The sequence below is a fragment of the Schistocerca cancellata genome, chromosome 10, assembly GCF_023864275.1.
Source record: "Schistocerca cancellata isolate TAMUIC-IGC-003103 chromosome 10, iqSchCanc2.1, whole genome shotgun sequence".
Classification (NCBI taxonomy): Eukaryota; Metazoa; Arthropoda; class Insecta; order Orthoptera; family Acrididae; genus Schistocerca; species Schistocerca cancellata.
The window spans coordinates 35,971,930-36,044,018 of record NC_064635.1 but is presented as its reverse complement, the minus strand read 5'-3'; the positions used below and the strand labels follow the sequence as shown (position 1 = coordinate 36,044,018).

Here is a 72,089-nt window from a genome sequence, read left to right as displayed (position 1 = left end):
CAAAGATGTGATCCAATATTCCGCCCAATATATTTGACAAAGATCTTTGACGTAGCGCTAGAGGGGGTATTACACTGTCATCAAATTTTTCGTCAAAGTTCAAGATGGCTGACAACAACTTGTTACTAACTCCAGCAGTTCTACGTACTCCAATTGCATTGTGTGCACACGCGGAAAAGAAGTGGGGGAAAAAATGGAACCATACATACGAAGTTGACAGTCTTGAAAGTCCTGGGATTACAACTTGATAATAAATTCAGTTGGGAGGAGCACACCACAGAACTGCAGAAAGGCCTTAACAAATCTGTATTTGCAATTCGAATGTTAGCAGACATAGGAAACATAAAAATGAAAAAGCTTGCATACTTTCATTCCATAATGTCATATGGGATAATATTTTGGGGTAAATCTTTAAGTCAAACAAGTTTTCAAGGTCCAAAAGCGTGTAATACGTATTATTTGTGGAGCAAATTCACGGACCTCCTGCAGAAACCTCTTCAAAGAACTGGGTATACTAACTACTGCCTCTCAGTATATTTACTTCTTAATGAAATTTGTCGTAAATAATACATCTCTTTTTCCAACAAACAACTCAGTTCATACATACAATACCAGGAACAAAAATGATCTGCACAAGGACTTAAAAGCGTCTGTGATCTATTCTGTTACTCGTTTTTATTCTCTGTGGGTGTTTTTAGTATTTGGAAAAAGGGACCGATGACCATCGCAGTCTGGTCCCTTTAATCCCACATACCAACCAACTTACTTTAGTTCAAAAAGGGGTCCACTACTCAGGAACACTCATCTTCAATAATTTGCCAGGAAACATAAAAAAATTTAGTTACAAATAAAGATCAGTTTAAAAGGAGCCTGAAAGACTTACTACTGGCCAACTCCTACTCCATTGGCGAAATTTTTAATAGAAACAAATGATGTATTGCATTTATTCATACTATTAGTATTGTTATTTCAGCTTAAAAAAAATCGACATATTCCACATCCACGAGGCTCTCCTAAGCACGAATCTATGGAACGAAAAACTAATTTAATCTGGGTGAAGCCGTGGGTTTTACGACGACACGATAAAAGCATTCAACAAAACTTGTTACGTAAGCTTACAGTGGAAGACGTCAAGTCGTACATCAATTACTTAAGAATGGATGAGCATACATTTCTGTATGTGCTCAATGAAGTGTATCCTCATATCACAAAGCACAATATTCACTTAAGAACTGCTACATCTTCAGAAGACAGGCTCACTATAACACTCCCATTCCTTGCTACAGGAGAGGGTTATGTTAGGTTAGGTTAGGTTAGGTTAGATCAGGTTAGGTCTCCAATCTTCTTAATCTATTTTTGTATTCAGGGTGCCTGACGTTGCAAAGCGCCTCATTAGCTTCAGACATCTCTATTAATTTTGTAGTTGTCGGCACACACCAATTGTATTTACCGGCAATGGTTATAAAAACACTACAGACGACAGTACGCTGCAGCGATGCTAGCGCTCCATGTGGTAACATGTCACATTGCAGTGAACAGAAGACAAGCGGTTTCTTTGATCAAATATGCAGCGAGGCCCTAGATTTGATCAAATATTGGACGACATTTGACAAAGTCCCTATTACACTATCAAATATCTTTGACAAAGATATTAGACAAAGATATTGGACAAAGAAATTTGATAGTGTAATACCGGCCTAATCAGATCCGCTTTCCCCAAGCACTCCACTCGCTGCTCTTCGCCTCAGCGACACGACGAGCAGCAACACGAACCCAAGTCGCTGGTGAATCGCGAGATGTTACAATGGTGGAGCTCTCTCTCTACTTGAATTGAAATGCACTCATCTCAAAATCTCCAGGATCCGGTTTACGACGAGGTCGTGCACCCTCGTGACCGCAGCCCTTCCATCCGGCAGTCCATGCCTCCCGCCAGCGATCCCGGAGTGTTCTGGCACTGCGCGGACCTGGCTCCTCCTGGGTCCCCAACCGCACTGGTCCACTCACACGATCCGGAACAACCACGACGTCGCCCCAAATATAGGGCAACAGTACTACACATCGATAACCGCCGATGCTGTCACTAGCGGACAGGCAACGCTTCCGAAACCGAGTGTCGCCAGTCAACACGAGAAGAAGACAAACAACCGCAACCGTGCCATCTAAACGATACCGCCTGGCCTGCAACAGAGGGCGGAAACCTACAAACAGCACCAACGCGAGCCGCAGCCCGGCTCAGTTACGCCATCAAATTTTGAGTTTTACTTGGAGAGAATCGGCAAGTGTAACCTCTGAAAAGTTGATTTAGGCCTGTGGGGAGCATTCCTTATCAAGAGCACAGGTTTCTCACTGGCACAAATCATTTTTGGAAGGCCGAGAGCACGTCGAAGATGAGCCTCACTGAGGGAGACCTTCAGCTTCAAAAACCGACCAAAATGCCTAATGTGTGCGTGCTCTTGTGAGATCAGATCAATATTTTACCATGGGGCCCCAATGAATACTTTCACCAGGCATCCAACTTTGACAAACGTTTGCACATGGGAAAGGTTTGTGCCAAAATGGTGCTGGAAAACTTCACAACTGAGCAGAAGGCCAAGAGGAGAAACGTGTGCGTTTATTTTCTTGAGATGATTGCTAATGGCCACAATTAGTTGAGTCGTGTGATAACACGGGATGAATCATGTGTTCTTGGGTATGATTCTGAGACAAAGCGGCAGAGGAAGGAGTGGCACACTGAGACATCTCTTCGACCGAAAAAAGCTCGAATAAGCAAATCAAAGATCAAAAAGAATTTGTTCCTCCAGAAGCATCTGTCAACCAAGTGTTTTACTGAGGCGCTCTAGAAAGGCTCACAGAAAGGGTGAATAGAGTGAACCGACATTGCAGACAAGTCGATACTGCACCATGAGAACATCACATGTCACATGGCTAGTTCCATCAAGGAGTTTTTCATCTCAAAAGGCATTCCTGTAGTTCCACAGCCAATTTATTCACCTGATCTGCGTCCTTGTGACTTCTTTCCTGTCCCGAAATTGAAAAACTTCTTCAAATAACGCTATTTTGAGAGTCTGGAGAAAACTCAATAAATGTTACCAATATGTTAAAAGTCTTTCAGCGTTGCTAACAAGACTGGGAACAGCGATGTCGTCGGTGTATACCTCAGAAAGGGCCGAGCGGTTCTAGGCGCTTCATTCTGGAACCGCGCTGCTGCTATGGTCGCAGGTTAGAATCCTGCCTCGCGCATGGATGTGTGTGATATAATTAGGTTAGTTAGGTTTAAGTAGTTCTAAGTCTAGGGGACTGATGACTTCAGTTGTTAAGTCCCATAGTGCTTAGAGCCATTTGAACCATTTTGAAAGGGCCAATGTTTTTGTTTGTAAAAACTAAAAACTCTGATAGATAGAATCTCATTGACAAGAGATGAAATGCCTTCATTGATGATTCCCGCTTCGAACTTAACTTTGTCGACCAACGAAGTCGTATCCGGAGGCGGCCTGGACAGCAGTGGGATACCGACCTGAGCGAGGTGGCGCAGTGGCTAGCACACTGGACTCGCATTCGGGAAGACGACGGTTCAGTTCCACGTCCAGCCGCCCTGATTTAGGTTTTCCGTGATTTCCCTAAATCGCACCAGGCAAATGCCGTGATGGTTCCTTTGAAAGGGCACGGCCGACTTCCTTCCAAAATCCGATGAGACCGATGACCTCGCTGTCTGGTCTCCTTCCCAAACAACCCAACCCCCAACCCGACCTGACTTCGCTCGCCATAAGGCCTGACAGCTGGGACTGTAGTGCCATTTTTTTTTTTCATAACAGGGCTCCTTAGGTTGTCAGCCACACCAACTTTACAGCACAGCGGTACGTCGACGATATTACACACCCCGTTTTGTTGTCCTTCATGGGAAGCCGCCATGGGCTTACATTACATAATGTTCGTTCGCACATGGCGAGAGTTTATACTGCTTGTCTTCGAGCTTGCCAAACCATACCTTGGTCTGGAAGGCAGCCGGATCTTTCCCCAACTTTTGGGCATCACGGAAAGGGCCTTCCGACCAGCTCAGAGTTTGGACGATGTGACGCGCCAATTGGACAGATTTTGGCACCATCTCCCTCAGAAGGACAGCCAATCAATGCCAAACCTAATAACTGCTTGCGTAATGGCCACAGGTGGAGCAACGCTTTATTGATTCGCTCAATTTGTGAAGCTCATTCTCTTGCACAAATAATCTAATTTTTCTGAAATTTTAAGCATTTGTTTCTCTGTACATGTTCGTCACATCTACCCGTTTCCGTCCCGTTCGGATACTTCGTTTTTGGTGCGCCTTTTTGTCTCAGAATGTACTTCTGTTGTCATCTGTGTACTGTACTGCCCGTGTAGAACAATTCATTTACTTCTGTTCTCTCTCTCTCTCTCTCTGTCTCTAGTCGTTTAGTCGATTCCAATTATCCGTGACCCCTGTGTTCCCTGTTCTCGATTACTGAGTACCACCTTTCCAGATGGGAAGCCATTACATCCATTACTTCCGTTATGCGATCAATCCATCTCATCCTTTGTCGCCCTCTTCTTCTTGTATCTTCGTTCTTCCCCAGCATTAAAGGGTTTTCCGCCGAATCATGTCTACTTGTGATGTGCGCAAATTAGGTAAGTTTTTGTTTCAGTAACAGTTTTCCCAAGGAACAATTTGATTATATTTGCTGTAATATCGACCTATTCGCCCTGTTTGAAGTCCATGGAATTCCAACCCAACAATTCAAAGGAGTCTATTCTATAGCGTTCAGCCACTGCTATGGTCCAGGTCTCGCATTAGTACAACTGTTAGGGGCGTAATCCATACTTGCATTAGTATTGTTGGTGTTTCCTATCTTAATGTTTCCCTGTTTTTGTCCTCTGATTTATGTATTACCATTTTTAGTATTGTTTGTGGTTGTTTTCCGTTTGTAATTTTCCAGGACATTAGATAAAATTGTTAACGTGTACTACATGGCCTCTTGGTAAACTGCTAAGACGCAAATTAGGTAAGTTTTTGTTTCAGTAACAGGCTTCCCAAGGAACGATTTGATTATATTTGCTGTAAACCACCCTGTTCGCCCGTTTGAAGTCCATGGAATTCCAACCCAACAATTCAAAGGAGTGTGTTCTATAGCGTTCAGCCACTGCTGTGGTCCAGGTCTCGCATTAGTACAACTGGTTGGGCCAAGCCCATACTTGCATTAGTATTGTTGATATTTCCTGTCTTAATGTTTCCCTGCGGTTGTCTTCTGGTTTATGTATTACCATTTTTTTAGTATTGTTTGTGGTTGTTTTCAGTTCGTAATTTTCCAGGGCATTAGACAAAATTCTTAACGTGTACTCCACGTCCTTTTGGTAAACTGCTGAGACCAGTATACATCGGCAGATAGAAAACAGTATAATTGTTTACAATTAATTTTGATCCATCTTGTGTCACTTTTCATTGTTCCTGGTTCACTTTCTGTGAACAAATACGGAGGGAAATGAAACCTTTATCAAGGTATCTCTTGTTATTACAGTTCCATTCTTAGTGCCACTGATTTTTGTATAAACTGACAGACTATATTTTATCTCTCCAGTCTAGTCAAATTTTATTGAGTCCCACAAACCTGTGATCCAGTCCACTGTAACTAAAGCCTTCTTTAGGCCAACGAGTGCGGCTTACGTTTCCGTATTCACGCCAATTCTCTGTAAAATCATTCGTAGTGCCATTATAATTTCCGTTGTTTGTTTCCCTTTACTAAATCCAAATTTATATACTCCCAAAATTTGGTTAAACTTAGCTTTTAATCTCTCTTTAGCGGTATCGGGTAGGGTTTTTAAAGCAAAATAAAATACTGGTGAGGAGCTATTTCTTTTTCTACGGTCGTCTGCACTGCGGTTTCTTTTATCGTCTGCGTGACGCGGCACAATTCAGCATGCGCCACGTGCGATACTGTTTCGTTCGAAAAGTGAGCTCAGAATGGCCGTATCGATTCCGGATCCCGACAAGTGCGAAGTTCGTGCTGCGATTCGTTCTCGGCACGCGATAGGAGAAATAGCTTCTGAAATCTATCTATCTCCAACTTTATTTGTTTAAGATGAAAGTGTTGCGAACAGGCGAAACGCTAGGTTACGACCACGTGAATTGGAGAAAATCACTGCGATGAAAGGGGTGATGCGTAGGTAGAAATCATTGATGAAATCGTTGTAAACACTGACGGCTCGCGAAGTACAAACAACGAACTGAAAGGGCAGTGCCCAAATGTCTCAAGAGTTTTTAAAATGAAGTCACAGGAGCATGTGCGTGTAGATGCGTTTAAGGCTTGCGTCGAAATACATGCAAGGCTTTTGACTGTGTGAACCATTTATATTATTAGACGTCTTTAACAGGTACACGTCCATACATTTACGAGGGTGAGTCAAATGAAAACCTTAAATATTTTTAAAAATATTATTTATTGTGCAGAAGTAGTACAAAGATGTATCACTCTTCAACATAATCTCCCCCACGCTCAATGCAAGTTCTCCAGCGCTTACAATGTGCATAAATTCCTTTGGGAAAAAAAAATCCTTTGGTAGTCCGCGCAATCACTCATGCACCGCGTGGCGTACCTCTTCATCAGAACGGAACTTCTTTCCTCCCGCCCGCATCTCGTGGTCGTGCGGTAGCGTTCTCGCTTCCCACGCCCGGGTTCCCGGGTTCGATTCCCGGCGGAGTAAGGGATTTTTTCTGCCTCGTGATGGCTGGGTGTTGTGTGATGTCCTTAGGTTAGTTAGGTTTAAGTAGTTCTAAGTTCTAGGGGACTGATGACCGCAGCAGTTAAGTCCCATAGTGCTCAGTGCCATTTGAACCTTTCCTCCCATTGCGTCTTTGAGTGGTCCAAACATATGGAAATCACTTGGGGCAAGATCTGGTGAGTATAGTGGATGAGGAAGATACTCAAAATGCAGGTCTGTGATTGTTGCAACTGTTGTACGGGCAGTGTGGGGCCTTGCATTGTCATGTTGCAAAAGGACACCTGCTGACAGCAATCCACGTCGCTTTGATTTGATTGCACGCTGCAGATGATTTTTTAGATCTGTGTATGATGCACTGGTGACAGTGGTCCTTCTAAGCAAGTGATGCTCCAAAATGACGCCCTTTTCGTCTCAAAAGAGTGTCAGCGTAACCTTCCCTGCTGTTGGTTCTGTTCGAAACATCTTTGGTTTTGGCCATGAGGAAAGGCGCCATTCCTTGCTCGCTCTCTTCTTTTCCGGTTGGTAGAAGTGAAAGCGGGTTTCGTCCCCAGTAACGATTCTTGCAAGGAAGCCATCACCTCCTCGTTCAAAGCGCCGAAGCCGGCCGCAGTGGCCGAGCGGTTCTAGGCGCTACAGTCTGGGACCGCGCGACCGCTACGGTCGCAGGTTCGAATCCTGCCTCGGGCATGGATATGTGTGATGTCCTTGGGTTAGTTAAGTTTAAGTAGTTCTAAGTTCTAGGGGACTGGTGACCTCAGATATTAAGTCCCATAGTGCTCAGAGCCATTTGAACAATTTTTTCAAAGCGCCGAAGAAGTTCTTCACAAGCGTCAACACGTCGTTCGCTCACTTCAGGAGTCAGCTGCCGTGGCACCCATCTTGCAGACACTTTGTGAAACGTGAGCACATCATGCACAATGTGGTGTGCTGATCCATGACTAATCTGTAAACATGCTTCAGTGTCATTCAGCGTCACTCGGCGGTTTTTCTTCACTATGGGTTCAACTGCTGCAATGTCACAGCTCGTTGTGCCTGACCTGGACGAGGAGCATCTTTCACTGAAGTCACACCATTTGCGAACATCCATCACCGTACCGAACCTTCATTCGTCGACGAATTTCAATAGGTTTCACACCTTCACCACGCAAAAACCGAATAACAGAACGCTGTTCTTCCCTGGTGCAAGTCGCAAGTGGGGCGGCCATCTTTATACTGATACTGCGACGGTATGTGTGCATCTGCACTATGCTGCCACCTACAGGCCATTCTGCACGCTGTTTGTAGCACGCTTACCAACTTGGCACAAGAACGGCACGAAATTTCGATTTGTTACTACAAATTTAAGGTTTTCACTTGACTCACCCTCGTACATTGGCAGGTTGCCTATAAAATGGCTTCCAGCATTAACGGAAGCTTCATATTCAATGTTCTGCATGGTTATTGACCAAATTTAAAAATTTAAAATGCCGTCATAACCTAATCGTTATGGGTGTAATCTTACGTTAAAAATTAACACGATAAGTGAAGCATCGAAGTTAGAAACTGTGTATGCCTCTTGAAGCAGCGTAACTAACAAACTGACGAGATGTCATATACTGACTACATAATGAGTTGTACGTTGATACGCTCAACGCCGTTGGGAGCCATCAAGGGCAACCTAAGGTAGGAAATCAGCAAAGACCTTGTAAAAAATAACTAGACTCACTGATGGCGCTGCAGTCGCGAGATAATTTGAACCTTCGGCTGGACGCCATTATAGTGGCTATAGTCTGATGTGTTGTGTAGTATTGTTGTGTATGAAGACCCTGATTCAACGTTGTATATTTGTTGGGGCGTACATACAGTATTTGTTACTCGTAATTCTACTGTCTGTACATTCCGATCAAAAGAAGTACAATGGTGAAGAGTTGTGCAGCGATTAATTGTACGAATAAATTCGAGAAAGGAACGAATATTGCATTTCACAGGTATGTGAATATTTTAAGTTGTTTTGTATGTCAGTGCGCTTGCTTAATAAATGTTTTTGTAACACGGTATTAGCATCATGTCTGTGCATCTATTTGCAGGTTTCCTTTCTCAAAACCACAGCTGTTACAAAAATGGTTACACTCTGTCAGGAAGCAAGATTTCCGACCGACAGAATACCATTTTACATGTTCTGATCATTTTGAAGAAAGTTGGCTTATCGGTAGTGTTTTCATGGTCTAGGTTAGGTTGAAAGTTCATAATTTGGTCGTGAGTTGCCAAAGCACTATGCCATATATAACGCACTTCTCGTCATAAAATCTAAAGCAAGGTAGAGTCAGAAAATATCTATTAATATAGTGGGCAAATCTTCGAGTATTTTGATGCATTTTGCGTACATCTATCGTAAATGAACTACGAAAAATGCTAGGGGGCCAGTGCATAACTTTTAGCTACGGCAGATTCCATGTAGTACGTAAGATAAATTCATAAACAGTGACTAGTTGCTGTTTGTTCATAAATTAAAAAGTATATTGTAGTAACGTATTTAAATGAGGCATTATGTTTGTGACCTAACTCAAGGGAAGGCATTTAATAACCAAAAGCGATGTATAAACACTCGATCTCCGCGCGTCAGTTTACCACTCTAATGGCCGCCAGCCAGCTATTCAATTTGTCCGCTCTTCACAGTCGACCACTCGTGCGGTTGTGGGGGCCTGGAAATCAGAGACACAAGGCAAAGAGCAGGCAAAAGTGGTAGCGTTTAGGTTACCAGAGATAAATAGTAACATCGGAGCCGAGCAAATTGCAGACGCTCTGGGCATATGTCACAGGGGACAAGTTTCACTGCAGAGAATTAACTGGTAGCTTCATCCAGCGCCTAGACGCTGTTGTAAGGTACGTCTTAGCAGACGGGGCAGGCTTGATACCTGCTCCTGAGTACTGCAACGTCAGTGGGTTTAGACAGGTTACAGCGCTGCTACAGCAGTCCCCACCCACAGAAGGGCAGGGGGAGGAGGCGGGGCAAGTGGCATAAAACACTGTTGTTGCTGGTCATAACAGGAGTGGCAGTGACGTTAGTCTTTCAGCTGAACCATGTTGATACTAAACTAGGGAGTTTGTTAATGTAAAATCCAGAAGCATCGCTGTCTACCGAGTAAGGAGTAGGGGAGGAATCTAAATGTGACTGGTACGGCAAGAAAAAAGGAATGAAAGTGAGATAGTGTTAATACTTTCATCTACATCCACATCTACATTTATACTCCGCAAGCCACCCAACGGTGTGTGGCGGAGGGCACTCTACGTGCCACTGTCATTACCTCCCTTTTTTGTTCCAGTCGCGTATGGTTCGCGGGAAGAACGACTGTCTGAAAGCCTCCGTGCGCGCTCTAATCTCTCTAATTTTACATTCGTGATCTCCTCGGGAGGTATAAGTAGGGGGAAGCAATATATTCGATACCTCATCCAGAAACGCACCCTCTCGAAACCTGGCAAGCAAACTACACCGCGATACAGAGCGCCTCTCTTGCAGAGTCTGCCACTTGAGTTTGTTAAACATCTCCGTAACGCTATCACGGTTACCAAATAACCGTGTGACGAAACGCGCCGCTCTTCTTTGGATCTTCTCTATCTCCTCCGTCAACCCGATCTGGTACGGATCCCACACTGATGTGCAATACTCAAGTATAGGTCGAACGAGTGTTTTGTAAGCCACCTCCTTTGCTGATGGACTACATTTTCTAAGGACTCTCCCAATGAATCTCAACCTGGTACCCGCCTTACCAACAATTAATTTTATATGATCATTCCACTTCAAATCGTTCCGCACGCATACTCCCAGATATTTTACAGAAGTAACTGCTACCAGTGTTTGTTCTGCTATCATATAATCATACAATAAAGGATCCTTCTTTCTATGTATTCGCAATACATTGCATTTGTCTATGTTAAGGGTCAGTTGCCACTCGCTGCACCAAGTGCCTATCCGCTGCAGATCTTCCTGCATTTCGCTACAATTTTCTAATGCTGCAACTTCTCTGTATATTACAGCATCATCCGCGAAAAGCCGTATGGAACTTCCGACACTATCTACTAGGTCGTTTATATATATTGTGAAAAGCAATGGTCCCATAAAACTCCCCTGTGGCACGCCAGAGGTTACTTTAACGTCTGTAGACGTCTCTCCATTGATAACAACATGTTGTGTTCTGTTTGCTAAAAACTCTTCAATCCAGCCACACAGCTGGTCTGATATTCCGTAGGCTCTTTCTTTGTTTATCAGGCGACAGTGCGGAACTGTATCGAACGCCTTCCTTCTTTACCTCTGCATTACTGCAGATGACGTGTCACTGAGCACATTTGTACTGGCATGCAGTACACGTGAGGTGCCTAGTTGTTTCCAGTGCCATGTGTGGAATACATAAGTTCTTGTACACTTCACTAACCTGCTGTCTTCATGATGATTATGTCCCCAGCGCAGAAAACAGCACGCAGGTCGTGGATTCTTTTTCTTGAGGCTGAAATTAACTTCGCAAGGAACCGCTGCTACGAATAAACTATAACTCATTTGGGATGCCACTCGCATTTTTATTGATATAGACACGAGAAACTATTCTTGATCACAACGTATTGAACATATCTTTCCACAGTCATTATATCTGGCTAAAATATCATGAAATACATCCTGCCACAGACAACATGTCTGTCTACTGGAACCGTCAGAACTGGAGAATAAAATTACACGAATCAAATACTACTATTACAGACTACATGTCTGTACCTAGCGACGGTCGGAACTGTAGTAAATAAAATTGCATGAAACAAATACTGCTATAACAGACAACATGTCTGTCTTCTGGAACGGTCAGAACTGGAGAGCGGGGCTGCCCGAGACACTTCCTGCGCCAAGCCAGCAAGGTGTGACCCGAACGCCACCGAAGTGCGTCGGCAGTAATATCGTCAGTCTTTTGTTTTAGTGATACTTTGATTTTAATACTTTTGAAATGACTGCTTGATAGCTGGCTGTTGAGAGATGTTTATTTAAAAAAATGAAGTAATTTGGATGACAGGTTTAATTAATAATGGTAACTAAAGTTTAATGTTTTGGCGTCCTACCGCCGAACACAGCAGCCAATCACAGAGCAGCAGCATTATGCAGGCGGTCTTTCTCACGGGAATGGTACCGAATCTAACATCTGTCACCGGTACCTCATCCCACATTGCGTCATCTCTACGCTTCTTGCATCTCCACTGCCCTGGGAATAGCTTCCTGGAGCCTAATATGATGGCTGAATAAGACAGAAATGTTACACTGGCCAGAGGCGCCTGGAGGTGCAGAGCGATTCGCCAGATTGGCCTAAGCTTGGTAAGTGCCGGTGGATTGTTGGGTCTGCTATAGGAAGGCAGAAATGGTGGGCCGCCACGGTTCTTCAAGAACCAATGTTTCTGTATTCAGAGGAAGCTCTCAATCAGACCGTTGGGGCGCCGACTCCGTGTCGCTCGTGGTCAGCCTCGGTAAGCCCCGACATTTCTGTTTTCCTCACTCCGAGTCAAAGACCTAGACTCACTGATGGCGCTGCAGTCGCGGGATAATTTGAACCTTCGGCTGGACGCCATTATAGTGGTTGTAGTCTGATGTGTTGTGTAGTACTGTTGTTTATGAAGACCCTGATTCAACGTTATATATTTGTTGGGGCGTACATGCAGTATTTATACTCGTAAGTCTACTGTCTGTACGTTCCAATCAAAAGAAGTACAATGCTGAAGAGTTGTGCAGCGATGAATTGTACAAATAAATTCGAGAAAGGAACGAATATTACATTTCACAGGTATGTGGATATTTTAAGTTGTTTCGTATGTCAGTACACTTGCTTAGTAAATGTTTTTGTAACACGGTATTAGCATAATGTCTGTGCATATATTTGCAGGTTTCCTTTCTCAAAACCACAGCTGTTACAAAAATGGTTACACGGTGTCAGGAGGCAAGATTTCCGACCGACTGAATACTATTTTATATGTTCCGATCATTTTGAAGAAAGTTGTTTTCTTGAAAATTATGTAAATCGCAGAAAGCTGAACGATGATGCTGTTCCACCCATCTTTCGTTTTCCAGACCATATACAGCAGAAGATAAATTTTTCTTTGTGAACCACATTTTATTTTAACTATAGAAGTTGAGTTGCAAGCAACACGAAATTTGAGTTAGCAGGCTTTTTATCGTTATAAAATGCAACTGAAAGTGTGTAATTGTAATCTGATTTCACAACTTCTCTCGATGGAACAGTTGTTGAGTTTTATTTATTATATGAAAAAACCACACATATAAACTGAAGTGTACATCTTCGAAAGTAAATATTGTGACTAATGAGATACTGGATGCCTGCCTGAAGTCTTGTTTGTTGTAACTGGCTGATCGGTAGTGTTTTCATGGTCTAGGTTAGGTTGAAACTTGGTAATTTGGTCGTGTGTTGCCAAAGCACTACGCCATATATAACGCACTTTTCGTCATAAAATCTAAAGCAAGGTAGAGTCAGAAAATATCTATTAACATAGTGGGCAAATCTTCGAGTATTTTGATGCATTTTGCGTACATCTATCGTAAATGAACTACGAAAAATGCTAGGGGTCCAGTGCATAACTTTTAGCTACGGCAGATTCCATGTACTACGTAACATAAATTCATAAACAGTGACTAGTTGCTGTTTGTTTATAAATTCAAAACTATATTGTAGTAACGTATTTAAATGAGTCATTATGTTTGTGACCTAACTCTAGGGAAGGCATTTTATAACCAAAAGCGATGTATAAACATTCGAAATCCGCGCGTCAGTTTACCACTCTAATGGCCGCCGGCCAGCTATTCAATTTGTCCGCTCTTCACAGTCGACCACTCGTGCGGTTGTGGGGGCCTGATCCGAGTGCTGCTTTCAAGTTTGTACGTAACCTGCTGCTCTGTGTTCGCCACTCCCCCATGGCTTCAGATACTGACTTCTGTTGTGCAACCAATTGCTTCCTTTGCTTTTTCTAATGTTTAAAATTAGTCTTCAGTGTATCAGTTAGTCTCATCGCAAATACATAGTGCCAGTCAGACCCCTGAATTCCGTGACTCTGCTGCAAGCGTCCTGCCGAGCCCGAAAATCCACATCTCTCGTAGATGCTCTGTGACAGTGTTTGGCGCCGATCCAAGTCATCAACTGCCTTCACTGGAACCATGTCTTTCTGGATTTGCTCCTCACCGCTCGGAATTTGCTGACTGACTTTAAACCCGCTGACTTCCCTCTATCCTGTGTCAGGACACGACACAAGCTGTATTCACTCAGATTTTTGAGGATGAGAGCGCTTAGAAACTTCCAACGAACTTCACAATTAATTTCAACCCTTTTTTCCCGCTGAAAGACTCCACAAGATAATGAAAGGAGACTTCAACATCAGGCAGTACATTTTAATTTACTACTTCTTTACTACTAACTCTGTTGGTAACAAATTTCGCACACAGTATCCGCACATACCATTGAATGTACGTGCAAAATTACGTCATTGTACGGCACATGTTTGAGGAGGTATAACGTCATTAACATTTTATTCATTTACTGGCTTTCGGAATGCGCTGAGACAGCCATCTCAACGCTGGAATTGTTGTTCTACAATATTTTTCACAATTCAGAGTATACATTAGTTTGGCTCTGAGCACTATGGGACTTAACAGCTATGATCATCAGTCCCCTAGAACTTAGAACTACTTAAACCTAACTAACCTAAGGACAGCACACAACACCCAGCCATCACGAGGCAGAGAAAATCCCTGACCCCGCCGGGAATCGAACCCGGGAACCCGGGCGTGGGAAGCGAGAACGCTACCGCACGACCACGAGATGCGGGCTATACAATAGTTTAATCCGTACGAAGTTACATGAGCTTAGCAAAGGACAGATTCCAACATGAAACTAAATTTACGTCCACAGTATACCGAAAAGAAGAGAATAAATAAGACGAAAATGTAACAAAGGATTCACAGAGGTAGCGTGCTATAAAATTCCTGCTGATAACATAATGAAAAACGGTAAGTCGCCATTGGTACACATTTGGGAGAATTCATAAACATTAAGACTGTGATTTACACGGTGCTCCATTACATATTGTTAACGTAGGTCCAAGCATACTGATTAAGGTCACAGGTAGGTTAGTAGCTCTAGGAAGCCGCCAGGGTAGCCGAGCGCGCTAACGCGCTGCTTCCTGGACTCGGGTATGCGCGCCGGCCGTGAACGACGAGGGCCGGTGTGCCAGACAGCCTGGATGTGGTTTTTAGGCGGTTTTCCACATCCCACTAGGTGAATACCGGCCTGGTCTCCACATTCCGCCTAAGTTACACACGTAGCAGACACTTGGAACACGTCCGCACTATTTCATGATTTACTCTAGATGCAGACAGTTGGGGTACACTGATTCCGTCCTGGGGGATACGGGGTGGCGGCAGGAAGGGCCTTAGGCCACTCCTTTAACTTAACATGCCACATCTGATTAACCATGTACGACCCTGCGATCACTGTGGGACTGTGGCGTAAGCGAAAGAAAGAAAGTACGTTAGTAGCTGTAGGAATTCTTAATAAATAGAACACAGAATGTTGTTAGTCCACGGCGAGTTGTTATCGGACACAAAGGTATCGTCAGAAGTTCCTTAGGACGTGTGACAGAATAGCTCTTATTCTCTAAGTGTAGTGGACTGACAAGGCAGCCAGTCCACAGTGACGGGTAACCGAAAGGCACGCGTTTAATTCACGCAGCCTTGCTTAAGTCTGAAACAGGATACGTAATGAATGCTATAAAGAAAAGTACGTAGCTGCTGGAATACTTAACTTTAATCCATCATTCGTATACAGCGTTCTTGATGATACAAGTGAGACTCTCTCTAGAAATGGTTAATGGCGTCTTGCTAGGTCGTAGCCATGGACTTAGCTGAAGGCTATTCTAACTATCTCTCGGCAAATGAGAGAAAGGCTTCGTCAGTGTAGTCGCTAGCAAAGTCGTCCGTACAACTGGGGCGAGTGCTAGTACGTCACTCTACACCTGCCGTGTGGTGGCGCTCGGTCTGCAATTACTGACAGTGGCGACACGCGGGTCCGACATGTACTAATGGACCGCGGCCGATTTAAAGCTACCACCTAGCAAGTGTGGTGTCTGGCGGTGACACCACACTAAGTACATAAATGATCTCACAGACAGGATGAACATCAATCTGCGGCTGTTTGCTGATGATGTTCTGGTGTACTGAAGGGTGTCCTTATTAAATGACTGTAACAGGATACAAAATGACTTTCTTAAATTTCTACGAGGGCGTGCTGAAAACTAATGCCTCCGAATTTTTTATTCTGTTACCAGTATCAGTCGAGGTATCAAATATTATGTATATTACTCAGTTGACTTTCCCCGCTTCGCTGACGCAAGTTGCAACTCTCTGCCGCTAGAGGGCTACGAATCGCAGCGTGTAACATGTTGGCGCGTAACGTAACCGTGTCGGTGTGCGAGAAACAGCTCAGGAAACTGAAAGCACGAATTCGGAGAGTTCTTCCACGCATGGACCACCCTCATCTTCAGCAGGACAATGCCAGACAACACACAAGCGCTGCGACATTTGCAACTATCTGACGCACACTGTGCCAAATCGCTTCAAAACCTGGACATACAAAGTATCAGAAAAATGAGTATAAAATCCGAAAAAGCTGGGACGCTGATTAGGAATCCGCCGTCGGAATTACAAAATTCAAAATGCCGGATCAAAAGTTATAAATTTATCGTTATTTTCGTCATTGCAGCGACAACAGCAACCGTTACGAAATTGTCTCGAATGAAAAACATCCCACAGTTGCACTAAATTATGTTTGTTATAAGCCTTGACCAAGGTTTCTGCTATAATAATATAGCCTTCTTCAGAAGTCATAGACACTAATAAATGTAATTTTACTTATGTTTGATACAGGCTTAAGTCTGTTGAAGTTATTTTACTGGTCTTGACGCAGCCGCTGGGCTAAGACATGTTTCATTTATTAGTGCGTATGACTTCTGAAGAAGGCTGTATTATTATAGCAGAAACCATGGTCAAGGTTTAAAATAAACATAATTTAGTGCAACTGTGGGCTGTTTTTCATTCGAGATAAATTTATCGGATTCAGGCGATATAAAGTATTTTGAGGTCGCTGATAACGAATTAGAAGTTGAAATTGCCGTGCTGCAATATTTTATTCGGTATTTTATAGTTTTCAGTCGAAATCGAAGTCAAAATCGTTGCTTGTGGTATTATCGCTTTCAGAAGGGTCGCTGTCAGGTGGTCGACTATAGCATATCTATCAAGGACTCTATTAAAAATGCACATTTTCAACAGATTCCGTGATAGATATACTACAGTTCTCCATAGAAAATTTGTATAATTCTCCAGAATTACGCCGCCCGGTGTGGCCGAGCGGTTCTACTAGGCACTTCAGTGTGGAACCGCGCGACCGCTACAGTCGCAGGTTCGAATCCTGTCTCGGGCATGGATGTGTGTGACGTCCTTAGGTTAGTTAGGTGTAAGTAATTCTAAGTTCTAGGGGACTGATGACCTCAGCTGTTTAGTCCCATAGTGCTTATAGCCATTTGAACCAATTTTTCCAGAATTACGCGAAGAAAACAACAGAACTCGGGAAAATTTTAATATTTTAAAAGAAGTTATTTCGCAGTTTCCTAAAAAAAATATGATCACAATTGCTAATAGCTCCCTACGAGGTTCACAGAAAACCACAATGCCATTTTTGTGCAGATAACAATTTATGAGATCATTACAATATTGAGGGACCAATTTCTACCCTGTGACGCTCGGTAGAAAAATGACTATCTATTAAAAACGCTCAAATACATGTCAACTGCTTAACTATGTTACAAGGGTACTAGGAGAATCATTTACAAAATTGCAGCCAAGCAGATGACAGTTTGTAGCCGACGGTTTCGGATAGTACCAGTAACAGTTTATTTTTAAGTCGATATACGTCATTACGCCGGTTAAAAATGTCTTTTACATACCTTCTGGAGTGCTACCCATTTTATTTCATCTTGCAACACAAACAATTCTGAAAAATGAGTCGCTGTCAGACTCATTGTTCACCGGCAACTGTCACGGCACGTATCGTGTCGACTAGAGACTCGAAGACCGCAGCAACAATGGATACGTATGCAACAGTGCAGTAGAGATGGGTCGAACTCGTTCATTCCCGTGAACTACTTCATTCATTTCACTCTTTGCCGTGAAGCGTTCAAATAAAGTAGTTCATTCATGAAGTACGGAAGCCTGGCGAAGTTGCCCAGTTCGCCGCTCAGCCGCGGCTACGCTCGCTTCGCCTCGCTCATACAATAAAGCTTCGTAATACTTCATAATTTTACCAACAGATGGCCGAACTATGCAGTAACGTGCACGCAACGTTTTGCGTCTTACAGCGTCTGATCTAACTTAAATAGAGCATGGTCGAAGGGGACAAAGGAAAGATAAACAGAGAAGCATGTCACATATAAAGAAGGTATTACGTTTAATGTTGCTCGACATTTTCTCAGAAAGCGCCAAAAAAAAAGTCTTTATCTGCCAAGTGAAACCGTATTTGTTTTATTCAAGGACTGAAAACTAGGGCTACCAACGAAATGCAGTCCAATTTTATGTTCCTTTTAAAATTTAATCCAAAATGGAATGAGTATGTTTACCACTGTCACAAAGTCTATATACCTACGTTTCGTAATTATTCAGAAGTTTTCCTGTATATTTTATTTTTGTTGAGAATAATAACCCTCTAAATTCATAACGTAAACTGTCACCTATTGTCCAAGTACGATTTCGGGTAAAATCCCTCATTATTTTATTCGGAAAGCAGTTTTTTGTTTCTGTTCACGCTTATACAATGGCTAGCAACTCACGATCGCCTAAAAGTAGTGAAATTTGGGGTTTCTTCGCCGCTTTAGGTGATGGGAAAGCAAAGTGCAACTGTTGCTCTAAGTGTATTTCACCGCGCGATTCGTCGACAGGCAGTAGAGGGAGGACTGAAGTGAAGGGAGAATGAGTGACATAGCGCCGATGTAGTGGAAAAGGGAGAGTGGAAGAGAGTGAGTGAACTAGACAAAAGTGTGGAGTGTGCTATCTGTGAAGAGTTTGAAGTGCCAGTTCATTGAAATTGAGTGGTTAGTTCACACTTCACTGGAGTGAAGCGTTCATTTGAACGACTCATTCACGAGCTCCCCATCACTACAGTGCAGTCTATACAAGATTTCGCGAAACTAAAGTCGGAACGCGATCCTTTTCCTGTTTCTATTCCGCCCAGGTTTTGAAGCGACCTGGATCACTGTGCAAGCGGTTCTACGCGCTTCAGTCCGGAACCGCGCTGCTGCTGCGGTCGCAGGTTCGAATCCAGCCTCGGGCATGGATGTGTGTGATGTCCTTAGGTTAGTTAGGTTTAAGTAGTTCTAAGTCTAGGGGACTGATGACCTCAGATGGTAAATCACATAGTGCTCAGAACCATTTGAACCATTTAATCACTGTGCGACGCCTCGGGTTCGCTGTCAACGATCATCCTCCATACAGTCCCGACTTGGCACCATTCGATTTTCATCTGTTCCAAAAGTAACAGAACGCCTCCGAGTACTTTACTTTGATAGCGATGAAATGCTGCAATCAGGGGTGAGGTCGTGGCTCCGTCAACGAGGTCAAACGTTGCACAGTGACGGTATCAACAAAGTGGTCTCTCAAAAAATGTTCAAATGTGTGTGAAATCTTATGGGACTTAACTGCTAAGGTCATCAGTCCCTAAGCTTACACACTACTTAACCTAAATTATCCTAAGGACAAACACACACACCCATGCCCAAGGGAGGACTCGAACCGCCGCCGGGATTAGGCGCACAGTTTATGACTGCAGCAAAATAATTTAACTTACTTTCCGTCTAATTAAAGACAGAAAGAGAACTGAACTTTTAGTGGTCGGCCGCGGTTGCCGAGCGGTTTAGGCGCTTTAGTCCGGAACCTCGCGACTGCTACGGTCGCAGGTTCGAATCCTGCCTCGGGCATGGATGTGTGTGATGTCCTTAGGTTAGTTAGGTTTAAGTAGTTCTAAGTTCTAAGGGACTGATGACCTCAGATGTTAAGTCCCATAGTGCTCAGAGCCATTTTTTTTTAACTTTTTGTGCCTTGCAGCTTTCCTGTCTGGACTTGCTTTTGACAACGTGTCTGACCTGATATTCCTTAGCGTAGACAATGTTGTACGCCTTGTTATTGGTAACAATATTAATGCGACTGATCAAAAGAAGATTATTTCGACGTGAACACACAAGCTTATGCCGTGGCCCTTAGTACTGGTTGTCTATGCAGTGAACCTGAATACATACACATATATTTTCCTTACCTTTTACTTTACTGGTTCGCCTCTGGATAACGTCATCTGACTGCATGTCTGAATATACTCACTCTGATCTATTGTTGATAATTATTTGGGTTGGCCTTCTTTTATTAGGACTGCAAATATGTTAGCTAAAACTGTACTTATTATTTATTTGCATTTTTGATCGAAGTTACTAGTGCAAAATTCAGTGCCATTATTGAATTTAAAAAATTGAGAAAACTCAACAACACTTAAATCTTGTGGTTATTGGTTTCAATGAAAGTAATACGATATTGAATGAAATAAAATGAACTATTCTGAAAATGACTGAATATAAATTTTTAACTCTTTTATAATGATTCAATTTATAAAACTTTAGTTTGGGGATCGTTTACATAAAAAAGATTAAAAATGTAACAACGAATTTATAATATGCAGCTAGCGCTTAAATACCTTTGATGTATTCATGACATCGATTTTTAATAATTGATAAATAATTATCAATTATATAATTATAGTATTAATAAATGAAAAGCACTAGTTTGCTTTTGTTCAACAATATTAATTTTATTGTTAACCGTTTTTCGACTTAAAGGCCATCTTCAGACGTTTACTGAGTATTATCACCAAAGTAGATAAATGTTAGCAGACAACATTGGAAGAGAAGTAACACATCTAGACTGAAGTAGAAACATACAGTAAGTAACATCTTTGCAATGAAAAAGTAAAAACTGAACAGTACATAAATAACAATGGAGCAATCAACAAACATCTTGCTCACACTCCAGATCTCATCCTAAATGACCAGACACAGCTCAACACTTCCCCTCTCCTAAACTTCATATAATCATCTTTGTTGTTCTTTACTTCCCACACTCTCTCTTCCTACATATTCCCATTTTCCTGTATTCTTTAAGTTGTTTTGTATGTTGAAGTTGTCTTTGTATTCCACATAGACTGTAGTTTGAATAGTTAAGGCTTTCTTTTAACTGGTACTTGTATTACTGTCCATGTTTAACACCCCTTGTAGTTGTCTCATCAAATACTGTTCATATTTTACTTTTCTCATTTATTTAATGAAAACTGGTGCACAGCCACTGTTTTGATTATAATGTACCACCACACTCTCAAACTGTAGGTTCCCTCAAACACCTCCATTTTCCTGCATTTATTAATTTCTGTTTATCTTATTGATGTTGCTTAAGTTCCTTATGTATTCTGTATTTACATTGATAACTGTCTCTTCTTTTAATTGGTTGTGTATCACTCTCCATGTTTCATACCTCCTGATGCAGCCTTGTCTAGTACTGATTTTATTTTATTTTATTAGTTTTGTTTATTAATAGAAACTGTTATGTAGGTATGCTCTTCCTATTTTGTGCTAAAGGTTTTCCTGTCTACTCCATTGTTATTTATGTTCTGCTCAGTTTCTACTTTTTCATTGCAAAGATGTTACTTACTGTATGTTTCTACTTCAGTCTAGATGTGTTACTTCTCTTCCAATGTTGTCTGCTAACATTTAACTTCTTTGGTGATAATACTCAGTAAATGTCTGAAGATGGCCTTGTAAGCCGAAATCATGTTAACAATGCAAGTAATATTGAAGAACAAATGCAAACTGCTGCTTTTCATTTATTATAATGTCGTACAGCTTTACTGTATGATTAAATGATGATGGCGTCTTCTTGGGTAAAATATTCCGGAGGTAAAATAGTCCCCCATTCGGATCTCCGGGCGGGGACTACTCAAGAGGATGTCGTTATCAGGAAAAAGAAAACTGGCATTCTACGGATCGGAGCGTGCAATGTCAGATCCCTTAATCGGGCAGGTAGGATAGAAAATTTAAAAAGGGAAATGGATAGGTTAAAGTTAGATATAGTGGGAATTAGTGAATTTCGGTGGCAGGAGGAACAAGACTTCTGGTCAGGTGACTACAGGGTTATAAACACAAAGTCAAATAGGGGTAATGCAGGAGTAGGTTTAATAATGAATAGGAAAATAGGAATGCGGGTAAGCTACTACAAACAGCATAGTGAACGCTTTATTGTGGCCAGGATAGATACGAAGCCCACACCTACTACAGTAGTACAAGTTTATATGCCAACTAGCTCTGCAGATGACGAAGAAATTGAAGAAATGTATGATGAAATAAAAGAAATTATTCAGATAGTGAAGGGAGACGAAAATTTAATAGTCATGGGTGACTGGAATTCGAGTGTAGGAAAAGGGAGAGAAGGAAACGTAGTAGGTGAATATGGATTGGGGCTAAGAAATGAAAGAGGAAGCCGCCTGGTAGAATTTTGCACAGAGCACAACTTAATCATAGCTAACACTTGGTTTAAGAATCATGATAGAAGGTTGTATACATGGAAGAACCCTGGAGATACTAAAAGGTATCAGATAGATTATATAATGGTAAGACAGAGATTTAGGAACCAGGTTTTAAATTGTAAGACATTTCCAGGGGCAGATGTGGACTCTGACCACAATTTATTGGTTATGACCTGTAGATTAAAACTGAAGACTGCAAAAAGGTGGGAATTTAAGGAGATGGGACCTGGATAAACTGAAAGAACCAGAGGTTGTACAGAGTTTCAGGGAGAGCATAAGGGAACAATTGACAGGAATGGGGGAAAGAAATACAGTAGAAGAAGAATGGGTAGCTTTGAGGGATGAAGTAGTGAAGGCAGCAGAGGATCAAGTAGGTAAAAAGAAGAGGGCTAGTAGAAATCCTTGGGTAACAGAAGAAATTTTGAATTTAATTGATGAAAGAAGAGAATATAAAAATGCAGTAAGTGAAGCAGGCAAAAAGGAATACAAACGTCTCAAAAATGAGATCGACAGGAAGTGCAAAATGGCTAAACAGGGATGGCTAGAGGACACATGTAAGGATGTGGAGGCTTATCTCACTAGGGGTAAGATAGATACTGCTTACAGGAAAATTAAAGAGACCTTTGGAGATAAGAGAACCACTTGTATGAACATCAAGAGCTCAGATGGAAACCCAGTTCTAAGCAAAGAAGGGAAAGCAGAAAGGTGGAAGGAGTATATAGAGGGTCTATACAAGGGCGATGCACTTGAGGACAATATTATGGAAATGGAAGAGGATGTAGATGAAGATGAAATGGGAGATACGATACTGCGTGAAGAGTTTGACAGAGCACTGAAAGACCTGAGTCGAAACAAGGCCCCCGGAGTAGACAACATTCCATTGGAACTACTGACAGCCTTGGGAGAGCCAGTCCTGACAAAACTCTACCATCTGGTGAGCAAGATGTATGAAACAGGCGAAATACCCTCAGACTTCAAGAAGAATATAATAATTCCAATCCGAAAGAAAGCAGGTGTGGACAGATGTGAAAATTACCGAACAATCAGTTTAATAAGCCACAGCTGCAAAATACTAACACGAATTCTTTACAGACGAATGGAAAAACTAGTAGAAGCCGACCTCGGGGAAGATCAGTTTGGATTCCGTAGAAATACTGGAACACGTGAGGCAATACTGACCTTACGACTTATCTTAGAAGAAAGATTAAGGAAAGGCAAACCTACGTTCCTAGCATTTGTAGACTTAGAGAAAGCTTTTGACAATGTTGACTGGAATACTCACTTTCAAATTCTAAAGGTGGCAGGGGTAAAATACAGGGAGCGAAAGGCTATTTACAATTTGTATAGAAACCAGATGGCAGTTATAAGAGTCGAGGAGCATGAAAGAGAAGCAGTGTTTGGGAAGGGAGTAAGACAGGGCTGTAGCCTCTCCCCGATGCTATTCAATCTGTATATTGAGCAAGCAGTAAAGGAAACAAAAGAAAAATTCGGAGTAGGTATTAAAATCCATGGAGAAGAAATAAAAACGTTGAGGTTCGCCGATGACATTGTAATTCTGTCAGAGACAGCAAAGGACTTGGAAGAGCAGTTGAAGGGAATGGATGGTGTCTTGAAGGGAGGATATAAGATGAACATCAACAAAAGCAAAACGAGGATAAAGGAATGTAGTCGAATTAAGTCGGGTGATGTTGAGGGTATTAGATTAGGAAATGAGCCACTTAAAGTAGTAAAGGAGTTTTGCTATTTGGGGAGCAAAATAACTGATGATGGTCGAAGTAGAGAGGATATAAAATGTAGACTGGCAATGGTAAGGAAAGCGTTTCTGAAGAAGAGAAATTTGTTAACATCGAGTATAGATTTGAGTGTCAGGAAGTCATTTCTGAAAGTATTTGTATGGAGTGTAGCCATGTATGGAAGTGAAACATGGACGATAACTAGTTTGGACAAGAAGAGAATAGAAGCTTTCGAAATGTGGTGCTACAGAAGAATGCTGAAGATTAAATGGGTAGATCACATAACTAATGAGGAAGTATTGAATAGGATTGGGGAGAAGAGAAGTTTCTGGCACAACTTGACCAGAAGAAGGGATCGGTTGGTAGGACATGTTCTGAGGCATCAAGGGATCACCAATTTAGTATTGGAGGGCAGCGTGGAGGGTAAAAATCGTAGGGGGAGACCAAGAGATGAATACATTAAGCAGATTCAGAAAGATGTAGGTTGCAGTAGGTACTGGGAGATGAAGAAGATTGCACAGGATAGAGTAGCATGGAGAGCTGCATCAAACCAGTCTCAGGACTGAAGACCACAACAACAACAACAACAATGTCGTTCTACCAAGAATCGACGGAAGATTCTGTTAATATGAATTACAGTATTCTTCATGTAATATATAGCTGGTGGAGAACAGGCACACCGCTGTGTCTACACACAACTTCACTGCACAAAGGTTGACTCAACAGTGTTCTGTCGACAATGCTGCGCGCTTCTCGCCGCGGTCCCTGTGTATCAATGCGCGGGCTCTCCCACCAACAAAGAGCTCGGTGCAGACATTTCACTGTCACCATCGATATGCAAAGAACTTAAATAAATTTTACAAAACATTTTTCTTAACATTTTTCTTACACACCATAACTGTTATTTACATATTTCTTAGCTAATATATATTTTTCGTCAGTTAATACTTTGATTTATTTATGTTTTGGTCTGGTTGATTTTCTGTTGACATATTTCAAGTTTTCACAGTACAAATTCTGGTACATAAATTCTGAGTCCAGCCTCCCAGTTGGTGTAATGGGTGGCGGCTAGCTCCAAATGTTGGAAAATGCAGACAAAACGAAAAAGAATTTCGTAATGTTCGAATACAGCAATATCAGTGTGCTGCATGACACCGTAGAGTCTTTTAAATACACTCCTGGAAATTGAAATAAGAACACCGTGAATTCATTGTCCCAGGAAGGGGAAACTTTATTGACACATTCCTGGGGTCAGATACATCACATGATCACACTGACAGAACCACAGGCACATAGACACAGGCAACAGAGCATGCACAATGTCGGCACTAGTACAGTGTATATCCACCTTTCGCAGCAATGCAGGCTGCTATTCTCCCATGGAGACGATCGTAGAGATGCTGGATGTAGTCCTGTGGAACGGCTTGCCATGCCATTTCCACCTGGCGCCTCAGTTGGACCAGCGTTCGTATTGGACGTGCAGACCGCGTGAGACGACGCTTCATCCAGTCCCAAACATGCTCAATGGGGGACAGATCCTGAGATCTTGCTGGCCAGGGTAGTTGACTTACACCTTCTAGAGCACGTTGGGTGGCACGGGATACATGCGGACGTGCATTGTCCTGTTGGAACAGCAAGTTCCCTTGCCGGTCTAGGAATGGTAGAACGATGGGTTCGATAACGGTTTGAATGTACCGTGCACTATTCAGTGTCCCCTCGACGATCACCAGTGGTGTACGGCCAGTGTAGGAGATCGCTCCCCACACCATGATGCCGGGTGTTGGCCCTGTGTGCCTCGGTCGTATGCAGTCCTGATTGTGGCGCTCACCTGCACGGCGCCAAACACGCATACGACCATCATTGGCACCAAGGCAGAAGCGACTCTCATCGCTGAAGACGACACGTCTCCATTCGTCCCTCCATTCACGCCTGTCGCGACACCACTGGAGGCGGGCTGCACGATGTTGGGGCGTGAGCGGAAGACGGCCTAACGGTGTGCGGGACCGTAGCCCAGCTTCATGGAGACGGTTGCGAATGGTCCTCGCCGATACCCCAGGAGCAACAGTGTCCCTAATTTGCTGGGAAGTGGCGGTGCGGTCCCCTACGGCACTGCGTAGGATCCTACGGTCTTGGCGTGCATCCGTGCGTCGCAGCGGTCCGGTCCCAGGTCGACGGGCACGTGCACCTTCCGCCGACCACTGGCGACAACATCGATGTACTGTGGAGACCTCACGCCCCACGTGTTGAGCAATTCGGCGGTACGTCCACCCGGCCTCCCGCATGCCCACTATACGCCCTCGCTCAAAGTCCGTCAACTGCACATACGGTTCACGTCCACGCTGTCGCGGCATGCTACCACTGTTAAAGACTGCAATGGAGCTCCGTGTGCCACGGCAAACTGGCTGACACTGACGGCGGCGGTGCACAAATGCTGCGCAGCTAGCGCCATTCGACGGCCAACACCGCGGTTCCTGGTGTGTCCGCTGTGCCGTGCGTGTAATCATTGCTTGTACAGCCCTCTCGCAGTGTCCGGAGCAAGTATGGTGGGTCTGACACACCGGTGTCAATGTGTTCTTTTTTCCATTTCCAGGAGTGTATCTGGGCCTGACGATATGAGGTGGAACGGGCACGTATGTACGGCAGTAACGAAGGCGAGTGGCCGACTTCGGTTTGTTCGGAGAATTTCGGGAAATTGTGGTTCATCTATGAAGGTAACCGCGTACGGAACACTAGTGCGACCCATTCTTCAGTATTGTTCGAGTGTGTGGGATTCCCATCAAGTCGGATTAAAGGAAGTCGTGAGAGCAATTGCTGTTAGATGTGTTACCGGTGTGTTCGATCGGCATGCATGTATTACAGAGGTACTTCGTGAACTCAGTAGGGAATCCCTGGAGATAATACGACGCGCTTTTCGCGAGGCACTACAGAGAAATTTAGAAACCCAGAGTTAAAAAATACAGCTTCAATTGTAAATTACACTACTAGCCATTAAAATTGCTACACCAAGAAGAAATGCAGATGATAAACAGGTATTCATTGCACAAATATATTATACTACAACTGACAGGTGATTACATTTTCACACAATTTGGTTGCATAGATCCTGAGATATCAGTACCCAGAACAACCACCTCTGGCCTTAATAACGGCCTTGATACGCCTGGGCATTGAGTCAAACAGAGCTTGGATGGCGTGTACAGGTACAGATGTCCATGCAGCTTCAACACAATACCACAGTTCATCAAGAGTAGTAACTAGCGTATTGTGACGAGCCAGTTGCTCGGCCACCATTGACCAGACGTTTTCAATTGGTGAGAGATCTGGAGAATGTGCTGGCCAGGGCAGGAGTCGAAGATTTTCTGTATCCAGAAAGGCCCTTACAGGACCTGCAACATGCGGTCATGCATTATCCTGCTGAAGTGTAGGGTTTCGCAGGGATCAAATCAAATGGTTCAAATGGCTCTGAGCACTATGGGACTTAACTTCTGAGATCATCAGTCCCATAGAACTTAGAACTACTTAAACCTAACTAAGGACATCACACACATCCATGCCCGAGGCAGCATTCGAACCTGCGACCGCAGCGGTCGCGCCGCTCCAGACTGTCGCAGGGATAGAATGAAGGGTAGAGGCCTGGTCCCGGCGGAGGTTCGAGTCCTCCCTCGGCTTAGGGACTGATGACTTTACCAGTTAAATCCCATAAGATTTCACAGACATTTGAACATTTTTTGAAGGGTAGAGCCACAGGTCGTAACACATGTGAAATGTAACGTCCACTGTTCAAAATGCCTTCAGTGCGAACAAGAGGTGACCGAGACGTGTAACCAGTGGCACCCCATACCTTCACGCCGGGTGATACGCCAGTATGGCGATGATGAATGCGCGCTTCCAATGTGCGTTCACCGCGATGTCGCCAAACACGGACGCGACCATCATGATGCTGTAAACAGAACCTGGATTCATCCGAAAAAATGACGTTTTGCCATTCGCACACCCAGGTTCGTCGTTGAGTACACCATCGCACGCGCTCCTATCTGTGATGCAGCGTCAAGGGTGACAGCAGCCATGGTCTCCGAGCTGATAGGCCATGGTGCTGCAAACGTCGTGGAGCTGTTCGTGCAGATGGTTGTTGTCTTGCAAACGTCCCCATCTGTTGACTCAGGGATCGAGACGTGGCTGCACGATCTGTTACAGCCATGCGGATACGATGCCTGTCATCTCGACTGCTAGTGATACGAGGCCGTTGGGATCGAACACGGCGTTCCGTATTACCCTCCTGAACCCACCGATTACATATTCTGCTAACAGACATTGGATCTCGACCAACGCGAGCAGCAATGTCGCGATACGAGAAACCGCAATCGCGATAGTTCACAATCCGACCATTATCAAAGTCGGAAACGTGATGCCACGCATTTCTCTTCCTTACACGAGGCATCACAACAACGTTTCACCAGGCAACGCCGGTCAACTGCTGTTTGTGTATGAGAAATCGGTTGGAAACTGTCCTCATGTCAGCACATTGTAGGTGTCGCCACCGGCGCCAACCTTGTTTGAATGCTCTGAAAAGCTGATCATTTGCATATTATAGCATCTTCTTCCTGTGGGTTAAATTTTGCGTCTTCGTGGTGTAGCAATTTTAATGGCCAGTAGTGTACTTCATTCTCACACGACCGGTTTCGGACTGTTATAAGCCCATCATCAGGTGTCGTACTCGAAATAGCAAAAGACGGGAGATAATTTTCACACGCCGGAACATACATAAAGAACAAAAAACAAATTTTTCCAAAAAGTTCTATAAACTTTTAAAAAACATTTCGAAAGCGCCGGTCGGGCTAGGTGCTATGAAACCTATGTCAATGCGCAAGTGGCACCAGACAGTACTACGGACAACTGCCTGGGTAGGGAACACATGCAAATGGTATCGCGACACTTACGCTGTGCTGTGGTCCCCGAGCGCCGTGTGTACCAGGCGCGGTCTGCTGCCTGTGAGTGCAGAACAGGGAGTAGCGGATGTGAAAGAGGAGGAAAACTGGTAAACCAGAGTGGCAAAAGTGCTGGCATCTAGTGACGGAGAGAAGAACACGGGGCCACTAGCCCGGCTGTTCACAATTCGAATTTAGTGGTTTACATTTGAAATGAAGAAGAAGCAAAAAATTACATACAAAAACACACAATATAAGTTAAGAGTGCATTGTGCGTAGTAAAGGAGCGTATTGAACAGTGTAATGTAATAAAACAAAAAAAAATTATTTTGTGAGTATTAGTGTAATGTACGAGGGCAGTTCAATAGGTAATGCAACACATTTTTTTTCTGAAACAGGGGTTGTTTTATTCAGCATTGAAATACACCAGGTTATTCCCCAATCTTTTAGATACACAACACTATTTTTCAACGTAATCTCCATTCAATGCTACGGCCTTACGCCACCTTGAAATGAGGGCCTGTATGCCTGCACGGTACCATTCCACTGGTCGATGTCGGAGCCAACGTCGTACTGCATCAATAACTTCTTCATCATCCGCGTAGTGCCTCCCACCGGATTGCGTCCTTCATTGGGCCAAACATATGGAAATCCGACGGTGCGAGATCGGGGCTGTAGGGTGCACGAGGAAGAACAGTCCACTGAAGTTTTGTGAGCTCCTCTCGGGTTCGAAGACTTGTGTGAGGTCTTGCGTTGTCATGAAGAAGGAGAAGTTCGTTCAGATTTTTGTGCCTACGAACACGCTGAAGTCGTTTCTTCAATTTCTGAAGAGTAGCACAGTACACTTCAGAGTTGATCGTTTGACCATGGGGAAGGACATCGAACAGAATAACCCCTTCAGCGTCCCTGAAGACTGTAACCGTGACTTCACCGGCTGAGGGTATGGCTTTAAACTTTTTCTTGGTAGGGGAGTGGGTGTGGCGCCACTCCATTGATTGCCGTTTTGTTTCAGGTTCGAAGTGATGAACCCATGTTTCATCGCCTGTAACAATCTTTGACAAGAAATTGTCACCCTCAGCCACATGACGAGCAAGCAATTCCGCACAGATGGTTCTCCTTTGCTCTTTATGGTGTTCGGTTAGACAACGAGGGACCCAGCGGGAACAAACCTTTGAATATCCCAACTGGTGAACAATTGTGACAGCACTACCAACAGAGATGTCAAGTTGAGCACTGAGTTGTTTGATGGTGATCCGTCGATCATCTCGAACGAGTGTGTTCGCACGCTCCGCCATTGCAGGAGTCACAGCTGTGCACGGCCGACCCGCACGCGGGAGATCAGACAGTCTTGCTTGACCTTGCGGCGATGATGACACACGCTTTGCCCAACGACTCACCGTGCTTTTGTCCACTGCCAGATCACCGTAGACATTCTGCAAGCGCCTATGAATATCTGAGATGCCCTGGTTTTCCGCCAAAAGAAACTCGATCACTGCCCGTTGTTTGCAACGCACATCCGTTACAGACGCCATTTTAACAGCTCCGTACAGCGCTGCCACCTGTCGGAAGTCAATGAAACTATCCGAGACGAAGCGGGAATGTTTGAAAATATTCCACAAGAAATTTCCGGTTTTTTCAACCAAAATTGGCCGAGAAAAAAAAAGTGTTGCATTACTTATGGAACTGCCCTCGTAATAAAATAAAATATGAGGCATGACGTATACAAAAAATAAACACACATTAATGCAATGGTTCAGCATAAAAGAGAAGTAACTAATGTAGGAAAATTATTAACAGTGTACTATGTTGTTTAATTTAGCGCGACGTGTTTAAAGCACTCAGTAAACTAGCTCAGTTCTCAGGGTAGTTACGTATTCGTCGATAATTAATTGTCCTTTTCTTATTTATCCAACACTAGGCTCGTGAGAAGTCGTGTGCTTATTACACCAGAGAATATTTGCCAAGTCTGTTCGATGTACACTACTGTAGTACGTAACTCAATATCGTGGTTTGCTTCTCGATTCCCCAATATTCAATTTGTAGCATCTACAAATGAAATCCTATAATGGAACTGGAATCCTGTGACCAGACCTTTTCTGCCTGGAATGTTATCTCGTTATATACAGAAAATCTGGAAGTAAAATTGTTAAATTATTAGTAGCTGCCTCCGGTCTCGTGGGATCTGAAATAGTTAATTGTCCTAACAGACGGCACGTCTCGCAGATGAGCCAAAAGAAAAATGTTAAAAATGGTTCAAATGGCTCTGAGCACTATGGGACTCAACTGCTGTGGTCATAAGTCCCCTAGAACTTAGAACTACTTAAACCTAACTAACCTAAGGACATCACACACATCCATGCCCGAGGCAGGATTCGAACCTGCGACCGTAGCGGTCGTGCGGTTCCAGACTGTAGCGCCTTTAACCGCTCGGCCACTCCGACCGGCTGAAAAATGTTAAAGATTTTTCTAAGATGGCGCCTAACAATGAAAATCCTTTGTTAAGGCCCATATCTACGTAAGACAGTCTAGGTATTAGACGATCAATTAATTGACCACGTATACAAAATTCTTTTGACAAAATAACCATTATTTTTTTCGGGTTCTAAGTACAACTTACATTATCAGCTGGTACAGCAAGATGAGCTTTACACAAGAACGTCCTCTTAGGTCCGAATCCAAGCAAATAAAATAAGCGAAAGACAAAGGCAAGATAGTTCATGCATAGAACCGCAAGAGTCCATGGAATAACATGTCCATTGTAGTTCTATCTCCTCTTCTTTGGCGTACTTGTCGATTATTTGTAAAATTTATCGTAATATTTAGCTTACATTTTTTTTTAAAAACCCAAGCCCACCGAGGAGAAACAGTACAACAGGTCGGTACAGAACTGTGGTAAAACTGAGTGGAAGGTGCGATATAAAATTATTATATAAACCGTACAGCGCAATGAAACTTTCCTTTTACATGAGTGGCAAACCTGTTTTAAATTAAGTGGGGATATATAAGAGGCAACGCGGAAACACGCGCCACAACATCACCTAAAAGAACATGCACATGTGACACTCCTATCTCCAAGCTCTAGTTACTGATCAACAAGGAAAGTAGCGAAACTTTACGGTCTATGCTGTCAGAAAGTAATATGCCAATTAAGCAATAGCATTAAAATAACACATTAAAAGTGGTGTCAATTTAAAACTACTAACCACTCGTCGACAATGCTATTGCTGGTAGCTTCTTGAGATCTGTACTGCGGGACAGAGAAGCTGGTGGCGGCTGCAATATGCTCTGGGCAACATTCAAGTGGGCATCCATGGGTTCAATGGAGCTTGTGCAGGGCACTGTGGCGGCCTGTGTGCATCGTACACTGGTTGCAGATCACCTACGCCTCTTTGTGAGGATCACGTTTCTCGACAGCACTGGCATTTTTCAGCAAGATAATGCGCCATGTCACAAAGCCCGGAGTGTGATGAAACGGTTCGAGTAACACAGTGACGAGTTCCAATTGATGTGCTGGGCCCCCAACTCGCCAGATTTGAACTCGATCAAACAATCGGCATCTGCAACTGAAATGGGCATGTGCTCATCGGCAATGGCGCAGTGGTAGAGCCTTGCATGAATCCCAATATCTCCTTCACCACAAGCTACATCTACATTTATACTCCGCAAGCCACCCAACGGTGTGTGGCGAAGGGCACTTTACCTGCCACTGTCATTACCTCCCTTTCCTGTTCTAGTCGCGTATGGTTCGTGGGAAGAACGACTGCCAGAAAGCCTCCGTGCGCGCTCGAATCTCTCTAATTTTACATTCGTGATCTCCTCGGGAGGTATAAGTAGGTGGAAGCAATATATTCGATACCTCATCCAGAAACGCACCCTCTCGAAACCTGGACAGCAAGCTACACCGCGATGCAGAGCGCCTCTCTTGCAGAGTCTGCCACTTGAGTTTGCTAACCATCTCCGTAACGCTATCACGGTTACCAAATAACCCTGTGACGAAACGCGCCGCTCTTCTTTGGATCTTCTCTATCTCCTCCGTCAACTCGACCTGGTACGGATCCCACACCGATGAGCAATACTCAAGTATAGGTCGAACGAGTGTTTTGTAAGCCACCTCCTTTGCTGATCGACTACATTTTCTAAGGACTCTCCCAATGAATTTCAACCTGGCACCCGCCTTGCCAACAATTAATTTTATATGATCATTCCACTTCAAATCGTTCTGTACGCATACTCCCAGATATTTTACAGAAGTAACTGCTGCCAGTGTTTGATCCGCTATCATATAATCACACAGTAAAGGATCCTTCTTTCTATGTATTCGCAATACATTACATTTGTCTATGTTAAGGATCAGTTGCCACTCCCTGCACCAAGTGCCTATCCGCTGCAGATCTTCCTGTATTTCGGTGCAATTTTCTAATGCGATGGGAGGTGACGTGCAAGGGTGTGTGTGTGTGTGTGTGTGTGTGTGTGTGTGTGTGTGTGTGTGCAGATGTTATACCAGCTCCCGCCAGCGATCTATCAAAGCCTCATTGCATCCATGCCGTGATGTGTCGCTGCTATTATCTGTACCATAGGTTGAGATACCAGCTATTAGGTAGGCAGTGATGGCAAACTTACTGATCAGTGTAGTTACGTTACACTCTGAAATGTTACACGCTACAATTCACAGTCCTGTAGTGGACGTGGGTTACAACTTGCTTCAGTGAATGGGAAATCGGCCGCGTAATATGCATGACATGCAGTATCTCAGCCGATATTGAAAACAGTATAAAAAATCAGTTGGCATTAATTTTCAACACACCTACGTACACTCCTGGAAATGGAAAAAAGAACACATTGACACCGGTGTGTCAGACCCACCATACTTGCTCCGGACACTGCGAGAGGGCTGTACAAGCAATGATCACACGCACGGCACAGCGGACACACCAGGAACCGCGGTGTTGGCCGTCGAATGGCGCTAGCTGCGCAGCATTTGTGCACCGCCGCCGTCAGTGTCAGCCAGTTTGTCGTGGCATACGGAGCTCCATCGCAGTCTTTAACACTGGTAGCATGCCGCGACAGCGTGGACGTGAACCGTATGTGCAGTTGACGGACTTTGAGCGAGGGCGTAGAGTGGGCATGCGGGAGGCCGGGTGGACGTACCGCCCAATTGCTCAACACGTGGGGCGTGAGGTCTCCACAGTACAACGATGTTGTCGCCAGTGGTCGGCGGAAGGTGCACGTGCCCGTCGACCTGGGACCGGACCGCAGCGACGCACGGATGCACGCCAAGACCGTAGGATCCTACGCAGTGCCGTAGGGGACCGCACCGCCACTTCCCAGCAAATTAGGGACACTGTTGCTCCTGGGGTATCGGCGAGGACCATTCGCAACCGTCTCCATGAAGCTGGGCTACGGTCCCGCACACCGTTAGGCCGTCTTTCGCTCACGCCCCAACATCGTGCAGCCCGCCTCCAGTGGTGTCGCGACAGGCGTGAATGGAGGGACGAATGGAGACGTGTCGTCTTCAGCGATGAGAGTCGCTTCTGCCTTGGTGCCAATGATGGTCGTATGCGTGTTTGGCGCCGTGCAGGTGAGCGCCACAATCAGGACTGCATACGACCGAGGCACACAGGGCCAATACCCGGCATCATGGTGTGTGGAGCGATCTCCTACACTGGCCGTACACCACTGGTGATCGTCGAGGGGACACTGAATAGTGCACGGTACATCAAAACCGTCATCGAACCCATCGTTCTACCATTCCTAGACCGGCAAGGGAACTTGCTGTTCCAACAGGACAATGCACGTCCGCATGTATCCCGTGCCACCCAACGTGCTCTAGAAGGTGTAAGTCAACTACCCTGGCCAGCAAGATCTCCGGGTCTGTCCCCCATTGAGCATGTTTGGGACTGGATGAAGCGTCGTCTCACGCGGTCTGCACGTCCAGCACGAACGCTGGTCCAACTGAGGCGCCAGGTGGAAATGGCATGGCAAGCCGTTCCACAGGACTACATCCAGCATCTCTACGATCGTCTCCATGGGAGAATAGCAGCCTGCATTGCTGCGAAAGGTGGATATACACTGTACTAGTGCCGACATTGTGCATGCTCTGTTGCCTGTGTCTATGTGCCTGTGGTTCTGTCAGTGTGATCATGTGATGTATCTGACCCCAGGAACGTGTCAATAAAGTTTCCCCTTCCTGGGACAATGAATTCACGGTGTTCTTATTTCAATTTCAAGGAGTGTATTTCAGTGTCTTATTACCTTCTTCAGTCGTGCAAAGTGAATTATTAATGTATAAGCTCGGTTTTTCATCGATGTGTACATATCTAATTGAGTCTACAGTCGACTGTTATTTAAGCGTAGTTTTGTTATTCCCTTCTCCCAATCTATCATCTCGCCTGATCTACTCCAATGTAATCTAATCTGTAATAGGAGATGATTTCGATGCTTCAGGCGTGGTGAGGGCAGGGAATTTTCATGGCGCACAACTGGGAGTGCAGTTTTATGTTTTCCACAAACTTGTCCTTTATACACTCCTGGAAATTGAAATAAGAACACCGTGAATTCATTGTCTCAGGAAGGGGAAACTTTATTGACACATTCCTGGGGTCAGATACATCACATGATCACACTGACAGAACCACAGGCACATAGACACAGGCAACAGAGCATGCACAATGTCGGCACTAGTACAGTGTATATCCACCTTTCGTAGCAATGCAGGCTGCTATTCTCCCGTGGAGACGATCGTAGAGATGCTGGATGTAGTCCTGTGGAACGGCTTGCCATGCCATTTCCACCTGGCGCCTCAGTTGGACCAGCGTTCGTGCTGGACGTGCAGACCGCGTGAGACGACGCTTCATCCAGTCCCAAACATGCTCAATGGGGGACAGACCCGGAGATCTTGCTGGCCAGGGTAGTTGACTTACACCTTCTAGAGCACGTTGGGTGGCACGGGATACATGCGGACGTGCATTGTCCTGTTGGAACAGCAAGTTCCCTTGCCGGTCTAGGAATGGTAGAACGATGGGTTCGATGACGGTTTGGATGTACCGTGCACTATTCAGTGTCCCCTAGACGATCACCAATGGTGTACGGCCAGTGTAGGAGATCGCTCCCCACACCATGATGCCGGGTGTTGGCCCTGTGTGCCTCGGTCGTATGCAGTCCTGATAGTGGCGCTCACCTGCACGGCGCCAAACACGCATACGACCATCATTGGCACCAAGGCAGAAGCGACTCTCATCGCTGAAGACGACACGTCTCCATTCGTCCCTCCATTCACGCCTGTCGCGACACCACTGGAGGCGGGCTGCACAATGTTGGGGCGTGAGCGGAAGACGGCCTAACGGTGTGCGGGACCGTAGCCCAGCTTCATGGAGACGGTTGCGAATGGTCCTCGCCGATACCCCAGGAGCAACAGTGTCCCTAATTTGCTGGGAAGTGGCGGTGCGGTCCCCTACGGCACTGCGTAGGATCCTACGGTCTTGGCGTGCATCCGTGCGTCGCTGCGGTCCGGTCCCAGGTCGACGGGCACGTGCACCTTCCGCCGACCACTGGCGACAACATCGATGTACTGTGGAGACCTCACGCCCCACGTGTTGAGCAATTCGGCGGTACGTCCACCCGGCCTCCCGCATGCCCACTATACGCCCTCGCTCAAAGTCCGTCAACTGCACATACGGTTCACGTCCACGCTGTCGCGGCATGCTACCAGTGTTAAAGACTGCGATGGAGCTCCGTATGCCACGGCAAACTGGCTGACACTGACGGCGGCGGTGCACAAATGCTGCGCAGCTAGCGCCATTCGACGGCCAACACCGCGGTTCCTGGTGTGTCCGCTGTGCCGTGCGTGTGATCATTGCTTGTACAGCCCTCTCGCAGTGTCCGGAGCAAGTATGGTGGGTCTGACACACCGGTGTCAATGTGTTCTTTTTTCCATTTCCAGGAGTGTATGTACCATCTTCGACACTTTTACGCTCTCATTTAAATGCTGCAGCTAATTTTTTCAAGGTAGAAGTTGTGGTGTACGTATTTACAAAACCTGGGATGAATTTTGTTCAACATAAAATCTGTTACAAAAACACTATTCAGCATAAAATCTGTTACAAAATAAACTATCTAAACTATTTTCCGCAGTTGTGAGAATTCGTGCACCACGTGTTGTTTCGACTGCTGCCTACAGTCATGACTTGTAATTTCACACAGAGCCTATTGAAAGTACAGGGTGATTCAAAAAGAATACCACAACTTTAAAAATGTGTATTTAATGAAAGAAACATAATATAACCTTCTGTTATACATCATTACAAAGAGTATTTAAAAAAGTTTTTTTTTCACTCAAAAACAAGTTCAGAGATGTTCAATATGGCCCCCTCCAGACACTCGAGCAAAATCAACCCGATACTCCAACTCGTCCCACACTCTCTGTAGCACATCAGGCGTAACAGTTTGGATAGCTGCTGTTATTTATAGTTTCAAATCATCAATGGTGGCTGGGAGAGGTGGCCGAAGCACCATATCCTTAACATACTCCCATCAGAAAAAATCGCAGGGGGTAAGATCAGGGCTTCTTGGAGGCCAGTCATGAAGTGCTCTGTCACGGGCTGCCTGGCGGCCGATCCATCGCCTCGGGTAGTTGACGTTCAGGTAGTTACGGACAGATAAGTGCCAATGTCGTGGCGCTCCATCCTGCTGAAATATGAATTGTTGTGCTTCTTGTTCGAGCTGAGGGAACAGCCAATTCTCTAACACCTGCAGATACTGTAGTCCAGTTACAGTAGCACCTTCGAAGGAAAAGGGACCAAAAACTTTATTGGCTGAAATGGCACAGAAAACGTTCACCTTAGGCGAGTCACGTTCATACTGAGTTGTTTCCCGCGGATTCTCGTCGATTCACTTCTGCCGTACTCAATAACACAAAAAGCTTTCTGTTGAGCGGTCGCCATCTTAGCATCAACTGACACTGACGCCTAGTCAACAGCGCCTCAAGCGAACAAATGTACAACTAAATGAAACTTTATAGCTCCCTTAATTCGCCGACAGATAGTGCTTAGCTCTGCCTTTTGTCGTTGCAGAGTTTTAAATTCCTAAAGTTGTGGTATTTTTTTTGAATCACCCTGTATTGTGTACCTCTGAGAAAAAATATCACGCATCTAGTGCTGTGATCTATGGGTGAAGCCAAGAACTTTTCAGACTACACTCTAATGTGCTAAGTGATACACACACTAAAAATATCATTCAGCTGTGTTCTATACGTTATGGTCGTATTATTGATGGATATGAATAACGAATTTAATTTTTTTCCTTTCAGAAAAGGAAAAAGATGACGGAGCAAAGCCCGAGAATGGGAGGAAGGCATCCGCAAACAACCGTGGCAGTGCAAAGAATGGCAACGAAAACGGCGGTAACAACAAAATGAACAGGAGGAAAAGAAGCAACGGTTCAGCCAGCAAGTATAATGGCAACAGTGCCAACGGGAACGGCCTAAATGGCAACGGTGGAGGAGGCAGCAGAGGCAGTGATGGCAGTGCTGCCAACAACGGGACTGAAGCGAGGTTGGACAGTGGCAGTGTTGCCACCAGTGAAGACAACAAACACAATGGAAACCACACTGACAACAACAACCAGCGAGGGTGCAGCAACGGTAACTGTGATGGTGCATCCCAAGACGGTGTGAGACCGTGTTCCGGCAGCAACTGTAACACCATAGAGGGCAGCGTCGTCAGTGGCAGACGTCTGGGGACTGCTGGCAGCAGGCACGATGGGGAAGGGTGAGTCCTAGCAATGATCTGTAGTTTACATAATCTACAGACAGCCTTATTTCAATTTTTGCTGATGAATATCCCTGTAGCACTACACTGTCTTGTCAGAAGTATCAGGACACCTGCTGGTGGACATAAATATGGAAGCTATCCGCTGTTTCTGAGCGGTTCTGGGCGCTTCAGTCCGGAACCGCACTGCTGCTACGGTCGCAGGTTCATATCCTGCCTCCGATTAGGTCCGGCCTGTCTGTAGCTACAAGTTCAAAAATACACTCCTGGAAATGGAAAAAAGAACACATTGACACCGGTGTGTCAGACCCACCACACTTGCTCCGGACACTGCGAGAGGGCTGTACAAGCAATGATCACACGCACGGCACAGCGGACACACCAGGAACCGCGGTGTTGGCCGTCGAATGGCGCTAGCTGCGCAGCATTTGTGCACCGCCGCCGTCAGTGTCAGCCAGTTTGCCGTGGCATACGGAGCTCCATCGCAGTCTTTAACACTGGTAGCATGCCGCGACAGCGTGGACGTGAACCGTATGTGCAGTTGACGGACTTTGAGCGAGGGCGTATAGTGGGCATGCGGGAGGCCGGGTGGACGTTCCGCCGAATTGCTCAACACGTGGGGCGTGAGGTCTCCACAGTACAACGATGTTGTCGCCAGTGGTCGGCGGAAGGTGCACGTGCCCGTCGACCTGGGACCGGACCGCAGCGACTCACGGATGCACGCCAAGACCGTAGGATCCTACGCAGTGCCGTAGGGGACCGCACCGCCACTTCCCAGCAAATCAGGGACACTGTTGCTCCTGGGGTATCGGCGAGGACCATCGCAACCGTCTCCATGAAGCTGGGCTACGGTCACGCACACCGTTAGGCCGTCTTCCGCTCACGCCCCAACATCGTGCAGCCCGCCTCCAGTGGTGTCGCGACAGGCGTGAATGGAGGGACGAATGGAGACGTGTCGTCTTCAGCGATGAGAGTCGCTTCTGCCTTGGTGCCAATGATGGTCGTATGCGTGTTTGGCGCCGTGCAGGTGAGCGCCACAATCAGGACTGCATACGACCGTGGCACACAGGGCCAACACCCGACATCATGGTGTGGGGAGCGATCTCCTACACTGGCCGTACACTACTGGTGATCGTCGAGGGGACACTGAATAGTGCACGGTACATCCAAACCGTCATCGAACCCATCGTTCTACCATTCCTAGACCGGCAAGGGAACTTGCTGTTCCAACAGGACAATGCACGTCCGCATGTATCCCGTGCCACCCAACGTGCTCTAGAATGTGTAAGTCAACTACCCTGGCCAGCAAGATCTCCGGATCTGTCCCCCATTGAGCATGTTTGGGACTGGATGAAGCGTCGTCTCACGCGGTCTGCACGTCCAGCACGAACGCTGGTCCAACTGAGGCGCCAGGTGGAAATGGCATGGCAAGCCGTTCCACAGGACTACATCCAGCATCTCTACGATCGTCTCCATGGGAGAATAGCAGCCTGCATTGCTGCGAAAGATGGATATACACTGTACTAGTGCCGACATTGTGCATGCTCTGTTGCCTGGGTCTATGTGCCTGTGGTTCTGTCAGTGTGATCATGTGATGTATCTGACCCCAGGAATGTGTCAATAAAGTTTCCCCTTCCTGGGACAATGAATTCACGGTGTTCTTATTTCAATTTCCAGGAGTGTAATTTCATTTCGTGTAGCCTGTCGAACTTGCTGCTACAGACAGTTTCCAGAAAACATATTCAAAAGAACCCCACAACACTGTTTGCCCGTCTCCCTTGCAATGAATCCATAGATGTCTACATTCCAAGTGATATTGTATTATCTGGGTCTTCCTGCAGTACTGATGGTAGACTTTCTGTCAATGACTCTGAAACCGTCTTAGCGGTATCGGGTGGTCGGTAAAAACATCCAGCTATCAATTTGATTTCTCCTAGACACAGACGCGGCCATGCACTCAAAAAATTCGGCCTCAGTAAAGACATTTTTGTCAACTGCGGTAAACATACCCCCCCCCCCCTCTACTATGACGTCTTATTTGTCTTTTCGGTCTACGTTCCACGAATCACTAAATATCTCAGAGCTTTCCACATCGAGTTTCACCCAGCTCTCGATCATGATTTATACTCTGTGTCTACAAAACTTATCCCTTAATAATTATCACAATTACTCCGTTTTCCTTTTCTGAAAAGACAGATGTCAGTTACACTCATCTATGTAGTAGTTGTATGCCTACTCTTCGAGCCTGTATTAATCAGATTAAGCATTCTTAATTTTAGCAAGGTACCACCATATAAGAGGGAGTGCTGAAAAGTAATGTCACAGAATTTATGTCAAAAATCTAAGGTTTTGAAGTGAAACAACCGTTATTAACATTCTACATCTTTACTCTCCCTGTCTACATACACTACTGGCCATTAAAATTGCTACACCACGAAGATGTGCTACAGACGCGAAATTTAACGGTCAGGAAGAAGATGCTGAGATATGCAAATGATTAGCTTTTCAGAGCATTCAAACAAGGTTGGAGCCAGTGGCGACACCTACAACGTGCTGACATGAGGAAAGTTTCCAGCCGATTTCTCATACACAAACAGCAGGTGACCGGCGTTGCCTGGTGAAACGTTGTTGTGGTGCCTCGTGTAAGGAGGAGAAATGCGTACCATCACGTTTCCGACTTTGATAAAGGTCGGATTGTGAACTATCGCGATTGCGGTTTATTGCATCGCGACATTGCTGCTCGCGTTGGTCGAGATTCAATGACTGTTAGCAGAATATGGAATCGGTGGGTTCAGGAGGGTAATACGGAACGCCGTGTTGCATCCCAACGGCCTCGTATCACTAGCAGTCGAGATGTTAGGCATCTTATCCGCATGGCTGTAATGGGTCATGCAGCCACGTCTCGATCCCTATGTCAACAGATAGGGACGTTCGCAAGACAACAACCATCTGCACGAACAGTTCGACGACGTTTGCAGCACCATGGACTATCAGCTCAGGGACCACGGCTGCGGTTACCCTTGACGATGCATCACAGACAGGAGCGCCTGCGATGGTGTACTCAACGACGAACCTGGGTGCACGAATGGCAAAACGTCATTTTTTCGGATGAATCCAGGTTCTGTTTACAGGATCATGATGGTCGCATCCGTGTTCGGCGACATCGTGGTGAACGCACATTGGAAGCGTGTATTCGTCATCGCCATACTGCCGTATCACCAGGTGTGATGGTATGGGGTGCCATTGGTTACACGTCTCGGTCACCTCTTGTTCGCATTGACGGCACTTTGAACAGTGGACGTTACATTTCAAATGTGTTACGACCCGTGGCTCTACCGTTCATTCGATCCCTGCGAAACCCTACATTTCAGCAAGATAATGCACGACCGCATGTTGCAGGACCTGTACGGGCCTTTCTGGATACAGAAAATGTTCGACTGCTGCCTTGGCCAGCACATTCTCCAGATCTCTCACCAATTGAAAACGTCTGGTCAATGGTGGCCGAGCAACTGGCTCGTCACAATACGCCAGTCACTACTCTTGATGAACTGTGGTATCGTGTTGAAGCTGCATGGGCAGCTGTACCTGTACACGCCATCCAAGCTCTGTTTGACGCAAGGCCCAGGCGTATCAAGGCCGTTATTACGGCCAGAGGTGGTTGTTCCGGGTCAATTCACCCAAATTGCGTGAAAATGTAATCACATGTGAGTTCTAGTATAATATATTTGTCCAATGAATACCCGTTTATCATCTGCATTTCTTCTTGGTGTAGCAATTTAAATGGCCAGTAGTGTATTTATTTCCCAATGTAGTCACCCTGGCGACGAGAACATTTCTCCCGACGAGAGACCAGTTTGTTGATACCGTCGGTGTAGAATGATGGAGCTGCAGCCTCACAACTCCTTGCAGCGCTCCGTCATTATCAACGTAAACTCCTCGAAGGTGTTCTGTAAGTGTTCGAGAAAGATTAAAATTGGATGGAGCCAAGTCAGAATCATATGTACTGTAACCGACAACAGTGATCCCAAGTCGTCGGATTCCTGCAGACGTGGTGGCACTCGTGTATCATCCAGTAACGCCATGCTGTAGGAGAGTGTGCACCGTGTGTGGGCGCACTCTTCGAATTCGTGCTTCCAGCTTCCTGAGGGTCTCGCAATACCGCGCAGAGCTTATGGTGATGCCTTTAAGCACGAATTCCAAGTGCATCTCGCACTGACCATTAATATACACTCCTGGAAATTGAAATAAGAACACCGTGAATTCATTGTCCCAGGAAGGGGAAACTTTATTGACACATTCCTGGCGTCGGATACATCACATGATCACACTGACAGAACCACAGGCACATAGACACAGGCAACAGAGCATGCACAATGTCGGCACTAGTACAGTGTATATCCACCTTTCGCAGCAATGCAGGCTGCTATTCTCCCATGGAGACGATCGTAGAGATGCTGGATGTAGTCCTGTGGAACGGCTTGCCATGCCATTTCCACCTGGCGCCTCACTTGGACCAGCGTTCGTGCTGGACGTGCAGACCGCGTGAGACGACGCTTCATCCAGTCCCAAACATGCTCAATGGGGGACAGATCCGGAGATCTTGCTGGCCAGGGTAGTTGACTTACACCTTCTAGAGCACGTTTGGTGGCACGGGATACATGCGGACGTGCATTGTCCTGTTGGAACAGCAAGTTCCCTTGCCGGTCTAGGAATGGTAGAACGATGGGTTCGATGACGGTTTGGATGTACCGTGCACTATTCAGTGTCCCCTCGACGATCACCAGTGGTGTACGGCCAGTGTAGGAGATCGCTCCCCACACCATGATGCAGGGTGTTGGCCCTGTGTGCCTCGGTCGTATGCAGTCCTGATTGTGGCGCTCACCTGCACGGCGCCAAACACGCATACGACCATCATTGGCACCAAGGCAGAAGCGACTCTCATCGCTGAAGACGACACGTCTCCATTCGTCCCTCCATTCACGCCTGTCGCGACACCACTGGAGGCGGGCTGCACGATGTTGGGGCGTGAGCGGAAGACGGCCTAACGGTGTGCGGGACCGTAGCCCAGCTTCATGGAGACGGTTGCGAATGGTCCTCGCCGATACCCCAGGAGCAACAGTGTCCCTAATTTGCTGGGAAGTGGCGGTGCGGTCCCCTACGGCACTGCGTAGGATCCTACGGTCTTGGCGTGCATCCGTGCGTCGCTGCGGTCCGGTCCCAGGTCGACGGGCACGTGCACCTTCCGCCGACCACTGGCGACAACATCGATGTACTGTGGAGACCTCACGCCCCACGTGTTGAGCAATTCGGCGGTACGTCTACCCGGCTTCCCGCATGCCCACTATACGCCCTCGCTCAAAGTCCGTCAACTGCACATACGGTTCACGTCCACGCTGTCGCGGCATGCTACCAGTGTTAAAGACTGCGATGGAGCTCCGTATGCCACGGCAAACTGGCTGACACTGACGGCGGCGGTGCACAAATGCTGCGCAGCTGGCGCCATTCAACGGCCAACACCGCGGTTCCTGGTGTGTCCGCTGTGCCGTGCGTGTGATCATTACTTGTACAGCCCTCTCGCAGTGTCCGGAGCAAGTATGGTGGGTCTGACACACCGGTATCAATGTGTTCTTTTTTCCATTTCCAGGAGTGAATATTAATGACTTGCCATTCTATATTCATGAAGAGGCAAAGTTAGTTTTCTTTGCTGATGATACAAGTATCATCACACCTGACAAACAAGACTTAACTGATGAAATTGTCACACTGTCTTTCAGAAAATTACTAAGTGGTTCCTTGTAAACGGACTCTCACTGAATTTTGATAAGACACAGTACATACAGCTCCGTACAGTGAATGGTATGACGCCATTAATAAATATAGACCTTAATCAGAAGCAGATAGCTAAGGTAGAATATTCAAAATTTTTAGGTGTGTCCATTGATGAAAGATTAAATTGGAAGAAACACATTGATGATCTGCTGAAACGTTTGAGTTCAGCTACTTATGCAATAAGGGTCATTGCAAATTTTGGTGATAAACATCTTAGTAAATTAGCTTACTACGCCTATTTTCACTCGTTGCTTTCATACGGCATCATATTTTGGGGTAATTCATCACTGAGGAATAAAGTATTTATTGCACAAAAGCGTGTAATCAGAATAATAGCTGGAGTCCACCCAAGATCATCCTGCAGACATTTATTTAAGGATCTAGGGATATTCACAGTAGCTTCTCAGTATATATACTCTATTATGAAATTTGTTATTAACAACCAAACCCAATTCAAAAGCAATAGCAGTGTGCATAACTACAATACTAGGAGAAAGGATGATCTTCACTATTCAAGATTAAATCTAACTTTGGCACAGAAAGGGGTGAATTATACTGGTACTAAAGTCTTTGGTCACTTACCAAATAGTATCAAAAGTCTGACAGATAACCAACAAGTATTTAAGAAGAAATTAAAAGAATTTCTGAATGACAACTCCTTCTACTCCATAGAGGAATTTTTAGATATAAATTTAAAAAAAATATTAATAAAAAAAATAAAAAATAAAAAAAATAAAAAAACACAAAAAATGAAAAAGTTGTTATATTAACTTAAGTATGTTGTTAAATTAACTTAATTATGTCTTGTATTGGAAAATTTTACTCGTTCCACATCATTACGAAATATCGTACTCATGATCCATGGAACTAGTATTAATCTCTAATCTCTCTCATCTCAGAACTCTGTGAGCATGACTTTACCTGCTGATGGCGTGGTCTTGAACTTTTTTGGAGGTTTTCCATTCCGGCCTCAGCCACACACGTTGAGGGTGACACCGCCGCTTCCTTTAATACGAGCACGAACAACCCAACGTAGCACATTACTGGTGCCAATACAATCATCACTGTACACAGATTTACTCTTCCATTGGCTTCAATTGGAAGCACATTTCCTGCGATTATAAACTCGATACCAGCATGCTGTTTCTCACACACTCACATCCAGTAATTGCGTTACTCACCGCCATGTTACACGCTACAACTCGGAGCCCTCTAGCGGCAGACGGTTGCAACTTATGTCAGCGAAGGGGCAAAGTCGGCTGAGCGGTACGCATGACACTCATGCTCATAAATTAAGGATAATGATGATACATGGTGAAACAACACTCTGGTGGACGGTTTGCGGGTTTAAATCACTTCGGTGCGAGCAGGCTGTGCATTTGACCTGCGGTCGTCGCACGGTGGCGCTGGTAGCAGTCCGCATACGCAGAGGTGTGTTGGTGCATGTCAGAGTACTGTGCAGCGAGTAAGTGTGCAGACGCTTTCAGACATTCTAATGGTGACTGTGTGTTGAAAATGGCTCAAAGAACACATCTTGATGACGTTACGAGGGGTAGAATACTAAGGCGACGGGAGGCTGGTCAAACACAGCAGGTCGTAGCACGGGCCCTCCGTGTGCCACAAAGTATGATCTCAAGATTACGGCAACGATTCCAGCAGACACGAAACGTGTCCAGCCGCTACAGTACGGGACGTCCAAAGTGTACAACACAACAAGAAGACCGATATCTCACCATCAGTGGCCGCAGACGGCCACGGAGTACTGCAGGTAGCCTTGCTCGGATCTTACCGCAGCCACTGGAACAGTTGTCTCCAGACACACAGTCTACAGACGACTGAACAGAAATGGTTTATTCGTCCGGAGACCTGCAAGGAGCATTCCACTGACCCCTGGTCACAGGAGAGCCTGTAAAGCCTGGTGTCAAGAACACAGTACATGATCATTGGAACAGTGGTCCCAGGTTATGTTCACGGACGAGTCCAGGTATAGTCTGAACATTGATTCTCTCCGGGTTTTCATCGGGCGTGTACCAAGAACCAGATACCAACCCCTTAGTGTCCTTGAAAGGGACCTGTATGGAGGCCGTGGTTTGATGGTATGGGGTGGGATTATGATTGGTGCACCTACACCCCTGCACGTCTTTGACAGAGGAACTGTAACAGATCAGGTGTATCGAGACGTCATTTTGCGCCAGTAAGTCCACCTTTTCAGGGATGCAGTGGGTCCCACCTTCATCCTGATGGATGATAACGCACGGCCCCACCGAGCTGCCATCGTGGAGGAGTACCTTGAAGCAGAAGATAACAGGCGAATGTAGTGGCCTGCCTGTTCTCCAGACCTAAACCCCATCGAGCACGTCTGGGATGCTCTCGGTCGACGTATCGCTGCACGTCTTCAAACCCCTAGGACACTTCAGGAGCTCCGACAGGCACTGGTGCAAGAATGGGAGGCTATATCCCAGCAGCTGCTCGACCACCTGATCCAGAGTATGCCAACCCGTTGTGCGGCCTGTGTACGTGTGCATGGTGATCATATCCCATATTGATGTCGGGGTACATGCGCAGGAAACAGTGGCGTTTTGTAGTACATGTGTTTTGGGGGCGGTTTTCTCAACTTACCACCAATACCGTGGACTTACAGATCTGTGTCGTGTGTGTTCCCTTATGTGCCTATGCTATTAGCGCCAGTTTTGTGTAGTGCTACGTTGCGTGGCACCACATTCTGCAATTATCCTTAATTTACGAGCATGAGTGTACTATCGATATTGAGAACAGTATAAAAAAGTCGGATTCATTACTTTCGTTTTACAGGGTGTTTCAAAAATGACCGGTATATTTGAAACAGCAATAAAAACTAAACGAGCAGCGATAGAAATACACCGTTTGTTGCAATATGCTTGGGACAACAGTACATTTTCAGGCAGACAAACTTTCGAAATTACAGTAGTTACAATTTTCAACAACAGATGGTGCTGCGGTCTGGGAAACTCTATAGTACGATATTTTCCACATATCCACCATGCGTAGCAATAATATGGCGTAGTCTCTGAATGAAATTACTCGAAACTTTTGACAACGTGTCTGGCGGAATGGCTTCACATGCAGATGGGATGTACTGCTTCAGCTGTTCAATTGTTTCTGGATTCTGGCGGTACACCTGGTCTTTCAAGTGTCCCCACAGAAAGAAGTCACAGGGGATCATGTCTGGCGAATAGGGAGGCCAATCCACGCCGCCTCCTGTATGTTTCGGATAGCCCAAAGCAATCACACGATCATCGAAATATTCATTCAGGAAATTAAAGACGTCGGCCGTGCGATGTGGCCGGGCACCATCTTGCATAAACCACGAGGTGTTCGCAGTGTCGTCTAAGGCAGTTTGTACCGCCACAAATTCACGAAGAATGTCCAGATAGCATGATGCAGTAATCGTTTCGGATCTGAAAAATGGGCCAATGATTCCTTTGGAAGAAATGGCGGCCCAGACCAGTACTTTTTGAGGATGCAGGGACGATGGGACTGCAACATGGGGCTTTTCGGTTCCCCATATGCGCCAGTTCTGTTTATTGACGAAGCCGTCCAGGTAAAAATAAGCTTCGTCAGTAAACCAAATGCTGCCCACATGCATATCGCCGTCATCAATCCTGTGCACTATATCGTTAGCGAATGTCTCTCGTGCAGCAACGGTAGCGGCGCTGAGGGGTTGCCGCGTTTGAATTTTGTACGGATGGAGGTGTAAACTCTGGCGCACGAGACGATACGTGGACGTTGGCGTCATTTGGACCGCAGCTGCAACACGGCGAACGGAAACCCGAGGCCGCTGTCGGATCACCTGCTGCACTAACTGTGCGTTGCCCTCTGTGGTTGCCATACGCGGTCGCCCTACCTTTCCAGCACGTTCATCCGTCACGTTCCCAGTCTGTTGAAATTTTTCAAACAGATCCTTTATTGTATCGCTTTTCGGTCCTTTGGTTACATTAAACCTCCGTTGAAAACTTCGTCTTGTTGCAACAACACTGTGTTCTAGGCGGTGGAATTCCAACACCAGAAAAATCCTCTGTTCTAAGGAATAAACCATGTTGTCTACAGCACACTTGCACGTTGTGAACAGCACACGCTTACAGCAGAAAGACGAAGTACAGAATGGCGCACCCACAGACTGCGTTGTCTTCTATATCTTTCACATCACTTGCAGCGCCATCTGTTGTTGAAAATTGTAACTACTGTAATTTCGAAAGTTTGTCCGCCTGAAAATGTACTGTTGTTCCAAGCATATTGCAACAAACGGTGTATTTATATCGCTGCTCGTTTAGTTTTTATTTGCCGTTTCAAATATACCGGTCATTTTTGAAACACCCTGTATAATCCTACTAAAGCACTGTGTGACGAACCAACCTTCCTACTGACGACAGCTTTACCTTTTCCTATTTTTCTATCTAATGTTTTTTGGCAAACTACTCACGTGCTGGGATGCTTTGGCAGCAGGTCGACAGGAGAGAGCAAGCGGCCAGGGGAGGCGAACGGCAGGGGGAGCCAGCAGCCTGCGAGGACCGGCGCGGCGCTCCACAGGGCCAAGTCCGCCGCCGCCCCCAACCCTGCAGAGAGCGGGGGCGGGACTGGGGGCCCGCACGCCAGGAGCAAGTCGGCGGCGCCCGCCGGCAGTGCGAGGCTGGGATCCGAGGACCAGTCCAACAGCCTGGTGAGTGGCTCCCGGCTCTGCTGCGGTCGCAGCCGGGTTCTGCCGAGACACGTAAGGGATTTTGACACTGCCGACTGGGGTACAAACTTTGGAATTCCTAAGTTACGTCGTCGTTGTGTTCTATTGTCAAGTTATCTCCTGGGTGTTATCTTAAGAGCGCGCAAAAATGTAACAGGACATAGAGAATGCTCCACTCAAAAATTTGAGGCAGGGAACCTGGGCTCAGAGAATCCAACTTTAGTAGATATGGAAGTGTACTGGTATACCGCTTTGTCTAGCATTACTGTTTTCAAGCTTATTTGCAACTAACATGCAGACAATGAATAAAATGTTCTCGGATTTCCAACCGCGTCAATTGCTTAAAACTACACGAGCTTTCGGGCAAGCACTCCTTGGTCATTGTCAAGTGTTATGAGTACCAGTGGGCTGTTGGTGCGCCCTTATACAGGGTGAAAAGTATTTAAACCGACAAACTCTGGACGGTTGTAGGGGACATCAAAACAAATATTTTTCCCTAGTGTCTTTTTTCCTATGAGGAGTATTTAAACCAGTAGAGGAAGATTTCTCTGGCGGCAAATTAATTAAACCAACAAACACTTTTCCATTTTTCTATGACCAGGAGACAATACATTAACACAACACAACTTCAATTACAGAAGATTTTCAAAAATGTCTCCATTGACACGTAAAAAAAAATGGTTCAAATGGCTCTGAGCACTATGGGACTCAACATCTTAGGTCATAACTCCCCTAGAACTTAGAACTACTTAAACCTAACTAACCTAAGGACATCACACACACACCCATGCCCGAGGCAGGGTTCGAACCTGCGACCGTAGCAGTCCCGCGGTTCCGGACTGCAGCGCCAGAACCGCTAGACCACCGCGGCCGGCATTGACACGTAAACAAAGGTTACACCGTCGGATCATGTTCTGTCTGACACGGGCAAAAACCCCAGGAGTATCCTGAATTGTTCCTGCTGCTGCTGCTGCTGCTACTATCCGGGCAACCAGATCCTCTTCTGATGCAACAGGAGTTGCGTAAACAAGGTTGCGCGTCTCTCCCCACACAAAAAAGTCCAGAGGGGACATATCTGGGGATCGAGCAGGCCATGGTACAGGACCACCTCTGCCAATCCACGTTTCTGGGAACCGTCGGTCCAGGAATCGACGCACACGACGACTGGAATGTGCCGGCGCCCCGTCATGTAGAAACCACATGCATTGTCTTGTAGGGAGTGGGACGTCTTCCAGCAATTCTGGCAATGCTCGGGCGACAAGATTGTAATAGTGCCTGCCATTTAATGGCCTAGGTAGCAGATACGGCCCAATTAAACAGTCCCCAACAACACCGACCCACACATTAACGAAGAACAGCACTTGATGAGCGCTAGTAACTGTGGCATGTGGGTTATCCTCACTCCAAAGATGTGAATAATTCTAGAGATTACTGTATCACGTAAACATATACAAAACTTATGAAAGCTGCGGACCTATACAATTGTACATCTGCCAGGTCACATATACGATATATCGAAAAGCAAATGCAAATTTCATGAGAACTGCGGAATTACAAAAATGTACATCTGTCTGGTCCTATACATAATAAGAAACGATCATACATAGATATTTTATGGAGTCTGCAGGGTTATACACAGTACATCAGTCTGGTGATATATAAAATCTACCGAGAGTATATACAAATTTTAAGAACACTGCAGGGTTACACAAATACATATCCGTCTGGTCTTATATTAAAAAACAGTCCCAGAAAATTTGCATTTCTTTTCGGTATGTTTTATATATAACCAGGCAGATGTGCATTTGATATAACCGAAAAATTTGCGATCATACGCAAAGTGTGTTTTATTGGTATTTTTATGTATGACCAGACGGGTATGCACTGAGTAACCCTGTAATCTTCTTAAAATTTGTATATACTCTCGGTAGATCTTATAAATCACCAGACTGATGTGCTGTGTATAACCATGCAGACCCCTTAAAATATCTATGTGTGATCGTATCTTATTACATATAGGATCAGACAGATGTACATTTTTGTAATCCCGCAGTTCTCATGAAATTTGCAATTGCTTTTCGATATGTCGTATATGTGACCAGGCAGATGTACAGTTGTGTAGGTCTGTAGCTTTCATAAGTTTTGTATATGTTTACGTGATACAGTAATCTCTAGAACTATGTACAAGCCCTAATGACGTAGTGTTACCACACACGCAGAGCCTGTTACGACGCGAGCTGTGACATTCACTGGCGCCTCTTCTCTTGACGCGGCCTGTAGTGTAAGAACAGAGCCGGAGTTGCGGTTTTACCTAGCTGGCGCTTGTATATGATGGAGACACTTAACATTTATCATGTCAACCCTCTTGGACGCCTATGTGCTACTCACGACAATTTTGTAAGGCCTGCGTGTTATAGGCAACTATTAATATCATCATTGTTGTAACCTGTATGTGTCCTAAGGTATGTAACTAAATTTATATGTATACATGTTATATAAGTGGAATCCAAGCGCACTTTTATAGTGTTTTCTGTCCTCCCTAGATCCGATGATGGCGGCTTTAGTTTCGCCGAAACCTGTAATCATGGAATAAAAAGAATTCCTGCGATCTTGGCTACCAGTTTATTGTGTTAATGGATTTATCTACCAGATTTCCTCCAGATCGTGCTGTTTACTGACGAGGCTTCATTTGATTGTGATGGTATTTCGAACAGCAGGAACAGCCATGTGTGAGATGGGGAAAACCTTCAGGCTGTAGTAGAGTAACATCATCAATTACGTTTTGCTGTGAATGTCTGCGGTTGGGTTGGGTTGTTTGGGGGAGGAGTCCAGACAGCGAGGTCATCGGTCTCATCGGATTAAGGAATGACGGGAAAGGGAGTCGGCCGTGCCCTTTCAAAGGAACCATTCCGGCATTTGCCTGGAACGATTTAGGGAAATCACGGAAAACCTAAATCAGGATGGCTGGACGCGGGATTGAACCGTCGTCCTCCCTGAATGTCGGGACCGACATTGTAGACGACAATCATATTGGGCCATATCTCTTACCTGGCCGTTGAATGGCCACCTGTACTTGAGATTCGTGCAAATTCTACCTGAGTTTCTGGAGAACGTGCCCTTGGCTGTTCATGAGAGGATGTGGATACCAAATGACGGTGTACCGCCTCACTGGACGTCCGCAACCATCTCAGTGCTGTATTTCCTGATCTCTGAGTCGGTAGGGGCCTATTTCATGGCCTCCGAGGTCACCTGACCTGAATACCCTTGGTTATTTTCTATGGGGATATATACAGTCATTTGTGCATGAGGTCCCAGTGGACATAGAGATGGAATTAGTTGGCAGAATTGTAGCCGCATGTGATGTGATTCGAAACACGCCAGGGAAATTTGTCAGGGTGCGTCAGAATCATGTTCGCCGATGTCATAATTGCATTTAGATTGATGGCCGAGCCGGCCGAAGTGGCCGAGCGGTTAAAGGCGCTACAGTCTGGAACCGCACGACCGCGACGGTCGCAGGTTCGAATCCTGCCTCGGGCATGGATGTGTGTGATGTCCTTAGGTTAGTTAGGTTTAAGTAGTTCTAAGTTCTAGGGGACTTATGACCACAGCAGTTGAGTCCCATAGTGCTCAGAGCCATTTTTTTTTGATGGCCGATTTTATAAGATACAGTAAAAATGGTAGGTTGATTGGGTCACTCATAGTATCTGCAGTTAACTCTAACTAATGTAAATAAAAAAGTGCACATTGATGTGATTTTATTCGTGTTATTTCCTTTAGCTAGCTTCTTCGACCACATGTTCCCTATCTCTAATTGTTCAGTGGAGCATCCTCTATGCCTGTTAAAATTTTGCACGCTCTTACGGAAACAGCCTGCATGTGTTTTTGTGTTCTTCAGTCCGAAGACATGCTTGATGCACCTCTCCAAGCTAATCTGTCCTGTGGAAACCTCTTCATCTCAGCATAGCTACTGAATCCTACATCCTGGTGAACTTTCTTAACTTACTCAAACCTTTGTCTTCCTCTACAGTTGTATACCCACCACACATCACGGTCAAAATACACTCATGCTCATAAATTAAGGATAATTGCAGAATGTGGTGCCACACAACGTAGCACTACACAACATTGGCGCTAATAGCATAAGCACATAAGGGAACACACACGACACAGATCTGTAAGTGCACAGTATTGGTGATAAGTTGAGAAAACTGTCCCAAAACACATGTCCTACAAAACGCCACTGTTTCCTGCGCATGTACCCCGACATCAACATGGGATATGATCACCATGCACACGTACACAGGCCGCACAACGGGTTAGCATACTCTGGATCAGGTGGTCGAGCAGCTGCTGAGGTATAGCCTCCCATTCTTGCACCAGTGCCTGTCGGAGCTCCTGAAGTGTCCTAGGGGTTTGAAGACGTGCAGAGATACTTCGACCGAGAGCATCCCAGACGTGCTCGATGGGGTTTAGATGTGGAGAACAGGCAGGCCACTCCATTCGCCTGTTATCTTCCGTTTCAAGGTACTCCTCCCCAATGGCAGCTCGGTGGGGCCGTGCGTTATCATCCATCAGGAGGAATGTGGGACCCACTGCACCCCTGAAACGGCGGACATACTGGTGCAGAATGACGTCCCGATACACCTGATCGGTTACAGTTCCTCTGTCAAAGACGTGCAGGGGTGTAGGTGCACCAATCATAATCCCACCCCATACCATCAAACCACGGCCTCCATACAGGTCCCTTTCAAGGACACTAAGGGGTTGGTATCTGGTTCTTGGTTCACGCCCGATGAAAACCCGGCAAGAATCAATGTTCAGACTATACCTGGAGTCGTCCGTGAACATAACCTGGGACCACTGTTCCAATGATCATGTACTGTGTTCTTGACACCAGGCTTTACAGGCTCTCCTGTGACCAGGGGTCAGTGGAATGCTCCTTGCAGGTCTCCGGACGAATAAACCATTTCTGTTCAGTCGTCTGTAGACTGTGTGTCTGGAGACAACTGTTCCAGTGGCTGCGGTAAGATCCGAGCAAGGCTACCTGCAGTACTCCGTGGCCGTCTGCGGCCACTGATGGTGAGATATCGGTCTTCTTGTGGTGTTGTACACTTTGGACGTCCCGTACTGTAGCGGCTGGACACGTTTCCTGTCTGCTGGAATCGTTGCCATAATCTTGAGATCACACTTTGTGGCACACGGAGGGCCCGTGCTACGACCTGCTGTGTTTGACCTGCCTCCAATCGCCCTAGTATTCTACCCCTCGTAACGTGATCAAGATGTTTTCTTTGAGCTATTTTCAACACAGTCACCATTAGCACGTCTGAAAACGTCTGCACACTTACTCGCTGCACCGTACTCTGACATGCACCAACACACCTATGCATATGTGGACTGTTGCCAGCGCCACCGTGCGATGACCATGCACCGCATGGTCATACCCCAAGGTGATTTAAACCTGCAAACCATCCGCCAGGGCGTTGTTTCACCATGTATCAGCATTATCCTTAATTTATGAGCATGCGTGTAATTAGGGGAACACGTGATTCAAAGTCTGGGATGGTAAATCTGTTTTGATATTGGCGATACCTGTGTTTTTATTGCACGGCTTGAGTTCTTCGTTTTCAGAGTATGCAACGAATATAATAACTTGCCAGCCATTCGCTGTGTCATGTATTACAGTGTCATGTGGCCCGTCAGAAGGAGGTATCGGTCTCCCAGTATTTTCTAGCGAAGTACAGAGATGGCAGTTGTCATTTGTGGACGTTGTATTCAATTGGGCGCATGCAGTGAGACTCTTAGTACGATGAAAGTTGCATGGGCGGTCTGTTTGATCCAAAAAGGATGGACTCTCCGACAGTGTCTCTCCATCTGTCGCCCACAGACTGTGGATGCGCTACAGATAGATAGGTCAGTGCACAAGGCGAATTGGCAGGGTCGCCGACGCATTACAGTTCCACGTGAAGACCGGTATCTGACCATCTCTGCGTTGTGGCGACGCACGCACAACAGCCAGAGCCCCGCAAGACTATCTCAGAAGGACCACTGGAGCCTCAGCGTTCGATCACACGGTACAGAAAGGATTGTATGACCCAGACCTCGTGTTCGAGTACTCTGCTTCACACGACATCATCTTGCAGCTCGCCTTCACTTCTGACGCTCCCACGTCAACTGGCATCTTTGTCAGTAGTGAAACGTGTTGTCCACATATCCTATAGCCCAAGGTCATCTCACAGTTCTTGTGCAGAGACTAGCGGTAAGCGGTACCTACCAGATGTTGCCAGGAAATCGATAGATTTTTAAGGTCTTTGTTATAGGAAGCCTTCAGTGTTGACAGCGATCCAGATCTCGTTGTTCTCCACAGACGCCTTACCACCATACAGGCACATCGAACAGATCCTGTTGGACCGTATGGTGGATGCTGCATACGGCGGCGGCCCTGAATTCCACCTAATGTCAGGGCCCACGTAGCATGCGTCATCAGGGATGTCTTGCGAAGCCTGGACATTGAAATAATGGAATGGCCGGTGGCGAGTCCCGACTTAAACCCCACTGTGCATATGTGGCACATGCTTTACAGACGTGTTTGTGGTCGTCCTGTGGCACCACAGACGTTCCAAGAACTCTCATGGTCTCTTATTGAAGAACAGGAACGGGTGCCACAGGGTGACCTCTGTAGACTTACACAAAGCATGCCACCTAGATACACTATGTGATCAAAAGTATACGGACATCTGGCTGAAACTAACTTACAAGTTCGTGGCGCCCTCCATCGGTAATGCTGGAATTCAATATGGTGTTGGCCCACCCTTAGCGTTGATGGCAGCCTTCACTCTCGCAGGCATGCGTTCCATCAGGTGCAGGAAGGTTTCTTGGGGAATGGCAGTCCATTCATCACGGAGTGCTGCACTGAGAGGTATCACTGTCGGTCGGTGAGGCCTGGCAACATGTCGGCGTTCCAAAACATCCCAACGGTGTTCTGTAGGATTCAGGTCAGGATTCTGTGCAGGCCAGTCCATTAAAGGGATGTTATTGTCGTGTAACCACTCCGCCACAGGTCGTGCATTATGGTGCTCGATAATGTTGAAAGATGCAATCGCCATCCGCGAATTGCTCTTCAACAGTGGGAAGCAAGAAGGTGCTTAAAACATCAATGTAGGCCTGTGCTGTTACTGTGCCACGCAAAACAATAAGGGGTGCAAGCCCCCTCCATAAGAAACACGACCACACCATAACACCGCCGCCTCCGAATTTTACTGTTGGCACTACACACGCTGGCAGATGACGTTCACTGGGCATTCACCAAACCCACAACCTGACATCGGATCGCCACATTGTGTACCGTGCTTTGTCACTCCACACAACGTTTTTCCACTGTTCAGTCGCCCAATATTTACGCTACTTACACCAAGCGAGGCGTCGTTTGGCATTTACCGTCGTGATATGTGGCTTATGAATTAAATCCAAGTTTTCGCACCTCCTGCCTAACTCTCGCAGTAGTTGCAGTGGACCCTGATGCAGTTTGGAATTCCTGTGTGATGGTCTGGGTAGATGTCTGCCTATTACACATTACAACCCTCTTCAACTGTCGGCGGTCTCTGTCAGTCAGCAGACGAGGTCGGCCTGTACGCTTTTGTGCTGTACGTGTCCTTTCACGTTTCCATTTCGCTATCACATCGGAAACAGTGGACCTATGGACGTTTAGCGCTGTGGAGATCTCGCGTACAGACGTTTGACACAAGTGACACCCAATCACCTGGCCACGTTCGAAGTCCGTGAGTTTCGCTGGGCGCCCCATTCTGCTCTCTCACGATGTCTAATGACTACTGAGGTCGCTGATATGGAGTTCCTGACAGTAGGTCCCAGCACAATGCACCTAATATGAAAAACGCATGTTTTTGGGGTTCTCCAGATAGTTTTGATCACATAGTGTATCAAGCAGTGATAAACGCTGACGGATGGCATATACGCCTGGAGAAATTGAAGACTCACATCAAAACAGTAGTGCCAAAATCGTAATAAAGTATTATGAAACATCTGAGAAGTGGAAAAACCTGTCTGTGTGTCACAGTTGTATCAGAAACCCACGTTCACTATGCAGCAGCGAGCTCAAAAAATATAAATTACGTAAACAACATAAGCACTTTCCGATTTAAATTCACATGTGCAATAGTAAATTCTAAAATGAACTAAAAGAACGACCAAGTACTTCCAGGAAGCTGCAGTGCGAAACACAAGTTTCCGTTGCTGTCTGTCTGTCTGCTGTCACATTCAAACTATCCTCATTATCTCAATCTTCCACCAATGTTCTGATTGGCCTGAGCCTGCCTAGACTTTTATTGGAATCCGCCACACCTCGTATTCTTTAAACGACAACACAAACAATTAGAGAATTCACTAATAACATTACTGTAACTCTTACACCAATGAGCACATTCCCAAAACGAAACAAGGGAAATGTATAATGACCAATAACAGCAATAAATGACACTAATCATTACGTGTGTTAAGGTTAATAACACGGAAAATGTGATTTTGAAAAATTTGTGGTAAGGTCTTACGGGACCAAACTGCTGAGGTCATCGGTTCCTAAGCTTACACACTACTGAAACTAACTTACGCTAAGGACAACACTCACACACACCCAAGCCCTAGAGGGGGACTCGATAACCTCCGATGGGGGGAGGCGAAAAATGTGACTCTGTCCATCCACACAAGAGCAACATTCAAACAGCAAAAGATATCACTGCAAACCCAACCTGAAGAATCATTTTGACTTATTTATTTTGAAATAAAATCATGTAAAATGACTGGAATGGAAATTTTGAGATCATGTAAAACGGAAATACTGGGCCAACAATGAGTACGTAAACACTCAACTCAATTACTTTTCGAGCACATTTATTACAAAATAATGACTCAGCAAAGGCACTGAGATTGAAATACATTTTGAAAAATGAAACTATGTAAATTATGCTTACGTAGAGCTTTGTGACAGTTCAAAGTTTCTTAACGCCAGTGACTGATTAGTAGCGGTTGCAAGGTTAAGAAATCGGGTAACGTCCTGGGGAGGAGAGTTGTTGGTTGGTTGATTGGTTGTTTGTAGGAGGGGACCAAACAGCGAGGTCATCGGTCCCATAGGATAAGGGAAGGAAGTCGGCCCTGCCCTTTCGAAGGAACTATCCCGGCATTTGCCTGAAGCGACAGCAGTGTGCTGAACACATGCTGCCTCACTGTACGTGCATCCAATGACACCCTAGATAGAGGATAACATGGTGGTCAGTCGGGTCCAATTGGCCCACGTGTGACCAATATGTGGAACTTTACCTTAAAATTTAGCTTAGGGAAGCTCATTTTTCAGGCCTACTCTTCATGTAAGACAGAGTGTACCATCAAATTAACTACATTGAAGAGCCAAAGAAATGCGTACATCTGCTTAATATCGTGTAGGACCCCCGTGAGCACGCAGAAGTGCCGCGACACGACGTGGCATGGACTCGACTGATGTCTGAAGTCGTGCTGGAGGGAAATGACGCCATGAATCCTGCAGGGCTGTCCATAATTCCGTAAGAGTACGAGGGGGTGGAGATCTCTTGTGAACAGCACATTGCAAGGCATCCCAGATATGCTCAATAATATTCGTGTCTTGGGAGTTTGGTGGCCAGCGGAAGTGTTTAAACTCAGAATAGTGTTCCTGGAGCCACTCTGTAGCAATTCTGGACGTGTGGGGTGTCTGAGGTGTCACATTGTCCTGCTGGAAGTGCCCAAGTCCGTCGGAAAGCACAATGGACATGAATTTATGCAAGTGATCAGACATGGTGCTTACGTTCGTGTCATCTGTCAGAGTAGTATCTAGGCGTATCAGGGATCCCATATCACTCCAATCACATACGCCCCACACCATTAGAGCGCCTGAGGTTGTCTCCATACCCGTACACGTCCATCCGCTCGATACCATTCGAAACGAGACTCGTTCGACCAGACTGCATGTATCCAGTCAACAGTCCAATATCGGTGTTGACGGGCCCAGGCGAGGCATAAACGTTTGTGTCATGCAGTCATCAAGAGTACACGAGTGGGCCTTCGGCTCCGATAGCCCATTTAGATGGTCTTTCGTTGAATGTTTCACACGCTGACAATTGTTGATTGCGCAGCATTGAAACTCAGCAATTGCGGAATGGTTGCACTTGTGTCACGTTGAACGATTCTCTCCAGTCGTTGTAGGTCCCGTTCTTGCAGGATATTTTTCAGGCCACAGTGAATTCGGAGACATAATGGTTCAAATGGCTCTGAGCACTATGGGACTCAACATCTTAGGTCATAAGTCCCCTAGAACTTAGAACTACTGAAACCTAACTAACCTAAGGACATCACACACACCCATGCCCGAGGCAGGATTCGAACCTGCGACCGTAGCAGTCCTGCGGTTCCGGACTGCAGCGCCAGAACCGCTAGACCACCGCGGCCGGCGGAGATATAATGTTTTACCGCATTCATGATACTCACGGTATACTTGTGAAGTGGTCGTATGGGAAAATCTCACGGGCCGACTTTAAGAAGACGTTGAAACTCACTTAAATCTTGATAACCTGTCATTGTAGCAGCAATCCGATCTAACAACTGCGCCAGACACTTTTTGTCTTATGTAGGCGTTGCCGACCGTAGCGCTGTATTCTGCCTGTTTATATACCTTTGTATTTGAATACGCATGCCTATACCAGTTTCCTTGGAGCTTCAGTGTAGTTTGTGCTATGTGCTGTCGACATACGTGAACGGTAAGTAGTAAGTAACTCCTGGCGTACGGAGCACGGGAAAGACATAACTGTGAGTACACTTGAGTACACTTGAATGTCAAAGTTGTGATGCAGTATAAATAGGCATGACATGCAGGAATTTTGAAACAAGATACAAAGAACATATCAGATGTTGGAAGTATGAAACAAACCACTTCACATTTGCAGAGCATTTAAAGCACTACAACCATCATCCTACAAACATGGAACAAGAAATGAAAATAATGAGAATAAGCAACCATGACAAACATCTTATACAAACGCAAGAAAACTTCCACATTCAGAAAGCCATAGCAGAAAACAAACATGTGATAAATGAACAAACATACATCAGCAAAGGCTCCCTACTACACTTAATAAAGGAAATGATAACATAAAACAAAAAAACTCTTCCCCACACCATCTGGACACACACACACACACACACACACACACACACACACACACACACACACACAAACGCACATGCAAATGCATACACGAACAGACCACAGATACTTCAATAGTTACACTCATAAGTTTGGCAATAACATTCGATCTTTGGCAAAAACATTTTACGGTCGACAACAGAAACCAAAACATTGCATTAAAACAAGCGTTCAGTGCATAGTGCTGTGGAATGTCGAAAAAACCGCAAATTGGCGATCATAAGAAGAAGAACAACGCCAAAAATGCAACAGGAGCGTAATATGTAAGAAATGTCCACGCAACCTGTAAGTACAGTCCAAAACATTATTACTTAATAGGAAATACCAACCACCAGAACTGTTTATAACCTATAGGCACAGTGACAAAAATGTAAATAAAATAGCTAACATATGTATATATTCCAGGCCACTGATGATGCCTTGCAGAAAATAAAGGCGAAACGCGTATGGCACTAAAACTGTGTTTTATTCAGTTGCTGTACGACGGTCCATAAGTAAAAATTATCAATATACCGTAACATAACTGTGAGTGTCCGTAGTGTAGACTGTAGAGTTCCCGTAGGGATGTCGGTAGAGCGTTATTTTGTCGTACCAAGGGTGCCGATTTCGAACCCTGGTCACGCCAGTTTTTGTACTGTAGTACGAGTGAAACTGTCGTCGTATGGAACAACACATTTCTGATATGGAAAACGGCTGTTCGGAGTTTATAACAATGTTCTACTGGCAGTCCGCTTTCTCTTCGTTTATCTGAAAAAGGCGTACGTATGAAGTATATTTGTAGTTTCACAGAAAAACAATAAACAACCGGAACAGAAGATTGAAAAAACAACTGCATCACACGTACGGAAGTGTTAATAGTAAAAATCATAACAACAATAACAAATCTTATTATTATTGTTACTACTATTAACACATCCGCACGTGTGACAATAACGATATTAATAACAATAGTAAATAATAATAATAATTTGAAAAAAAAAGAACAGATCCCTTCTGAATGGATATGCGCACTCATCTATCCACTCCACAAAAAAGGGGACAAAATGAACCAAATAATTACAGGGGTATCTCACTCGTGCCGGTCACATATAAAATCCTATCAAAAGTTCTCATGAATAGATTAGAAGAACAAGCTGAGCCACATACCAGGCTGGTTTTCGCAAGGGACGATCATGCATAGAACAGATCTGGAATCTGAAAATGATTCTCCAGATGAGAAACACCCGAAACACAGGGGTCACTATTGTAGATTTTAAAGAGGTCTACGACTCAATAGACAGAGTAGCGCTCTGCAACACGCTGGAAGAATTCAGTATTGACAGAAAGACAAGAGCAACCTGTCGGCAAACATTAACTGACACAGTCTCCAAGGTTAAATTTATGGGGGATATCTCTGAACCATTTGAAATCCAAACTGGAGTGCGACAGGGTGACGGACTTTCACCATTGCTCTTTAATATCATTCTTGAAAAAATTATCAGGACATGGGAAAAAGAAGTCAAAGGAATCCAAATTGGCATTCGAAAAGAAAACAGATTCAATGTGAAATGTTTAGCTGTTGCAGACGAGCTTGCAATCAACACAAATAATAGAAAAGAGGCCACTAACGCCATAGGGAAGTTACACGAAATTGCACAAAAAAGTGGCCTGCAAATTTCATATGAGAAAACCCTGTACATATAAAGAGTGCCACAAGACAAAGTGCCTATTGTGACAACGCACGGGAAAATCGTACAAGTACCACTTTTTAAGTACCTGGGAGAAATCATCCAGCCATCAGGGATCAACCTAAAGGTCAATGAGGAAAGAATACAAAAACTATAGAAAGCATATAAACTCACGTGGAAGTATTATAACAGAAATTCCCTATCCATTAACGCAAAATTGAGGCACTACAACACTGTCGTACTTCCGGAGGCACTGTATGCATCTGTAACAACACAACTAGGTGGACAAACTAAAATCAAAGAAATAGAGAAACAAGAAAGGAAAATTCTCAGGAAAATTTTTGGCCCGATACAAGAGCAAGGGATCTGGAAGAAGAGACCAACATCAGAATTATATAAATACACAGACAAAATTACGGATACAATAAGGAAAAGAAGAATGCAGTTCTACGGACATATCCACAGGATGAATGAAAACAGAATTTCAAAGCGAATTCTTAAAGTCATCAACTCAGGCATGGGAAAAACAAAATGGATAAAAGAAGTTGAAGAGGACCTCAGACTAGCACACGTAACAGTAAACGATCCAGAAAATAGAACTGAATTCAGGAACAACATCAAAAAACATAAATTTTTCACCACAACACAGAAGAGACTTTGATGCAAATTGACAGTGGAGTGAAAGAAACAACACAATGAACACATGAAGAAAATTTGGGCTCAGAAAAAACATAAACAATCACCATAAAGGAATTCAAATTCAAACGCTCTCTTTAAACGGGAATAATCGAAAATAATAATAATACACTGAAGCGCCAAAGAAACTGGTACAGGCATGCGTATTCAAATACAGAGATGAGGCAGAATACGGTGCTGTGATCGGCAACGCCTACATAAGACAAGTGTCTCGTGGCGCAGTTGTTAGATTGGTTACTGCTGCTACAATGGCAGGTTATCAAGATTTAAGTGAGTCTGAACGTGGTGTTACAGTCGGCGCACGAGCGATGGGGCACAGCATCTCCGACGTAACGATGAAGTGGGGATTTTCCCGTACGACCATTTCCCTAGTGTACGTGAATATCAGGGCTCCAGTAAGACATCAAATCTCCGACATCGCTGCTGCTGGAAAAAGATCCTGCAAGAACGAATCAACGACGACCGAAGAGAATCGTTCAACGTGACTGAAGTGCAACCCTTCCGCAAACTGCAGCAGATTTCAGTGCTGGGCCGTCAAGAAGTGTCAGCGTGCGAACCATTCAACGAAACATCATCGATATGGGCTTTCGGAGGCGAAGGCCCACCCGTGTACCCTTGATGACTGCACGATACAAAGCCTTACGCTTCACCTGGGCCCGTCAACACTGACATTGGACTGCTGATGACTGGAAACATGTTGCCTGGCCGGACGAGTCTCGTTTCAAATTGTATCGAGAGGATGGACGTGTACGGGTATGGAGACAGCCTCATGAAGGCACGGACGCTGCATGTCAGCAGGGTACTGTTCTAGCTGGTGGAGGCTCTGTAATGGTGTGGGGCGTGTGCAGTTGGAGGGATATGGGACCCCTGATACGTCTAGATACGACTCTGACACGTGTCACGTAACTAAGCATCATGTCTGGTCACCTGCATCTATTCGTGTGCATTGGACATTCCGACAAACTTCGGCAATTCAAAGCAGGACAATGCGACACCCCACACGTCCAGAATTGCTAAGAGTGGCTCCAGGAACACTCGTCTGACTTTAAACACTTCCGCTGGCCTCCAAACTCCTCAGACATGAACATTGTTGAGCATATCTGGAATGCCTTGCAACATGCTTTTGAGAAGAGATCTCCATCCCCCTCATACTCTTACGGATTTATGGACAGGCCTGCAGGATTCATGTTGTCGATTCCCTCCAGCACTAATTCAGACATTTGTCGTGTCCATGCCACGTCATGTTGCGGCACTTCTACGTTCTTGCGAGGGCCCTACATGACATTAGGCAAGTTTCTTTGGTTCTTCAGGGTAGATCGGAGTCTTTGTTGATACTCTGTCGATATACACTCCTGGAAATTGAAATAAGAACACCGTGAATTCATTGTCCCACGAAGGGGAAACTTTATTGACACATTCCTGGGATCAGATACATCACATGATCACACTGACAGAACCACAGGCACATAGACACAGGCAACAGAGCATGCACAATGTCGGCACTAGTACAGTGTATATCCACCTTTCGCAGCAATGCAGGCTGCTATTCTCCCATGGAGACGATCGTAGAGATGCTGGATGTAGTCCTGTGGAACGGCTTGCCATGCCATTTCCACCTGGCGCCTCAGTTGGACCAGCGTTCGTGCTGGACGTGCAGACCGCGTGAAACGACGCTTCATCCAGTCCCAAACATGCTCAATGGGGGACAAATCCGGAGATCTTGCTGGCCAGGGTAGTTGACTTACACCTTCTAGAGCACGTTGGGTGGCACGGGATACATGCGGACGTGCATTGTCCTGTTGGAACAGCAAGTTCCCTTGCCGGTCTAGGAATGGTAGAACGATGGGTTCGATGACGGTTTGGATGTACCGTGCACTATTCAGTGTCCCCTCGACGATCACCAGTGGTGTACGGCCAGTGTAGCAGATCGCTCCCCACACCATGATGCCGGGTGTTGGCCCTGTGTGCCTCGGTCGTATGCAGTCCTGATTGTGGCGCTCACCTGCACGGCGCCAAACACGCATACGACCATCATTGGCACCAAGGCAGAAGCGACTCTCATCGCTGAAGACGACACGTCTCCATTCGTCCCTCCATTCACGCCTGTCGCGACACCACTGGAGGCGGGCTGCACGATGTTGGGGCGTGAGCGGAAGACGGCCTAACGGTGTGCGGGACCGTAGCCCAGCTTCATGGAGACGGTTGCGAATGGTCCTCGCCGATACCCCAGGAGCAACAGTGTCCCTAGTTTGCTGGGAAGTGGCGGTGCGGTCCCCTACGGCACTGCGTAGGATCCTACGGTCTTGGCGTGCATCTGTGCGTCGCTGCGGTCCGCTCCCAGGTCGACGGGCACGTGCACCTTCCGCCGACCACTGGCGACAACATCGATGTACTGTGGAGACCTCACGCCCCACGTGTTGAGCAATTCGGCGGTACGTCCACCCGGCCTCCCGCATGCCCACTATACGCCCTCGCTCAAAGTCCGTCAACTGCACATACGGTTCACGTCCACGCTGTCGGGGCATGCTACCAGTGTTAAAGACTGCGATGGAGCTCCGTATGCCACGGCAAACTGGCTGACACTGACGGCGGCGGTGCACAAATGCTGCGCAGCTAGCGCCATTCGACGGCCAACACCGCGGTTCCTGGTGTGTCCGCTGTGCCGTGCGTGTGATCATTGCTTGTATAGCCCTCTCGCAGTGTCCGGAGCAAGTATGGTGGGTCTGACACACCGGTGTCAATGTGTTCTTTTTTCCATTTCCAGGAGTGTAGAACTTTTGGTAACGATCTGACTGAATGGTATCTGGGGCTTTGGATGTCAGTTGCGGAGGCGGACCGACCAAAATCTGCAGCAGTTTGTATCGCAATCCTGCTACCTCGCCTGGTGAACAGTAACGCAGTCGTGAAAACTATTTTTCCTTTACTATCAGCCATTGCGGAGCCACAGAACTTGTGCTATTGGTGATGGTGTTGTCTTCATTCATGGTGATGGTGTTGTCTTGATTTAAGTCTCCACGCTAGTCCATCCTGAGCAAGCCTCTTCATCTCTATGCAGTTACTGCTGCCTCCATCCAGTTCAACTGTCTTACTGCTTTCAGGCTCTAGCCTCTCTCCTCTGCAATTTTACCAGTCCACACCTCCTTGCAACACAAAACTGACAACTCCCTGACACCGGACAATCTGTTCTTTGTACGTGTCCCTTCTTTTAGTGATGTTGTACCATGAATGTCTTTCGGTCGAGCATCTCCAACCTACTCATATAATGTTCAGGATTCTCCTGTAGCACTGAATTTACAAAAGATTTTACTCTTTTTTAATTAGAACTGTTAATCATCAGCGTGTCGTATCTATATGACGCTACACTCCAAATAAAGACTCCCTGACACTTAAATTTATGAAACTTACTGGAAGATTGGAACTTTGAAGCGGACTGGGGGACTCTAAATCGAAATCATTGAGTTTCGTAGGGAAATCCTCTACTAGCTAAGGTATCCGGGAATATCTCACAATACGTCATGGAAATAGAGAAGACTGCTGGTGGCAGTAAATTTGTGAACGCAGGTCGTGAATCGTGGTTGGATAGCTTAGTCAGAAGAGCGTTTGCCCGCTAAAGGCAAAAGTTATTGCTTTGTATCCCAGTCTGGCACACAGTTTTGATCTGCCAGGATGTTTCAGATCAGCACACAGTGTCAAAGTACATTTTGGGGACTCGAATATATATTCGACGTTAGAAAAGTTTCTTTTTTTTTCAGGAACGTATTTCTTAAGATTGTCAGTCTGTATTTTATTTTCTGTCTACTTCGGCTACAGTCCGATATTTTGGTGCACAGATCACAAAACTCATCTACTTCTTTTAGTTCCTCATTTCCTAATTCAACTCCCTCGGCACTGCATAATGTAATTCGGCTGCATTTCGTTACCCTTGTTTTATGTTTGCTGATTTTTATCTCATAATTTCAGGTCAAGACACTATCAATTTGTTTCAACTCACCCTGACCTTTGCCGTCTCCAACAGAATTACAATGTTACTGTCATACGTCAAAGTTTTCCTTTTTACTCCTTGAACTTTAATTCCCTTTCTTATTTTCTCCACGGTGCCCTTTCCCGTTAGTTTAATGTTTAGACTGAACTACATGATGTAGTCTCCATACCTGTCTCACTCTGATCACTACTACTGCTCCCCTTTCACATCCTTCCACTCTTATAATTGTTGAGATCAACCTTTTGATCCCTGTATTTTATCTATGCTACCTTCAGGATTTCAGTAGTGTTTTTCAGTCAACAATGTGTATTCTGATACTTCCTGGCAGATTAAAAATGTGTGCCGGAGCGAGACTCGAACTCGGGACCTTTGCCTTTCGCAGGCAAGTGCTCTACCAGTTGAGCCACCCAAGCACGACTCACGCCCCGTCCTCACAGCTTCACTTCTGCCAGTACCTCGTCTCCTACTTTCCAAACTTTACAGAAGTTGTCCTGCGAACCTTGGGAGCACTTGTTCGCGAAAGCAAAGGTCCCGAGTTCGAGTCTCGGTCCGGCACACAGTTTTAATCTGTCAGGAAGTTTCATATCAGCGCACACTCCGCTGCAGAGTGAGAATCTCATTCTTGAAACATCCCTCAGGCTGTGGCCAAGCCATGTCTCCGCAGTATCCTTTCCTTCAGGAGTGCTAGTTCTGCAAAGTTCGCAGGAGAGCTGCTGCAAAGTTTGGAAAGTAGGAGACGAGGTACTGGCAGAATTGAAGCTGTGAGGACGGGGCGTGAGTCGTGCTTGGGTAGCTTAGCTGGTAGAGCACTTGCCCGCGAAAGGCAAAGGCCCCGAGTTCGAGTCTCGGTCCGGCACACAGTTTTAATCTGCCAGGAAGTTTCATATCAGCGCACACTCCACTGCAGAGTGAAAATCTCACTAATGTGTATTCTGTTTTACTGGTGCTTATTTTCTTTGTGGCGACAACTTCTAGCGTCTGAATTGCTTTTCTGGTTTGTGCAGAGCTCCATCAGGATGGTCGCACGACGTGGGGTATCCAGCAGTCCCAAGGACCGCGCATCTCCTCCAGACCGCAACAATAATGTCAACAATCACAGCAGGAACAACCCCACCAGTAAGAAGCCCACTCGGCACAGAAGTTCGCCCAACCTGCGAGTCGGCTGTACGGCCTGCAGCAGCGGCAGCGGAGGCGCCGGGGGTGGAGGAGCACTGCCACCCCCAGAGCCGTACAAGATGGCCTTCAAGGCGGGGTCGCCGGAGTCCTCCTCTGGTGGTGGCGGCAGCAGCGCCGGCAGCGGTGGAGACAAGAAGACATCCGTATACAAAGTACCTCGGCCCCGTGCGCCCTTTGCGAAACGCTGCTACAGCATTGACACGCTGACACCACCCTTCTCCTTGTGGCCTGGACAGCAAGGAGGCTACCCCGAACACTGGAGGCTGGCCTCCGTCTATCAGCATGCCTTCAAGCCCATTGAGATGCGTCGGAAACCGCTTCTCGCTTCAGTATACCAGTAGGGACCATTCAATGGTCACCACACCAATTGGGACCACACCTAATGAGCCTTTCTCTATTTCATCTTGGAACCTGTCTCAAATATTGGAGTCTGCCCTTCATTTACAAGTGCTACTGCATCCCAGTGTGTAAGCAGGAACACTCCAACAAGTATTTAATCAACTGGCCATATCGCAGGGGCCTTTATGTACCTATCATGTCAGCAACGTTACCTCAAGTACTGGAGATAAGCCCAGCCTACCATCATGTGTCAATGTATCAGTAGGGACCCTCCAATGGTGACTTTGCCAATTGGTATCATGTAACAAGGGTCTTTCTCTGCTTGTCATTTCAGAGAGGCTAGTCTGAGAATTTGAGGCTTACCTCAATCTATCATCATAAATTCAAGCCTACTGAAATGTGCTGGAATCATCTTCTCTCTTCAGTGTACCAGTACGGTTTCTCAGTGGCCAACTACATCAACTCGGACAACATCACAAGGTCTAGAATGAAATTTTCACTCTACAGCGGGGTGTGCGCTGATAGGAAACTTCCTGGCAGACTAAAACTGTGTGTCGGACCCAGGCTCGAACTCGGGACCCTTGCCTTTCGTGGGCAAGTGCTCTATCAACTGAGCTACCCAAGCACGACTCACTCCCCGTCCTCACAGCTGTAATTCCGCCAGTACCTCGTCTCCTACCATCCTACCCTAGGCTATTGCTAAGCCATGTCCCCGCAATATCCTTTCTTCCAGGAGTGCTAGTTTTGCAAGGTTTCGCAGGAGAGCTTCTGTGAAGTTTGGAAGATAGGGGAGACGAGGTACTGGCGGAATTAAAGCTGTGAGGACAGGGAGTGAGTCGTGCTTGGGTAGCTCAGTTGGTAGAGCACTTGCCCGCGAAAGGCAAAGGTCCCGAGTTCGAGTCTCGGTCCGGCACACAGATTTAATCTGCCAGGAAGTTTCGTCACAAGGTCTGTCTCTACCTGCCACATCACGCAGGCTGTCCCAAACATTGGAGTCTGTCCATCTATTAGCACATCTCTGCCTCTCACCGAAATGTATCAGGAGAAATGCTCAAATGGCCATTATATCAACTGGACGACACCATTGAACCCTTTACCTAACAGACAAAGCCATCTACCAACATGCCATTATCATGCTTTATTATTCTATCTTCTTATCACATCCTATCCCTTCCTATAATCTGTTATTACCATGCCTTATTATCATTCCATCAAGCATAACCAATGGCATTCCTTCCACATTGCGATCTGTTTCACTGTCCTCTTGAGTGAGTCCTTCACAAATGAGGACTGCACTAGAAGAGCGCTGGTGAAGGACACACACTACACAACTGCTTTGGTACCATGAGGTCTACTGAAGTGCTTTCAGGCTCACAGCTATTATCAGTTCACCAACAGAGGCTTTAGCAGTGGGACTAGGCTCGATGACAACCCACTAGGAATGTGACTGATGGTTGGTCCATCATCTATATAGTTCATTCTGCACCAGAGGGCTGTTATGAAACTTTCGAACGAATTAATCCAGCATTCTGAGGCAAGTCTATTGCCTCCTGTAGACATGCTTTTATCAGCTGAGCTCTCCAGGTAGTACACACAACTAGCTCTACAGTAACCATCTACCAGCACCTGCTTCCGAACTTGTAGATGAAAAGTGCAATGTGGATCTTGTGATTGGATAGCTCATTTTGTCAATTCTTGTCATTTAGTTACATACGACATTACATTTTTATATTTACAGTGTGCTGCAATTTTTGCATCAAGCATGGACAATATGCATGCCTCTTTTCATTTCGTAACTGTAAACATCTACATATGAAGGCATCATCAGAAGCATATGTAATGCCCGGCATACCAGCAGGTAGCGTGCGCCCAAAAAAATGGCTCTGAGCACTATGTGACTTAACTTATGAGGTCATCAGTCGCCTAGAACTTAGAACTAATTAAACCTAACTAACCTAAGGACATCAAACACATCCATGCCCGAGGCAGGATTCGAACCTGCGACCGTAGCGGTCGCTCGGCTCCAGACTGTAGCGCCTAGAACCGCACGGCCACTCCGGCCGGCCTGAGCTCAAAATAACTGGGTCTGTGCAGGCTGTGTTGTAGGGCTGGGGACAAAGGTGGGAGGGGGGGGGGGAGGGGGGAGCTTCGTTGTGGACAGCCACTGTGCAGTAGGGGATGTGCAGTTTACTAGCTGCAGGCTTCACACACACACACATCTCACAGAACCTCTAAGAAACAATTAGTGTGTCTGCCAACGATTGTATTAACAGTATATCTCCATCTATACTCTGAAGACCACTGTGAGGTGCATGGCGGAGCGTAGGGTACGTCCTATTTTACCATTTATTAGAGTTTCTTCCCGTTCCATACATTCATGGAGCATGGAAAGAATGATTGTTCGAATGCTTCTGTGCATGCAGTAATTATTCTAATCTTATCCTCATGATCCTTCTGCGAGCGATTTGTAGGGGGTTGTAGTATATCACTATAGTGATCGTTTTTTGTCACTATTTTGGAAATTTGTGTTTAGGTCTTATGGGACCAAACTGCGGAGGTCATCGGTCCCTAAGCTTGCACACTACTTAATCTAACTTAAACTAACTTACGCTAAGGACAACACACAGTCCCATGCCCCGGGGACGAATCTAACTTCCGACGGGGGGAGCCGCGCGAAACCGTGACAAAGCGCCTAAGACCGCTCGGCTAACCCTCGCGGGTTTTGTCAGAATGAACAATAATTTGGCAAAAACAAAAGTCGAAAGTCGGATTCTCAAGCGTAACAATGGAGTTACTCTGCAAGTTGAATATTAATTTCTGCTCCAGACCTTGATACAAGAAATACAATAATTCAGTTGAACGTCAATACTGCCTTTTTGCAGACATTGGAAGTGAATTGTAAGGGGTCAAATAATTACCTTGAAAAATGCAGTACATATTTCAAGATAATCTTCAATTTTACTTTCTGATACGAAGATTAAGAGTACGTTAAGGGCAAAGTCGGATTTTTCTCCAATAGGGGAACCATTTACTTATCTTCAAGGCACAAAAAATATCTTTTTTGCTGCATAACCGTACATGCACACGTGGTTTTTTTGTCTGCTTGTACTACAATTAGATATAGTCATTTTGAAAGAGGCGCTTTTATTGCTTCCACTGACCCATCTGAACAGTTGTTAAGTCTAGAGATAATTATGAATATATATTTCAGTGACACAAACGATTTTGCACAGTAATTTCCCACATTATTCAAAATGTTTGCTTCGTATGTCTAAACATTCGGCTGGCATCTAACTTTTATCTTTTGACCCTCTTCATCTGACAAATGCTATACAATGTGAATTTCATGAGTATTTAAATATGTAGGTATGATAGGAACAAAAGTACCTCATGCATAACATTTGTGGTGAAAATCATGACGAAAAGCCTCCTTAAAATGAGGTATTCGCTCCGAGTAATGGAACCAGGAACATTGATGTTGGTGCTGTTTACATTTCATGCATAAGTTATGTATTAGTATTCTGACAACCTGCTCATCAAAATTATCTAAATGTTAAATTTCTTCTTCTCCTGCTGTACATTTTTTAGAATAGAGAAGCCTTAGGAAGCATGCGGCTTGAGTCCCATTCGGAGCATACGT

At 45.6% G+C, this 72,089-nt stretch overlaps 1 protein-coding gene across 1 annotated transcript; it reads left to right on the top strand.

Annotated features, from left to right (window-relative positions):
• The first annotated feature begins 34,018 nt into the window (after window positions 1–34,018).
• Window positions 34,019–68,451, top strand: LOC126106744 (uncharacterized). The gene is made up of 4 exons (XM_049913118.1): window positions 34,019–34,142; window positions 38,366–38,825; window positions 49,134–49,350; window positions 67,939–68,451. Exons 1-4 carry the CDS (start codon window positions 34,019–34,021, stop codon window positions 68,449–68,451), a joined length of 1,314 nt encoding a protein of 437 aa, XP_049769075.1.
• The last annotated feature ends 3,638 nt before the right edge of the window (window positions 68,452–72,089 follow it).

Bases quoted from the DNA above. Each gene is read 5' to 3' on its own strand.
- LOC126106744 (XM_049913118.1), top strand. From the start codon at position 34,019: ATGGCGCTAGCTGCGCAGCATTTGTGCACCGCCGCCGTCAGTGTCAGC. The intron at 34,143-38,365 runs GTATGTGCAGTT...TTTTCCTTTCAG, and splicing joins CGACAGCGTGGACGTGAACC to AAAAGGAAAAAGATGACGGA. The intron at 38,826-49,133 runs GTGAGTCCTAGC...ATGCTTTGGCAG, and splicing joins AGCAGGCACGATGGGGAAGG to CAGGTCGACAGGAGAGAGCA.